General features: G+C 39.0%; 1 protein-coding gene across 3 annotated transcripts; it reads left to right on the top strand.

The window, feature by feature from the left end:
* Positions 1-29,271: 29,271 nt before the first annotated feature.
* PHIP1 (phragmoplastin interacting protein 1) lies at positions 29,272-58,682 on the top strand. Of its 3 annotated transcripts, none has more exons than XR_016061405.1 (4): positions 29,272-31,956; positions 32,178-32,349; positions 35,447-35,579; positions 57,309-57,354. XR_016061405.1 is itself a non-coding variant. In XM_006848629.4 (4 exons), the coding sequence occupies exons 1-4, from the start codon at positions 31,403-31,405 to the stop codon at positions 58,416-58,418; spliced, it is 1,263 nt and encodes a 420-aa protein (XP_006848692.1). In that variant the 5' UTR covers positions 29,272-31,402; the 3' UTR covers positions 58,419-58,682. The 3 variants fall into 3 exon arrangements, 2 of the variants coding, with proteins under 2 accessions (XP_006848692.1, XP_088730763.1); XM_006848629.4 differs by lacking the exon at positions 35,447-35,579 and adding an exon at positions 57,929-58,682 and having other exon boundaries at positions 57,309-57,355; XM_088874637.1 differs by lacking the exons at positions 32,178-32,349; positions 35,447-35,579 and adding an exon at positions 57,929-58,682 and having other exon boundaries at positions 57,309-57,355.
* The last annotated feature ends 13,407 nt before the right edge of the window (positions 58,683-72,089 follow it).

Below are 72,089 nucleotides of genomic sequence, written 5' to 3'. Positions count from 1 at the left end.
CAATCATGTCACTTGAAATTTGAGTAGATCTTGAAACTTTAGATCGATAGTGTGTTCGTTCCTTGATTTTTTTTGTGTTTTCTTCGCTGAATCACACTGAGCATGCCACTACGATCACGTGGCACCAAACACAGCTCTATTCCTTGATTGAACAAAGATTTTGCAAGTTTGAAAGTTTGGCCAGAATCAAGGATTCCAGCAATGAAATTTGCAATCTGTTCTTCGGCTTTATGTGCAGAACCCGACCGTTAATCATGTATGGGGTTTTTGTCAAAGATGGTCCGAGACCTTATGCCCGCAATGGAATTAGTCTTACGTCGATCGGGCTTGTGAGCAGCGTGATTTGCTCAATCGTACGAGGGACAGTGTTGCTGATTTTCCTACACTTTCTTCAAAGATTAGCAACTTCTCTCTAGCTTTTCTTCGCCCTCAGGTATCGTCACAGGGCGTGCCACATATCGAATCACTCGTCTTGACTAGACGAACATGCTCCCCAAATTTGAGAATGATCCAACTTAGGACGAGTGAGATACGAGCATCGAAAGCTATTGGTCGTGACTGTCCCTTCAATGGTGTAGTGTTACAGGGTGGCCGCACGAGAATAGCGTGCAGCTTTACCTTTTTCACTCTTTCACCTATAACTTCTTCCTGGAGTGTCCGTTTGAGCTGAAAATTTACCCTTGGGGGTTTTCAACCGTGTCAGATCTAATGATAGTAGTCCCACAACAATTTGAAATGCTGAAAATGTAGGTCTAGTTATAGGGGTCTGTTTCAAGGTGTTGTGACCGATTCTGCCGAAACTGTTTCTTAGTCTGCACTGCCTTAAACATGTCAGAATCCAAGGAAACTTGGTAAGAGATTCTTGAGAGACCTCATGAAGATCTTGGCCGGTTTTGGGGCTATTCTAAGGCTGTTCAAGTTTCCACTACTTGCTAGGCCTTTATTGAGCAGGGGCCCCCATGTTAATGAAAAATACCTTCCAACAGCATGCCCCACCGAATGTTGTACTTCAAGAGAATCGAGAAGTGCAATAATTGGGGACTTTTGAGGGATCTTTGTCAAAGTCTGCACCATCAAGAGACTATTTGTGGTTTTGGAGCATGAGGCCTTTGTCAAGACTTACAAAACCAGGCCTTTTTTGAAGGCCAAATGCTACGAACCTTCACTCGGTGTTGTTTGCTGCTACACTATGTTTGCTTTTGATGCTCAAGGTATCTTTGTAGGTCCTGTCTAGCGGGGTCCGATCGAGGGCTTCTGAGCCAACCCGAAAGTTTGGTCCAATGTAGGCTACGGGGTTTAACGAAGACTACCCTGAAGCCTATGGCAGGTTAGACCCTGGCTTCGTCAATTTCTTACCTTCGCGATGGATTTTAGCACTTATGGAGGGATCTTTTGGTCATCGTCCTCACCCTCAAGGACTCTTGTTGTTGTTGAATTAGAGAGAACTTATGCGGCTCTCACTCTCTGATGAGCCATGAAACTGGGAAGATCTTATGCGGCTCTTACTCCCTGATGAGCCATGAAACCGGGAAGATCTTATGAGGCTCTCACTCCCTGAAGAACCATGAAACTGGGGAGACTTTATGAGGCTCTCACTCCCTGATGAGCCACGAAACCGAGGAGATCTTATGAGGCTCTCACTCCTTGACGAGCCATCTGGTTGGCGACTGGATGTTCGCTTTTGAGGATTTTAGGCAGACCTCAGTAGCATCATGACAATTTAGAAATTGAATGCCAGCTGAGGCGGCAGTCGTGCGTCAGTTTCTCTTGTCGGTCCAAGCGCCCTTTCATGGGTTTTCACTTGAATAAGAGAAGTCACGCTGTGAAGATGGTTTTCAATAACTTCTATTATTTCTGGGCTCTTTTACCCATGACATGTGGTCATGTCTACCCTTTTCATCCATTTTTACTCATGGTGCCCTTTTGGGGTTTTCATTGTGCCTGGATTTCCTTTCCATGGAACTCTCTTACTCATGGTATCGTGACCATTCTCGTCCGTCAATTTTACTCATGGCCTTCCCTTGTCCAGGTGTACACCAAGCCCGTTTTTTTTTTTGAGAAGGCGTATTTAGAGTTGTGCCTTCGAGACTTGTGCGAAGCCTTTTAACGTCGTGCGGCTAGGGCGTGAACTATAGTTTATGGTCATACAACCATAGTGGTGATCAATAGTAGTTTGTGGAGGCCATAGAGTGAGCTTAGTGATGACTTTGACTCACTTGGGAAGGTGGCATGAAGTTGCCTTGTGAAGAGTTGATGATGAATGGATTGTGGGTGAACCATGATGACCCACTATATGACGGCGAGTGTGGCTTGCAGAAGGGTTCACCGTTTGGTGAGCATGGGTAAGACTCACTGGAGGGAAAAAGATGGTAATGATGGTGAAGGTGGTGCACGCACACGAATGGGCAGGCTAACGAAGGCATGCTTGAAGATGCACGTAAAGGGCGTGTGCCGGTATGTAGGCTCACTGGGGAGAAGAAAAGGGTACGGGCACAAAAATGGGTCAGTTAGGGAAAGTGTGCACCAAGATACACACGGAAGGGGTGTGCGGTTGACGGGGCATGTTTTAAGGTCGCGCCTTTTAGACCTAAGCAAAGCAGTTTAACGTCATGCGCTCAAAACGTGCACTATGGTTTAAGGTCATATAGCTTGGACCATGGTTATGCAGTTTAAAGTCATGCAACTAGGACCGTGCAGTTTAAGGTCATGCAACTAGACCTTCGCTACAGTTTAAGGTCATATAGTTTGGACCATGAGTGTGGGTTGCCATGTAGATGAAGCTCCATGGGGGATAGGTCTGTGGATAACCATCTGCTTCCCTAGGGATAAGGAGAGTTAGGTCTATGCACCAACAGAGAGATAAAGAAGGTGGTGGCACTCGAGGAGTGGCAGGCAAAAGAGACTTCACTGGGATGAGGAGGGCCAGTGTGACTCTCTGGGGTGAAGGATAAGGCTTCATGTAACTCCACTGGGGTGACATGCCAGAGCACAGGTGTAACTCTACTGGGGATAGTGGTAGAACGTGCTCGATGGCAACGGGGTCAATCATAAGGGTAGGAGGGTGTCATGCGGTAACCCCATGGAGACATGTAGGAACAAGAAGCAATTTATAGTCATGCGAATGGACTATATGTCATGCAATTTAACGTCTTTCTACAGGGACATTTGACATTTTTACTCGTGATGACCTGTAGGGGAGGATCAACATGCCAGTCACTTGAGAGTGAGTGCCCCGAAGGGTTTTCACTGCTCATTTGTTTTGACAGTCTTGCCCATAGTTCCCTTGCAGGTTTTCACTATGCCTGTCTTTTTCTCTTTTTGACATATTTTGGTCATGGTGGCCTTTGGGGGTGCACACCATGTCCGTCATTCATTTGTTTTTTTTGACATTTTTACCCATGACGCCCTTGCGGGTTTTCATCATGTCCATCTTCTTTTTCTTTTCTTTTTTTTGGGAAGCATGTTTAAGGTCATACCACTGTGACCATCAATTTGGCGTGTTTTAGGGTCATCCGCCAAGACCTAAGGGCATGTTTAAGATCTTGCCTTCGAGACCGTATGTTGTGCAGTTTGACATCGTGTCACTAGGATGTGTGCTATAGGTTAGGGTCTATAGCTTGGACCTTGGTTGTGCAGTTTAAGGTCATGCCATAGACCATGCAGTTTAAGGTCGTGCAACTAGACCACTGCTACAGTTTAAGGTCGTATAGTTTGGACCATGGTCGTACAGTTTTGAGTCATGTGGCAAGGACTATGGCTGTTTAAGGTCATGCAGCACGGACCGTGGCTATGCAATTTAAAGTCATACAGCTAGGACTGTGGCTATGCAGTTTAAAGTCATATAGCTAGGACCGTGGCTATGCAGTTTAAAGTCATGTGACAAGAAATTTGCAGTTTAAGGTCGTGCAACTAGACATTTTCTACAGTTTAACGTCATATAGATCGGACCATGGTCGTATAGTTTTGAGTCATGTGACAAGGACTATGGCTATGCAGTTTACAGTCATGCAGCACAGACTGTGTACATGGTGAGGAAATGCGACTTCATGGGGAATAGAGTCGTCACCAGAGATTGGGCTCCCTGAGGAGTGAGGTTGTGATGCAAGGAATGAACTTCTTGAAGATGAGGGATGATGGCCTGGAGAAGAGTGCCAAGGCATGCGCGTGGCACCAAGTGTGGAGTGGCACATACCTCAGTCAGCCTAAGTGATGCGTTAGGTCCCTTGGTGAAGCATGCGGCAATATGCCCCGACGTTTCTTGCGGCGATGATCTATGGACGAGACGCGCTCGGTGATGACCCTTGGATGAGACGCACGATGATAATCTCTAGATGAGATGCACGATGATAGTCTCTAGTTGAGGCGCTCGGTAAAAGTCTTGATGGGGCATGCAGCACTAGCCTTCTAGTGAGGCACGTGACACAAGTCTTGATGAGGTGCACGACAATGATGCTTCCAGTCTCGGGCTTGGCCCGCCCTAGCCTGGTCTTATCGCCATCAGGAGCTGGGGACTGGAGCATCATTAAGAGTTTGTCGGGGGTAGTGTTCAGTACTGCGGAGTATAAGAAGGGGAGAAACCTCAGCTTATTATTTTACCGAAGGGTAAAACAGTTTAAAGTTTTTTAGAGAGACAGAGAGCCAAAGCTTTCTGGTGAGGGCTTTTCGGCCAGCACTTTTTGGCAAAAATCTTGCAGAGATAGGCCCTTAGGGATTTTCTTGGTGAGCTTCAGGAGGTGCGAAGCTTCGTAGCGTGATTAGGAAGACTTTTCAGCAAGTGTCGAGGCTCGCAAAGGTGCCCTACTGGGGTTCGAGCGCTGCTCTACTCGTTCAGTTGCTGAGGGGGAGGTCGCAGAGAGTTCAGAGGGCTTTGTCAGCTCTCAGGTTGATGGAGGAGACGGAGAAGGGGCTGTATTGAGTTCACCGGAAACTTAGCAGAATTCTGGTGAACTTTGGTGAACTGCTGAAGTGGGAAACCAGGAAGAAGGGAAATCTGCAGGGTAATAGGGACTTAGGGGAGCTTTCTATGGGGACTTTCGATGATTTTTCACTAACTCCAGCAATGAGCAGAAGGCGGGAAGGATTTTCCCGGTGGGTGGGGCGAATTCTCAATGAAGGGGAAGTGCCGGTGGGGACCCAGAGGGTTGTAGGACCGTAACAGTCGAGGAGGTGAGGAGTCATGGGATGGCGAACAGTCACCTTCCGCACGCACGACGACAGGCCATGCCGCAAGTGTCAGGCAGTATGTCCGAATTTCAAGGGTCACATGTGTGCTGCGTTCTGATTGTTGGAGCGAGGCATTAATACTCCTTGATTTGTGGGATGTTGATAGTCATTGGCTAATCCGAGACGGCGATTCCCTCCTGGTGGCGACAGTGATAGTTCTGCCCTTGGCTGCGAGACGACAATAGCATCTCAGTGGGTAGACGACGATAGTCCTGTCCTGGTGAGCACAGTTTCTTTGTGGTCATGTGAATAGTTAGTGCTTTTTGGATAAAAGCCCTCTGACATATGTCTTCTCGACGATCAGCCAAGATCTCTAAAGCTTTCGAGGTGCAAGCTTCTTCAAACAGGGGCCTTGTTGTTATTGACGACGAGGAGCCTCCCATTATTGAGAACGAACTGCATCCTTCTTCTCAACCTCCTGTCTCTGAAGGCGAGAGTGAGTACGACCTGATAGTCATGGGCATTAAGGCGATGTTACTTGCAACCTTGAGAGAGAGCCTCGCACCTTTTGCTCGAAGGGAACTTATCATAAGTTCAGCGTTTATAGTTACCTCTTTTTCAGGCCAAGTTGTTCACCCTCTCTTCTGGCGCATTCGCGGGGGTTTTGTTGCATCACAGGCCAAGATTCCTTTCCCTTTACAAGTCACCAAACTCAACCTCTGTAATGTTTCCACAGCTAATGAGTGTGATCTTCTTAGAGCTGCTTATCAACTTTTCAGCCGGGCCTCTTTCCCCGAGCTGGTGATGTTCCCCTTTTTTATGAAGAAGTTGATAGACAAGCTCCTAGATTTCAATGTTCCGTGTGAAGACTTATTCAAAACAAAAGTAATTGAGATGGCTCAACAGGCTTGGGCAGTTCTGAATCTAGAGGAATCGGCCGTTGTTGAGAAATATCCCTCTAGTAGGCCTTTACTTAAGTTTTTCCCTGGGCCTTTGACTATCACTGATTTCGCAGCGGCACACTTTGATAACCTTAGAACCAACTTGCTCATGCGTCAGTTCGTTCACCCAGATTTTGAGATTTTTCCTTCGGAGGTTCCTTCGATTGTTAAAGAAATCGCATGTCTTGAGAATGAGAATGACATGGCGATTCTTGAATGTAACATCAATGATTTGGAAAGCTTGCTTGCTGTGGCCCGTGAGGTAGGAAAAGACCCATTTTCTCCTCTATTGGTACGTGGGGAATACCCTCCTTTGGTTAGAAAGTTTGCCCTTCTCCAGGCGGCAGTTATGAAGGATGGAATCAAATAGGCGCAACAGGACCATCACCTTCATTTATAATTCCTTGTATAAAAATTGTCATTAATAGTAGTAAAAGGCCCCCTTTTGCCTGTTTGTAACAATACTTGATTGATGAATGACGCAACTCCTTTCTCCTGCAATGCATGTCCCTTATTTTTCTCCTTTCTATTTCATTGCTTCCTTCCTTTCATGGTTTGAGACGAGAAAGAGTAGCCCACTCCTTACTTCGTTTTGTGGTCCTTACTTCGTTTTGTGGTGCCTGCTGTGACTTCAATGACCTCGAATGAGGGAGCAGTTGCTTCCTCACCCCTGAGTGTTTGATTGGAGAGGGGGTCATAATTCATAGTTCTCATTAGTCGATGAGTGTGCTCGCTGTAAGTGCTCTAGAGGGATGACTCTTGACGACCTGTACTTCTTCAACAACCCTCGAGAAGTGTAGGATGTTCTTTTGGCTGCCGGTGATCTCATTATTCAAGGAGGTCGAAATTTGGAGCACCTTCCATGGCTGTTGGTGTGTCAATTCTGCCTCTAGGAGATCGATGGGGACATGCAGAACCTTTTGCTGGTCTGATGTATAGGTGACCCTGGGTGTTGGAAGGTCCACCTCTGGGGCTTCCTCAAGCTCATGGGCTACTTCTAACTCGTCGTTTTGTTTTGGTGAATTAGAAGTGGAGGGAGAAGCTTCACCTTTAGGAGAGGGTACCATGACTTTGGAGAGGTGGCAAGGTATACTTGGGTGAATGGGGGTCAAAGGGAGGATCTTACCCTATCTTTCCTCTTCTTTGAACATATCCATGATCATTCGCCCCAGATCCTCAACGTCATCATGAGACGAAGGTCCCGTCTCTCTCACAAACTTCCGGTCATCATCTTTTGGCTTTTCTGGTGATGGAAGGTCTGTGAAATAATACTTGGCATCGACGTAGTAAGTTTCAGCTACAGGGAACGGTCTTTTGTCAGCATAGACCGTGTGCTTCCTTCCATCCCGACTGTACTTGAAACATTGGTGAACCGTGGAAGGAACCACCCCTTAATCGTGAAGCCAAGGACGATCAAGCAGGACATTGTAAGAGGTATTGGTGTCGATTACATGGAACTGAGGGTAATCATTGAGATCACAGATCTTGAGGCGAAGACACACTCTGTCGGCTGACTTTTCTCCTGACTGGTTGAACCCTTGCACAGTGATGTGGGTAGGAGTGAGGTCGTCAGACCCTAGTCCCAGTCGGGTGAGGATCAGTTTAACTGCTGACCCTCCATCCAGCATGATCCGATTGAGATCGTAGGCGTGAAGTTCACCATTCACAAAGAGGGAGCGATTGTGGAATTTGCCTCCCAACTGAAGATCGTCTTCAGAGAAATAGGTTGCCAAGCACCCACTCAGAATTGCCGGGTCTGCTTCAATGGGCTCCACTTCAGTCTCGTATACCTCTGGGTTAGAAAGAGCTTTCACCAGAGCCATACGGTAGTCTCTAGATAGCAGGAGGGCATCATAGATACTTAGAAGGGCTGGAAGCTTTCTCAGTTTCCCAATTACATCGTACTACACTTTTGGCCTTCTATGATCCTGATTCAGTCACTGGTGTAGGTGCTAGGGTAGGCTTAGGAACAGACTTTGGTTGAGTTTTGGTTTGGGATACTAGCTGACTTTGTTCGGTCGGTGCAGTCTGGGTTGATCGGGAAGTGATAGGGACTTGTATTAGGGATGTAGAAGTCTGAGGTTTAGGTTTAGGGGAAAGTGAAGGATCAGGAAGTTTGAGGACCTTGAGCTTTTGAGGTGTGGGCTATAGCTTCTTTCCTGATCTTAGACCCATTTTCCCCATGCTAGCTGGTACTTCCAAGATTTGTACCATGTGGGAGGCTTCTTTAGAAGAGGAGGTCGATGATGACTCGGCTTTGGCCCTTGTTGTCGAGGCGTCGGCAGCTGTCGAGAGTCCTGCCACTTGGGCCAGCATTTCTTTGAGGCTCTCTTGCTATGGCGTGGTGAGGTTGATGCCTCCGAACTCTTTATTTAGAGTGTCAGAATCTGGGCATCTTCGAGCGGTACCTGCAAAAGGAATAGAGGAGGGGGAAAGAGAAGAAGAGTTAGAATGTTCTGGGCCGCTTTTTACCTCGTCGCTGGAATTAGATGCTTGCAGGGGGTATTTAATTAAAGTCATGCCCCGGCTTTGACCGTTATGGGGTGCTTTTAACGTTGTCACCCATTTTGGCCGACTCCTGAGATATTGATAACTCAGGGCCGTCCACCTGATTTGATGATAAGATGAGGCAAGCCGCAACTGAGATGAAGTCTGACAAGGTCAACAGCGGAGGAAGGGGCCTAAGGAATTCTTCCTCGACTAGTGGCTGAGGAAGATGATTCCTTCGGCGGGTTGACCTAGGTGCTCGCCGTCTCCTTAATGATCCCTGAGGGGGTGTTTGGACCGTCTTATCAGACTGGTGAGTGGCCCTAGCTTGGTAGATCGCCTCATGTTTATGGGATTTGAGCCTACTTCGCCCATGGTAGACTTCCCAAGGCTGAGAGGTCAAGGGCTCTGGAGGTCTAGTGCATGCTCATGAGGGGCTTGTAGCGAGGCTTCCTCTTGAACTGAAGCGAGGGCTTGGACGTGTCTTGAGAGAACTGCACAGATGATGTGGCCGCACTGATGATGTGGCCAGGCTGGACTTTCTCTACGACTATGGCCTCTAACCCAGTGCACTCCTTGAGTTCGTGACCCCACACTTGGTGATAGGGACACCAGAGTTTTTAGTGCCCCGGGCAAGATGCTTAAGCTACCTAGCTAACTTGGGTGTGACATGACCCTGCTAAAGCATTGCCTCGAAGAGGGTCTGCAGAGGGTCTTGCTCAGTATTTTGCTGGGCTTGCCTTAGGGGTCTTCTTGTACCAGCAGAAGAGGGACCTAAGAGTGTCTTGTCGGGTCGCCCTAGACCTCTTGATGGAAGCCAGTGCACTCACTACATCTTTTCTATCAAGAGTTTATGAAAGCCAATGCACTCGCTGATGTCATGACCTCGTATCTAGTGGTACGCGCAACATAGGTTCTCGGTCCCGAGAAGCAAGAACTTGGGCTGCCCTGTCGGCTTTGGGGTGGCGATCTCTTCCTCGAGCATTATAGAGAAAAAAGCACAAAGGATGGCGGGTGCCCCGTCATCCTCTTGGATCATGACTATGTGAGATGCCTCAACTGCCCCGAATGCCTTTTTCAGCTCTTCAAGCTTTATCTGACCCTTGTTGATAAGGGCCTCGATAGTGTTGTTAAGCTTGTAGCAGTCGTGAGTGGGGTGGGTTACTCTCCTATGATAGGTGCAGTAATTCTCATTCGACTCCTGCCCTGGCGACTCTACAGTGGTGACCTCTAGCAGCTAGATCATGTTCTATTCTAACAATAGTTGGAGCAATGCAGAGGTCCACTCCATGTCAAAGGGGTAAACTTTATTCTGGTGCTGGGTCCAATAGTCATTCTACTTACTATTTTTTGGAGGCGAGACTGCATTGTAGGACTACTGCTTGTCCCTGATCTGAGGCATCTGTGCTTTAGAGAGGTCGAGAGTTTGGGGAGCTCCGCCTTTAGTGTCAAGTCACGGTGACGGCCACGCTGATCACTGCCTTTTGATTGTCCCCACTTTTAGAGCGAGAGTTTGCGTCGGAGGATTGCTAACGAGGGCTGTCGTGGTGCCTGAGCAGCACCTCGATACGCACTGCCTTCGAGATGAGCTATGACATGGAGAGTGGCTTGGATGCCTCAACATGTAGGGCAATCTCGAGAAGCATGTTTCGTATGTAGGTCTAGACTGCTTCCTTCTCGATCATGGGAGTGGCGTGAAAGGTCCCCAGCTCTCTCCATCGAGTGATGAACTTGTCAACCGGCTCACCAGGGTCTTGCATCAAGGTGTGGAGCTTGATGGTTTCCACTTTCCTTTGGACTTCGTAGAAGCATTGGTAGAACAACTGCTTCATTTCTTCCACTGGAAGGCTGGTCCTTCAAGAGTTTTAACGAACTGACAGAGGAGGAGACGTCCATCAGTTGTCATCTTCCGGTGGGCCGCTTGGAAGTGGGTCGTATGCTGGTGAGGAGACATGGTACCATTGAACAGAGGGAGTTTCCCTTTTGGGTAGTTCGAGGGAAACGACACCTAGTCAATGTACGAAGGATATGGCATTTGGTAGAGTGGCGTCTCCTGCGAGCTCGGTACCTTGTTCTTGAGGCTATTGGCCATCATAACATCTATGTCGGCTTGGGAGACCCCGTGAGAAGAGGCGTTGTCTTGGGAGACCGAAGGGGGAGTCTGTCTAAGAGTTGTGTCCTCACCCGTTGGGGAATCATGCGAAGACGGGGACCTAGAGGCCTCTAGGCGCTCCATCTTTCCGAGGATGGCTTGCATCATTTCGTCGAACTTGTTCATCCGCTCGTCCTGAGCATCATTCAGGTCATTGATCACCATGACACTGACCATTTCTTTTAGGAGGTCAGAGCCAGGTGATGTAGTGGACTGCCGAGGCTGGTGAGTCATGCGTGGCAAGTCAGTCTAGAGGGGCTCAGCTCGCCCCTACTAGACTCGAGCTTTATATGCCGATCTTGTGAGGACTGGTTCTTGACGGTATTGGGACCGTGACTTTTGAGTGGTGACCACCGAATAGTACTCCTGGACCTGCTCGGGCTCTGGAGTTTAAAGAGGGAAAAAGGGATTACAAGGCAGGAGGTCGTCATGGGTGGTGACCACGACAACCTTAGAGGTTTCCCTGGTTAGGATCTGCAGGCCTCTTTTCTGCTTGATCCTGAGGCGGTTGTGGACCTCACTCCAGAACCGATCCTGAGGGGTGGACTGCCCTGTTTTCTTCAAACAAACGAGAGCCATGTCTATGAGCTGGAGGAGGGAGTGGGGCCCAAGGATGGAGGGCAGCATAGGTTCCTGTCTTGGAGGCTGGAGGCCTCTGTCTGACATCAAGCCATTGCCCCGAATTCCTTTGTGAGGCCCAAGTGTTTGGTTGACCTGGGGCTGGCTCAAGATGGTACTTTTGGGGAAGACCTTTGAGCACCAGGGCTCGAGGTGCTTGCCTGGAGCCAAGGAAGCGGCAAAGGAAGAAGCTGGTTCGTGACTCCGCCTGAGTCTGGATCTGAGAGGGACACACAAAGATGGTGTGTGTGCACCTTTAGGGTTAACCGTCCGGGTCACTTGAGGGTCAGCCCGGGCTCGGTCAATGGGTTCGACCTGAGGAGGTCGAGACCCATGAGTTTTTGTTTGTGAGGGACGAGGCGGGAGCGCATCTCTCACAAGGTGAAGCTATGTGTGCCAGGAGGGAAGACGAAACGGACAACCCTCCTGTGCTCGAGGTGGCATAGAGCGCTGCCCCGAGCTGTGAAAAGTAAATGCATGACACATGTAGGGTTTGGCTCGAGAAGGCCTGGCCCTAGATGTAAGCTTAAGCCAACATGAGGGTTGCCTTGAGGTGTGGCTCAAGCGGATAGATCATGAGCCTTTGAGTGTGTGTGAGGGGTGAGGACCTCAGGACCTCCGCCTCTGTGTACCAACCCTCTGGGTGTGAAGGCTTGGAGTAATGAAGGAGAACAGGGGGTTGCCTTGCGACGAACCTTGCGAGCGACGAAAGTTTGCTTACCTTTCACAAGGATGGACGAGGCAGCCTTCTGGCATACTGCAGCAGTATGACTGACAAGAGATTTACCAGTAGCAGGGTGTGCGGCAGCAAGAGTGCTACTCATGCAAGGGGCCTTGGTGGAGAGTCCACTAGGGCGAGAAAGCGGGGAGGCAGGGACAGTTAAGAACCCTCTCGCACAGATCCAGGTGAAGACAAAGGATCCAGATTGTGAGTCCTGACTTAGAAAGAGAGTAGGGACGGAGGCTTGAGCGACTCGCTTCCTTGGGACATCCATGAGTGCGGGGATAAGGAAGTCCCCGATCCGAATGAATGGGTTGAACAACCCAGGTGCCATAGAAATAGGTGCAAAAAGTAAAAAGGAAATTGGTCAAACAAGAGCGAACGACTAAGGGATAGTAAGTCCCCAGTGGAGTCGCCAAACTGTTAAGTGCCTCGATCTTGCCCTCCAGATCTAGGTGATCTGGCAGCACGTGTCTCGGGTTTCTGATGAACTCGGGATTTGAGATTGCTCTCTTGAAACTGCTCAAGGGCAAGGGCAGGTATACCAACCAATGAGAGAGGAATTTTAGGTGGGTTCAGAACTTACTCAGGCTGGCTCATGTGGGCACCCTCTTAGATCATGAAGAAATCCCCCCAGTTGCTTGAGCTGGTTCAGAATCGCCTCCCTTGACCTATAATCCTCTTGTTTTTTCTACACAACACTTCTATGGTTAATTCGTAAGACAAGTGGGTCGAAGGGACCCAACCTTGCCTTAGGGCAATGCACGTTCACATGAGAAGGCGATGAAGCGTAAGGTTCGGTGAAAGATAGAAAAGAGAAGAGAGCTTAACGTAGGGGTGAGACTAGCATGACAATCAGAAATCACCGACTCGGGGTAGTAGCAAGAAAGGCATGGTTATCAAGACCAGCACAGAGGCAATACTACTCGAAATCAAGGTCGACCGTCAGTGATAGGCTAGGTCTACCCTCAATCAAGTGAGAAGAGAAAGAGGTGAAGAGGAAAGAATGAGATGGCAAAGAGAAGGGGAAATCCATACATCAATAGGTATCGTGGTGGGCAAGGCAAGCAGACGACGCATCCCTTGCAAACCGCCCTAGCTCCTGACAAGGCACACGACGAGTGTTTTTCCTAAGTCGCACGGTGATAGGGGCGGGACGCAAGGAGAACGGCGACAAACATCGGGCACACAGAGGAGGCTCGTGACGGCAATAAGCATTGCCAAAGCCCCTAGCAGGCGGCAATAGGTGTTGTCGAAGCCCCTAGCAGACAGCCATAGGTATTGCCGTCTACACTAGACGCGCGATAGGGAAAGACCCCTACAGCGGCAACAAACCTTGTCATCTGGGTTCTTCGTCGAGATGTCACAGGAACATTTGTGGGCAACAATAGGCAATGTCGTCTACAGACTTCATTGGAAGAAAGAGATAGACGAATAGAAAAGGAGGGGGACTCGCGCATGGCACTGCCATCGTCTTGCGTGCCCTGTGAGACCAAGAGAGAGGCATGCACGGCACTGCCACTTCGGTGCATGGCCCCTACGAGGGACTCTGACGAAGAAGAAGGAGAAGAGAGGGGAGAAGAGAGAGAGAAGAAGAAAAGAAAAAATCAGAAAGAGAAAGTTTACCTCAAACCTAAGGGTACCGGCCAAAAGTTTCTCCCACCTCTCTCCCTCTCTCAAGCGTAACACAACAATGGCAAGAAAGAGAAACTTGTATTAAGTGAAAACTATTTCTTGCGTGTGTGTGCCTCTGGCTATTCTCTTCTTCTTCTTTTTTGTGCATACAATGATGGTACGTATATATAGAAGTGTACCCCAAACATGGGTGGATGATCAAAAGTAACCCTAATAGATGGAAAGTAATATTAAATTGAATGAAAGAAATCAGAAAATAAGGTGCAAAATGACAGATTTCCACCTTCTTAACAAGTTGTGGAATTTCATAACAGTCCCTGTGTTGCCCTAGGACTTGCTGATCGGGGGTCGTTCTGGTGCCCAGTTGATCGTAAGATAATTGTTTTCTTGTAAGGCTAGGCATGGCGATCAATTTGATATCAACTTCGAGCCATGGATCGTATTTTTAGTGCACAATCATGTGACTTGAAATTTGAGTAGATCTTGAAACTTTGGATCGATAGTGTGTTCGTTCCTTGATGTTTTCTGTGTTTTCTTCACTGAATCACACTGAGCATGCCACTACGGTCACGGGCACCAAATGCAGCTCGATTCCGCGGTCGAACGAAGATTTTGTAAGTTTGGAATTTTGGCCGGAATCAAGGATTCCAATGATGGAATTTACAATTTGTTCGTCGGCTTCGTGTGCAGAATCCGACCGTTAATCTTGTACAGGGTTCTGGTCAAAGATGGCCCGAGACCTTACGCCCGCAATGGAATTAGTCTTGTGTGGATTGGGCTCGTGACTGGTATGATTTGTCCCCTTGAGCGAGGGACGACGCTGCTACTTTTCCTGCACTTTCTTCACGGATCGGCAACTTCTCTCTAGCTTTTATTCGGGCTCGGGTATCGTCATGGGGCGTGCCACATATCGAATCGATGGTCATGGCTAGACGAATATGCTCACCAAATTTGAGCACGATCCGACTTAGGGCGAGTGAGATATAAGGGTCGAAAGCCACTAGTCGAGACTGTCCCTTCAATGGTGTAGTGTTACAGGGTGGCCGCAAGGGAATAGCGTGCGGCTTCATGTGTTTCACTCTTTCGCCTATAACTTCTTCCTGGAGTGTCTGTTTGAGCTGAAACTTGACCTCTAGGGGTTTTCAACCGTCTCAGATCCAATGGTAGTGGTCCCACAACAATTTGAAATGATGAAAATGTAGTTCTAGTTATAGGGGTCCGTTTCAGGGTGCGAGAGGTCGATTATGTCAGAATTGTTTCTCGGTCTACACTGCTTTAGACATGTCGAAAGGCGACGAAACTTGGCAGGAGACTCTTGAGAGAACTCATGAAGATCTTGGCCAGTTCTGGTGCTGTTCTGAGGTTGTCCAAATTTCAACTACTTGCTAGGCCTTTATTGAGCAGGGGCCCCATGTTAATGAAAAATACCTTCCAACACTTCTCTCTAGAAAAACTTTGATTCTGGGTCACGTCATGATGCGTGCCATATGTCAAAATGATCGAGTCATCAAGACCTAGCTTGTGTTCAAATTTGAGCTTGTTTTGATTGTAAACGAGCGACCTATGGGCACATGAAGATCATCCCGAGATCTGAAAACATACCCTCCATAATTGGAAACTTGTTTGGTAAGGCTGCACCACAATAGTGTCAAACCTACTCGTTTGTGGTAATTTGGATCCAAAATGTTCCTAGGAGGTCCAATTGAGTCCAAATTTGGTCCTTGAGGGTTTTTCGATATTCAAGATGCAATGGCAGTAGTTTGGTATTGTTTTGAAGCCCTTATCATAAAGCTATAGTTTTTAGGTCTCTTTCTGGCATGATAGAAACTAGTCTTTGAGAACCGAATTTTGTCTTGATCCGGTCAAAACTGATTTAAATGCATCGAAACTTTACGAGTGTCCTTCAGGTATCCCAAACTACCATTTTCATGTCTTTCAAGGCCTTTCTAGTACATTTTCTAAGGTTGCCAAGTCTTAGGCTTATTTTGTAGTGTTCCCTTAGTCTGGCAGTGTCTTGGGTACCGATAGGACCAGGTTGTTACTGGCTCTCTTCTTATTTGTACCAGAGATATAAGTATGTCAAAAATGATGTATAACAAGGTGAAATTGGTGTGTCAGTTGTCGTCCTATAGACTCACCTGGGTTGAATTGAGTCAGAGCTAACCCATTGCTCAGAGTTTGCACTACGTAGCCACGTAAGAAGGCCTGCAAGATTGGATCATCATTTGATTAGGATGAATGACTCGAGCTACTATGATGACTAGACCTCTGACCTTGAGCAGTGAGGTTCGTCAGTCTCTAACCTTGACTGGATGATCTAACCCTAGGTTTAAGATATTCTCTTACCCCAACACTAACCTGAAGAAGTGAATGAAGGACATAACTATTGCCAAATGGAGTTTTCCTTCAAGGTAATTCTGAACTAGAGTGATGACTTGAGTTAGACCCCTGGCCCTTAGTTGGTTGGATTGTCATGCTAGCATCCCTCAGGTTATATTGGTTTGAGTCAACAAGTTGGATGTGGCTTATAGCTTGAGCTTCTGACCAAACCTGTCTGGATTGACTATGCTGGATAGTGTACCCTTAGTTCAGCAGATGTTGAAAGAATGCATGCACCTTAGGATTGTCTTGATACAAGGTTAAGTCAAACCTTGATCTTTACTAGTGTTAGGTTGCTTGAATAGACTTTTCCTAGCTGTGTGTGAACCCACTTACCCCCTAACTGGTTGATTGCTAAGACTGAAATATTGGACTGCTAATTGAAAATGGGGTTAACTTGGCTGGTATTGTCTGACTCAAGGATCTGGGCTGAGGCCTTATTCTTGGTGTGCCGACTAAATTTGAGGTCAACCCTCATGTTTTGGAGGATTGCCCATGGTTGAACCCCTCGACTGTTCAGGGTGTTATGGACCCTACTAACCTGTTGGCTTCTGGATTCTAAATAACGACCTTGAGGGTTACTAATTGGGCGGCTCTGACCACTAGGTATGGTTCCATATGGGTTGAGAGTCAGCTCATTGACACAAGTACTAAAGATTTATGAGGGAGCAATGTGATGATGCCTCTCATACTGACTAGGTTCCTTGGATCTAGACTGGGCTGGAGCCGTAGGGTTGGACCTTGCCCTGCTTTGATTCTGGTCCATGACTCCTTGTTCTAGACTAGAAGGATTGGACCTAGCTTGGAGATGGACATAGGCTAGACTTTGACTTGAGCCTCAATGGACCTTGTTGGACTAAGACTCGAACCTGCTTAGACCTAGACTGAATACATGTTAAACTGAGGTCTAGACTAAGGGTGAGCCTTGTTTGGACTTATGAATAGACTTAAAAATCAAAACCTAGTTTGGACTTGATTCAAGAGTCGGGCTTAACTGGGCAAGAGTCAGGCTTAACTGGGCATGAGCCTTGTCCTAAGCCTAAAAAGACACTCGATGGACTTAGATTTGAACCCTAAACTAAGGTGAACCTAGTCTAGGTCTAGGGACAACTCTGAATCCAGACTTAAGCTAGAACCAGACTGGATGGATCTTGCTAGACTCAATGGGTTTGAACCCTGAGCTAAGACAAAACTAGTCTAGTTTTAGAGGCAACTCTATACTTAGACCTAGCCTAGAATCTAAACTAAAATCTAGACTAGATGGGTGCGAGTCTTAGATCGGACCGAGAGGGGCCTTATGTTTGGACTTAAGCGTGAACCTGATTCGGACCTAGGCTAAGCTGGGCACAAGCTTGAGCATGGACTTAAAATGATCAGCTATATGATCTGGTGTTGACCCGAATTGGATCAAAGTTGGGTTAGGCACGAGCCTTGGCTAGAACTAAAAGGGGGCCTAGGGTCGGACCTAGGTGTGAACCTAGTTCAGACTTGGGCCAGACTGGGTACAAGCCTAGTCTTGAACCCAGAAGGTTTAGCTCAGACCAGAAGTGGATCCGGACTAAGAACTAAAACCAATTAACTAAGATAAGCACACAATGCACTCGAAAACTTTGCCCTAAACTATGAGTGGGTTGGGTCTGAGTGGGCTCTTAACTATTGAAATGAGGTCAGGCTGCGTAGGTCCCCACGTAGTTGCTGGTCACATGTTAAAGGAATCAATTAGGTCCTATTGTATGTGGAGTTACTTTGAGGCTAAGGATTACAAAGGGACGCTCACAGTTAAAGTTATGTGAATCCCAACTACCTCGGCTCTCAAGGCTAGGCTCCCCTCACAATATCAATGATGGATTTTGGGGGTTTTTGAAAACTTCTGTTGATTTCTCGCTTCCCTAGTCTGTTGTGTGCAAGAGTGTGTAAAAGAAGCAGGCAAATGAAAATCTAGTGGCACAAGCAAGCACACAGAAAGCAAGAAATGTGAGCACTTGGCACAAAGTGCCAAGTGAGGTGTGCTTCACGTCAAAGTTTAACCAACCGAGAGCACAGTTGAGGTGCAGGGGTAAGCAACCCCTAAGAAGGCAGCCCGTGCCTACTTGAGCGCACCCTAAGTCACACGGTGACTCGATTAGGGAGCAATTAGAGAGAGAGTAGGGTGACCCTCAAAAATTTTTCTTAGTTTTCTTTTTTTGATGAATAGAGAGAAGTGGCAAATGTTGAATCATAAGCAAAGAAACGGAAAAAGATTTTTTTTTACAAAGTATTTTTTTCTTTTTTCTTTTTTCTTTTTTTTTTTTTTTTTTTTCTTCTTTCTTTTTTCTTTTTTCTTCTTTCTTCTTTCTTCTTTCTTCTTTCTTTTGCTGTTTTCTTTTTTCTTTTTAAAGAGGAAGAGTTCTTAAAGGTTTTTTTTTTTTTTAAGTGGAGATTTGCTTCTTCTTTTTTTTATTTTTTTTGGGGAAAATTAACTCTCTCGCCCTTTGATGCCTCAAAACCCCTTAATGCCTCATGTTAATACCCTCACCACCCACCCATCTAACACATAAAATACTAAAGAATGTTGTAAACTCGATGGAAAAGATGAATCTCTAAATTCCCAAGATTAGGGGCAGTGGCATGAGACTGAGGATCACAGAGCGAAGGGATTTTCAGAACAATGAGAACTCAATCTTCTCTGTGTGTGCCTCTCCATGACCATGAAAGGCCTAGTTATAGAGGATGGAGGAGACCGCTCTCCAACGTTCGGCTTTCTCTTTAAAACTCTGATAAACGTGGTCATGTAATCCTGGGATGTGGGTGGTTATTTTATATCCATTAGATAATGGCATTTTCTCTCTCTACAATATTTAGTAATAAACATTAAATCATTAAATTAAATAATAAGAGAGATAAATATATGACATCTTAGGCCCCATGGCTATCATACATAGCACCATCTCCCACTTGGCCATGAGAGCTAGATATATTGATATAATTCCACTTAATGGATTTAACATTTATGAGCATATCTATGTCATGAGGCTTTTCACGTTAGTGCGGTTATATATCTCATAACAAAAAATATCCAAAATCATATCATGGGGTTTTTCACGCTAATGTTGCTTTTCCTCTCATGATCAAGATATCAAAGAAAAAAATCTCATTTGAGATTTCATGACTTAAATATTTTTAAGTCTCATCAAAGCTATATGCTTTGACAATATTTCTGCACTCAATCTTTTTATCAAAGGGTCTGCAATCATATCTGAAGATGGCAAATAACTTACAGTTATTTCATTCTTTTCAATAATATCATAAATGTAATGATAATCAATTTTAATGTGCTTACCCTTGGAACAATAAGCTCCATTTCTAATTGATGAAATAACAGTTTGATTATCACAAAATATTTTAACAGGTCCGTCAGCTATATCCAGCTTCAAATCATTTGTAAAGCATTTAATCTAGACGACATAAGTTGTAGCAATACTACAAGCAACATACTCGGCTTCTATAGTATACCGAGTTACACAACCTTGTTTCTTGCTAGACTAAGAAACACATCCACCTCCAAAGAGGAATACAAATCCTAAGGTTGATCTTCTATCATCTGGGTCTCCTGCAAAATCTGCATCAGAGTACCCAGTAACATCTAAGTTGTCAGTTTGGAAGTACAACTTGTAATTTTTAGTTTTCTAAATATATCTGAGTATCCTTTTTGCAGCTAGCCAATGAGCCATCCCAGGATTACTCTGAAATCTACTTACAAGACCATATCCATGACTCAAATCAGGTCTTGTACACAACATGACATAATTTATGCATATATGAAATTCTTTCCATTTCATCTTTGTCACCATCATTTAATGGATACATTTTTTTTGACAATTTTAAGCTTTTACAAACTGGTATATCTATGGGCTTGCAACTTTACATCTTAAATCTCTTTAAAATACTTTCTAAATAATTTTCTTGAGATAAACATAGAAATCTTGAACTCTTATTTCTTGTTATCTTAATGCCCAATACATATGAGGCTTCTCCTATATCTTTCATCTTAAAATGGAAACTTAACCATGATTTGGTATGGTTAATCATACCAATATAATTTCTAGCTATCAAAATATCATCCACATATAGTGACAATATAACAAAATTGTTCTAACTATTCTAGACATATACACAATGGTCTAACCTATTGGCTATATAACCAATTTCAGTGATTGCATTATGAAAAGTAAAGTACCATTGCCTAGAATACTGTTTTAGACTATATAAAGATTTCTTAAGTTTATATACTTTATCTTCTTGGCCTTTAATTATATATCCTTCTGATCATCTCATATATATATCTTCCTTTAATTCTCCATTTAAGAAAGTTGTTTTGACATCTATTTGAAATAATTCTACAGCATAATATGCAACTAATACTAGGATGATTCTAATATATGAAAATTTTGCTACCGGAGCATAAGTCTCTACATAATCTATACCCTCCCTTTGGGTAAATCCTTTAGCTACCAATCTAGCTTTATATTTATCAATGGAACTATTTGCATTAAGTTTTTTCTTTAGGACCGATTTACAACTGATGGCTTTTCTATATTTAGGGAGATCAACCAACTCCTAAACTTGATTTTTTTTAATAAAATCACGTTCATTATTCATGGCTTGAGTCTACTCAGCTGAGTCATGTGAGCTAATAGCTTCACTATACTTCGAGATTCATCTATTGTATCCTCACTCATTGAAGAATAATTATCTTTATTCATAAATACATAAAATTCTTCTAAAATTGTAGGAGGGGCTCTAGTTCTTTCAGGCCTGTCTGGTGTACTTGATTTAATTAAATCATTTTCACCATATGTAGAGGGAGTCTGAGAAACAGGATCTTCTAGACCCTTACCTTTATCAATTTCATGTAAGTCAATAAGCTTATTTAAAATATTTTCATCGTCTATATTTTCTAAGAAATGAGCATCACGACTCTCTACTAGTGATCTAGTATCATGGTTATAAAATCTATACCCCTTAGAATTTTTTGAATATCCTATAAAATAGTATTTTATAGTTTTACTTTGTAATTTATCTCTATTTTGTGGTGGTATAAATACATGTGCCCAAGAACGCCAAACTTTTAAGATAGTAAGGTCAGGTTTCCTATCTGTCCATAATTCATATGGGGTCAAGTCTATAGATTTAGTTGGAACACGATTAATAATATATATTGTAGTGTTGAGAGCCTCACCCAAAAAATGAGGTGATAAATTTGAATGGCTCATCATAAACCTAACCATGTCCATTAGATTTCTATTTCTTCTTTCAGCTATACCATTTTGTTGTGGTGTATATGGCATGGTTGTTTGGTGAATTATACCATGCCCTTTACAAAATTCGGTAAATAAGGCCTAGCAATATTCATCTCCCCTATCTATTCAAAGATTTTTAATATGTCTACCTAACTAATTTTCAACTTCAGCTTTATATTCTTTAAAAGTTTCTAATGCATCTAATTTCTTACTAAATAGGTATACATATCCATAACGTGAATAATCATCTATAAATAATATAAAATAATCTATACCTCTACATGTTTTTACATTTGATGGGCCACATATATCAGAATGAACAATACTAAGTAGCTCACTGGAGCTTTTCGCTTTAAGGAAAGACTTCTTAGTTAATTTATCAGAAATATATGACTCGCATGTTTTGAACACAATTTCTCCTAAATTGAGGAGCAAGCTTCTTTTAACCATTTGATTCACTCTGTCTTTATTTATATGTCCTAATCTTAAGTGTCATAAATATAGATCATCCAAACATACATAAGCATCAAAAGAGACAACAAAATAAATAGAAAATAATGAACTTTCATTGATATTCAGTCGGTACAAATTATCAACTTTAGTACCGTACACCAATGCTCTAGAATGCTTCCCAATGGTGACCCGATCAGATCTGAATCTTATTTCATTCCCCTTGTCGTCTAACCTAGGAACAGAAATCAAATTGTGCCTCATATTGGGCGCATACAGAGTATCAGTCAATGGGAGATTTTTCCTCCTGGTAAACACAGTTTGAAAGTACCGACACCAAGTACATCACAATAGGTGTCATTTCCCTTATATATCCACTGGTTACCAGCTGTAATCTCCTTCAATTCTGTGAATCTATCCGTGGTCCTTGAGACATGTCAAGTGGAGGCTGAGTAGACCCATCAATTTCTCAGGTCATGGTCAGCAACTATTGATTCTAGGATTAACGCAGATCAAGTCTTCTCTTTTATTTTGATTATTTTGAGCAGGATTGTTATTTTGGGTTTTATTTTTGTTTTTCAGCTTGGGACAATTAACTTGATGTGCCCAATTTTCTTACAATAAAAACAGGTCTTCTCAACCTTATTCTTTTGATTTTTAAAATTTCTCTCCTTTCCCTTATACCTATTATTTTTCTGATTATGTGAGGATCAGAGAAGATGAACTTTGGGCAAAGTGGAGCTCATTTGACTTCTTCCTCATTCTTCTCTCTGCTTCAATACTAAGATGCATGGGAAGATTTAACATGGTTATCCCTTGTGCAGAATCATTCACTGCAATTACAACAGACTCTCAAGATGGAAGGAGACTGTTAAGGACAATGGACACTTGCATACGAACGAGGACGAGATTTCTGGCTGCAGCAAGGTCATTTGTGAGCACTGTCATTTTATTGACATGCTCGGTCACTGAGTCTGTTTCTTTCATTTTGCAAGAATTGTATTTTTCTAACAACAATTGCACATGGGTTTCAGAAATGGTCTCATACTTTTAAGATAGGGTTGTGGTGTGATATTCAAATACTTTAATTAAATCACCTTTCATAAAGCTTAACATAGTAGACCTAGCTACTTAGTCATCTTCTAACCATTTGTCAAGTCGCCTTCTGGCTTGACCATTGGCATTAAGCTCTAAAATTGGTGGTTCAGTGACATAATCTACCCTTTCTTGGAAAATAATATATCCAATTTTTCTTTTCCACATAAAAAAATTGGTCCTATTGAGTTTTACAAGTTTGGATAGTTCTGACATAACTAGCCTAGGTGTGATTTTGAATTTTTAGATAATATCTAAAAATCCAAAAATTTAATTGTGTTTAAAAAAGGGTGCCTGCTAGTTAAATCAATAGGTTTGCCGACTCTCAATGAGCTGCAACTTCAAAGAAAAAATTTCTCGAACAGTTTATGTTCGCATTGCTGTGATGCAACAAAAGATTAATAAAGTAAGGCAACAACTACTTTATATCAAATCTTGCATAAGAATAATTTTCATAAATATGTGAATATATCTTCGCACAAGAGAGAGAGTCTACGATGATATTTGATATTTTTCAACAAAAATATGGAATTGCACAATCATAAAAAAAAATGAATTCACAAAATCGAGATCATGAAATTTTCTAACTAAAAGAGACCAAAGCATAAGATAATTATGTAATGGAATGATAATTATTATGCAAAATAGACCAAAGCATAGGATAGTCATGCAAGGTAATGAATTATTATACAAATAGAATACGTAAAAGTATCTCTAAATTATATTCCAAGTATATATAAAAATATGTAACAGTAGAAACGTAATTATCGGCAGCAGTTATATGTCTCTTTCTCTCTCTCAAATTTCAGCAATATCTCTCTAAAAATAAATAAATAAAGGCTACCTAAAGACCTTGGTGGGATGCAAGGGCTTAGTAAAAATAAAAACGGAGCATGTTACTCTTTATGGGTTGAGCCTGGGAACATTTACCTAAAAAAAAAATGTGGGGCCCTTTGAATTCTAGCATGGGTTATAGATATTTCTATCTTTATACTTTCAAGTTTGATTAAGCCTCAAATAACGAGAGAAAAGAGGCTCACAGTCAAAAGGGTAGGTTAAAGCATCAATATCATAGCAGAGAGAGAAACATAGGAAAATAAAATATTAAAAAAAAAAAATAAAGCAGTCAGAAAACAAAGACAAAAATATTGTGTCTTTCCCCAAATTTTATTTATTTTCTCAAGGCTCGAAGTTTGCTTCAGTATAAGACAGAAAACGAGGGAAAGAGTGGAAGAAAAAAAAGAAGAAGAGGGAAACGAAAAAATTTTGATAGGAGGGGCTACGCGTTGGTGAGATAAAAGATACAAAAAATTTCCTTTTATCTTATTTTAATATTATCACTTCTATCTTTTATGTGTGGGATGAATATGGAGAGAAATACATAGTTGAAAAGTCAAACAGCTTGGCAGAGATGCAAGAGGAAACGGACAAAAAATTCAAGAAGCTAGATAGAGAAAAATTGTCAACAGAATGAAATTGGCTTATGAAATCAACAATATCAGATATGAGAAATTTCAACAGAGTAAATAGAGAATTGATATCCAACAAAAAAAAAAAGGAATTTTAAGAGAGATATTGTTCAATAAAATACAAACTCACAGGAAATCAAATAATCGATTTTGATCCTAGGACCTGTGGGTTATGAGCCCACGACGCTTCTGCTAACCTACTCTGATACAAATGTTATAAACTCGATGGAAAAGATGGATCTCTAAATTCCTAGGATTAGGGACAGTGTGAGATTGAGGATTGCAGAGTGGAGGGTTTTCCAGAACAATGATAACTCAAGCTTCTTTGTGTGTGCCTCTCTATGGCTACGAAAAGCCTAGTTATAGAGGATGGACAAAGCCGTTCTCCAACGTGCTTTCTCCGTAAAACTCTGAGAAACGTAGCCTGTAATCCTGGGGTGTGGGTGGTTATTTTCTATCCATTAGATAACGACATTTCTCTCTCTAAAAAAGCCCTCATGTTTAGGATAAACATTAAATCATTAAATTAAATAATAAGAGAGATAAACATATGACATCTTAAGCCCCATGACCATCATACATTCCAACAAAGAAAAGATATCCCCCATATCCCAACACCTTCTTTCCTTATCTTTTAGAAGCATTAGAAAAAAAACAAAAAAAAAAAGGTGCTCTTTTGTGAAAATGCATGAGGATCCAAACATTGTTAACAAGAATATCAAAGCCCAAGAATTTTATTTTATTTTAATTTTAGCAGGAAACCAAAGATACAAAATCGATGGAGGTGGAGAAGAACATAAAATCAATAAGCACCAAATTATGGAAAAAAAAAAGAAACTAGAGCAAGATACAATTAAATAAAATGATGTTTTTTAAATTAAAAAAACGGCCCTCAAAAGGAGATCTCAAGCTTCCTTCTTTTTTCTGTTCGTGCACAGATGTAGCTCGAAATGCCTCACAGTGGGTGCCAAACTGTTTACAATGCAAATCAAGACGATCTCAAGCTGAGATTCGTCCAGATCAGAACCAGAAACTAATTTTTTTAAAGTTTGATAGGGAGTGGGGACAATCAAATTATGATTTAAGGCCAAATCTACTTAGAAATGAGTAGATCTACTCTCAGATCAATGGTAGAGCCAACAATGATCTGAAATACGAAACACAACATAAAATGCAACAAAACTGATTTAATTCTAATAAAATTAAATAAATAAAAGAAAAAAAATGTAGAAAGAGTAAGAAACTACCAGATCAAGCCAGTTGGCCCGAGACTCTCGAGGCTTTGAGCGTATCAGGACCAGCTGAATTTATGATGTGCGTCGTCTTATCTCTCTTCAGGTTTTAACTAGGCCTTGGCTTTTTTAGACGGCTTTCTTAACCTAAAGGCTGCATGTTTAATGGCATGAAGCTAAGGTTTTCTTAGATCTAAGTTTTCTCAAGGTCTTCTCAGGTTTTATCAGGGTCTCCAGTTTCTTGGCCTACTATTTTTTTAGAGTCTAAGGAGTCTAAAAGTCTCTCCCTAGAAATGATCCTGAAATAATCTTTTAAAGGCTGAAAATTGGTTGGAGTGGGTAAACTGCCAATTTCAAATGGATTTTCCAGCCTGAATTGTTGTTTTGGGGTCAACATACCAAATGGGTCCAGATTCAATAAATCTGCCAAAAAATGGTCGGGGAGTGGTTAGCATGCGAAAACTACCATTTTGGGGCAATCAGGTTGGGTGGCGGAACCAATAGTGCCGCCCAGACCAAATCTGCTCATAATTGGCAGATTTAAGTTCTAGGGTGATTTACGAGTTCTTGTGATGCTGCTTGCCAAATTTTGGGTCGAAACCAGGCATTTTGCTATTTTTAATGATTTTTTTGCACTAAAAGAGGGTGTTCAAGATTCTGGATCACAAGACAGGCAGTATGCACTATGGTGGTCTATGGTTTGAGGGTTTATTGGGATATTGTGGTCCTAAGGCTGTCTATGGTTTAGAAAACCAATAAATTTGCCAGTTTTCAAAATGGGGTGTCTACACCAAGCCTGAAACCTATTCGGGGATTTTAGAAATCTGGGCAAAAGGGGGAAGAGATTTGGAAAAGATTTGAAATAGGACAAAATAGAACAAATGAATAAAATAAAATGAGTATAAGGCCCTTGGAGATGGAGCCGATTCAAGACCAGTCTGAGCGTAACTTTTCTTGAAATATTAGATATTCTTTGATTGAAGTCAATGTATGTAATGTGGATTTGAGGGCTTTAGGATAAGAGTATGAATTGTAGCATGGATTCAGGTCGGGTCAGTATCAAGGTTCGAACGAGAAGAGTCTGGACATATTAATCAGAAATCTCATGAGTTTTGAAAGTGGCATAGCCTTGGCACCAAAATTCTCCCTTTTAGATTTGGGGGAGGGGGGTTCCAATTTATAAACAAGTGTCATGCCTTATCACCATTCAAATGCTGAGATTGAATCTGGGCCGTTGATGGCCATTGTGGTTGTCGGGGATGTGTTGCAGAAGCAATTGATGTTTAACACTGCAGGAGTCAAGCAGTTCTTCGCTGAGGGTGTAGTTTCCATCGGTGCCAATGATGGTCATAACATCGTTAAATCATGATGATGTCAATTGTCCATCTGGGAACCTGGTCTTGGGTGGTGATTCCTATCAATCAAAAAATACCGAGTAAATACCGAGTGGGCCAAAGAAGTTGCCACTGTTGTTTCTGTTAATGATGGTGTAATCACTAGATGTTAGTTTTCGGCATTCCAATGTCAGACAGATGGTAGCTGCTCTGGCCAATCAAGGATGATGTTGCTAATTGCATTGACCCAATTTGCATTTCTGTTGTCCGTAACAATTTGCCTCATTATGCTGTTGGGTGGTTAAGCCACCATTCTCAACCAATAAGGTGTAGATGTTCTAGTGACCTCCGTTGGTGCAATTGCGACCTTCGTATCTTTGTAATGGTGATGGTTTCTTCATTCCGATGTCAAACGGTTAGATTGCCTTTCTAGCCAATTAGATTGCGACACGTTTTGTCATATGCATCACCTGAGTTGCGTTCATCACCACCTTAAAACATTGGTGGTACTTGTGTTGACAACTATGGTGTTTTAGTTTTTCTCCTTTTTAAGTGCTTGTTTCTTGATGGTGTTTTAGTTTTTCTCTTTTTAAGTGCTTGTTTCTTGCTATGGTGTTTTAGTTTTTCCCCTTTTAAGTGCTTGTTTCTTGCTATGGCTTTCATATAGTTTCATCAATGTTGATTGGGGCGTCTACACCAATAATATGGATTAGTTCTCCTAATCTTGTACACGAAATATGGTATCTCTTCCCTAAAGATGGGGGATGTGACATATAAATAAATTTTCTATCCAACAATCTCTATAGAATTAAGACCCATTCTTACTTTCGCGACACGTGTCTACCTCTTAACTCTAGCTTAATAATGTAGTACATATATGTTTAGATGACAATTAATTTGATTTAAAATATCATATTTTTATTTAAAATTATACTCTAGATAATGCTATTCTGGTAGTTATTTGGTATGTACCTTGTATCATGTATGATATTATTTAAATATTTAATTTTGTTGCGATTTTTAGCTATTATTAGCTATTTCTGGAGAAGAACATATGGGGTTTAGCTATTGAATAAAGTAAAAATAGCCTTTTAAAAATATAAAATTATATGTAAAACTGTATATAAGTTTATCTCAGATAAATTTATGAACGATACAACCAAACAACAAATAACTCGTTATTAGGACTAACTTTATTGAACCAATATCTTATTAGTGATAACAGGTGCATCCAAACAAGCCTTTATAGTTCCAATTTCCAATATGTGAGGAGTCAACATTTCAATCAGGCCTATAATTATGTACCTATTTACTCCCTCCCTCATGAAATCTTCACCTATAAGTAATTTTAAGGCCTAATTTTGGAGATGCAATGTCCAGCCCCAAGAAAGTTCGTAGAAGGAAAAAAAAAAGGTGTAAATTTATTCACATTCTCTTGGTGTTTGAAAAAATAGCATCAACCCACTCCAATTTTGGACGTTTAGATAAAAGAAAAGTCTATAAAGTGACTATTTACCTTTGGTACAAAGATGTTATAATTACTCTTGTGGATTAGATTTCAAATTTGGTGGTTGTAAGAGTGTCATCGACTAGACTCAAAGTTCAAAAACCATTTTATCGAATTTTGTGATACATTGCAAGTCCTCTAATTTGACATCCAATTCTTAGGAGTAATTGTGACCTCCTTGTAATAAGATAAATTGTCTATACAATCCCTTAGATAAAGGACTAAAAATTATATACTCATCCAGTGGTTACAAGTTGGATGCCATAAATTTTGTGAAAAGGGCGTGTACTACGCTCACTTGGGCTCATATTTACATTTACTAACTCTGGCAAATCACTTACAAATTTGCTTTAAAATTTTGCAATCCATTTAATTTTTACGAGATGATTATTTAAAAATAACATGAATTTTGAGTTCTTGGACATCTAGATCATTATCTCAAAAAATTGGATGGTTTAGTGCAGTCTTGAGATGCCTTTTTTTAGGCCCATAAAAAGCGAACTTTTTTTTTTTTTTTTTTGTGAATGTTAATGAGCTTCCGAGTGAAATGTACATAGGTAGGACATAAAAGAAAAGAAAAAATAAAAATAAAATAAAATAAAATAAAAAATATAAAAAACAGCAAAAGAGAATATAGGGGAAGAAGAGAAGAGTGAGGAGGAGTCACGCCAACGAGACTCTTAACCGATTTAGTCTGAAGATCTGCATTGAGGTTCCTCTCCCAATTAACATGATTGAAGCGTATTTCCCAGCCTCGTAGTTTGTGAAGTATATATTTATAATCAAGCTCCAATGCCAGTTGTCTGGCGCTTTGCACCAATTGATCACATTAGATGAGTTTCCTTCTATTATCACTCTTGCATACTCCTTAGTCAATTTAAGAAACCCATAATACAATGCCAAAAACTCAGCCTCGTTCATCATGCAGGAGTGAAGATATCCATGATAGAATCAAAGCAAATTCCCTGAAGAGTCACGTACCAGTCCTCCATAGCCAACCAATTGGCCATTTCCACTTACACTTCCATCAAAGTTTAATTTGTAGCATTCTTGATCTGGTCTGATTATCCTCTTCTTTGAAGTGGATAACAGTTCCCTACAATGGGTGAGTAAAAATGCTTTCGGCGTAGCTAGAAATGTTGGTTGTGCTTATACCCAGTGAGTTATGGACGAGTGGATGACATTACATATATGTTCTTTATTTCTAGTTCTGTCCTTCAAATTGCCTTGATATGTGAGCTAGATCAACTCAAGTCTCTTGCGGAGCCAGTTAAATTTTTAAAATCAATAGAAAGGGTGGGGTTGCTCAAATTATAAGTTTAGGGGCATAATAGATCTTTGCAAATCCGGTCCTCCTCTAAACCTATTGGCAGCGTCAATTCCAAAATCTTTTTATTTGGACGTTTAAAAAGCTAAAATTCTAACTAAATCTAAAAATAAATAAATAAGTAAAACAATAAGGATAAAATAAAGAAAGATATCTGGAAAACGCGGATTTGAAGCCCGCATCAGGACCAGAGGTTGAGTTGCATTTTTGATGCCTTCTCTTGCTTTCTTGAGATTTTCCCTAATTTTATAGGGTTTTAGGATTTTTTCTATTTTTTAGGTATTTTGGACAAATTTTTTAATTTTTTGGGCCTTTTTACGTTTTCTTTAATTTTTTAGGATTTTCCTTTTGAAATTTTTTGGGAATTTTGTAATACTTCTAGGGTTTTTCCTAAGGATTTTTGGACTTTTTTTGTTTTTTTCCATAGAATTGGAGGGGTCTTTATAGGTTAGACTAGAATTAGGCTTGAAATTAATTGTTCTAATATGCCAATCTTTAGATTTTTTTGGAATTCCATATTAAAACTGACTTAGAAATCCTAGTCAAAAGAGGATTTGGGGTCCCAAAATGCGTATGGTCCCATCATGCCGCATGTGATGCGGCCCAACGAGAGTTGGGCCGCGCGACACGTATCGAGTCGTGCAAAGGACTGAAATGTTATTTTCATCAACAATGTTCCTCAAGCTATAACTTTATAATCGTAAGCCAAATTCAGATGATTTTTGGACCGTTGGAAAGCTTGTGATGTCATTTTATAATTTGGAGTCAAATTTGGTTAACTTTGAGGGGTCTATAAGGCTAGAACTTCAGGGTCTTGGTCTTGGTTTTAGGTTTTGGGTGTCGGATTAATATTCGGGTCTGTTTTATGGGGTTAATAAGGCTCATAGGTATCTATAGTGACTATTTGAATATATTAGGATAGGTTTTGGATGATCTTGGGATAATTCTAAAGGTCTAAGTTCACTATAGCTCACCAGGCATAGTGTGCCTCACTCTCTATACTTCTAGAGAGTTTTTTTTTTCTCCTTCGAGGATGGTTACGGGGTTCTTGAGATCATATCCTAAAATTTGGGATTTAAAGATAATCGTATTGTAAGTTTTTAGGAACTAAAAGAAATGGAAAAGTATAAAATGACACCATTTACCTGTAGTATAGGGTAGTCACATTAATCTTGACCATTGAATGTGAAATTGGGTGGCTGCAATTATTATATTGACTAAACTCAAACTTCGAAAGAAAAATTGGGTGGCTGCAATTATTATATTGACTAAACTCAAACTTTGAAAGAAAAATTGGGTGGCTACAATTATTACATTGACTAAACTCAAACTTCGAAATAAATTTTCTTAAACTTTATGACCCATCGAAGCTATCAAATTAGAGATTAAATATTTGTAAGTAATTGTGACCTTCTATGGTAAATTGCCTACAATCCCAAAAGATATTCATGGCATAAGTTTTGTCCGAGGGAGAAATAGACAGTACAGGGAGTAAGTGTACAAAGTGCTCCCATAGGGGCCTCTCAGTGACCTTCTCTCAGTCTCTCCCGCCGATAGAAAGCCCAGTTCTGGGAATCCCAACCCTGAGTCTTTGTCTCTCTCTCACTCATCAAATGGTGCTGTCCAACAAGAAGCTGAAGCAGAAGCTCAGAGCTGCTCTTGCAGTATCAGCAGGCAAAGTTGCTGTTGCGGAGTCAGCAGGCAAAGCTGCTCTCCATCATCCTCAACTTAAACCAAATGCCGAAAATGAGACTAAGTTCGAGTCTGGATCATTCATGGAGCTTCTTGGGTCTGTTTCTAAAAGACCCACTTCGTCAAAGAGAGGAAAGAGGAGAGAGAAAGCGGCTTCTCATCGCTCCGCACCTGTAGAAAGCATGGAGGAGGCCCAACAAGTTGGGAAAGAGGAGCATTCTTTTTCTCTTGTGGTGAACTCTGAGAAGATGAGTAAAAAGAAGAGAAAGAGAAATGGAGATGGAAGTGTTGATAATGGGGCTGCTATTCTAGAAGACAAATCAAAATCAGAGGAGGAAGAGAAGAACCCCACGAATAACATGAAGAAGAAAAAGAATAAGAAGGAGAAGAGGAAGAAGATGAAGAAGAAGAACGAGTTGGCTAACCCTAGTGCGGCAGAAGAAGCAAAGGATCAGACTCTCACAGACACCAAGAGGTAAGATTTCAGAGAACCCATGCTTATTCATTGTCGAAACTAATATTGGAGAAGTGGGTTTTCATGGTTCTGTGTGACTAGTTTCAAATGTGTGAAGAAAAGATTTTAACTTAAGGAGATGCTGATTTTATTTGAAGATTTGTGCATAGATAAGGGGTTATTGAAGGTGAATTATGGAAATTTTATTATTGGCCTTCAGTCTGATCTTTCCCTTTTTATAGTCAGGAAAATTTTGGTTATGAGAGGAAGGTGTATGTGGGGGGAATTCCCTACTATTCGAGTGAGGATGATATAAGGAGCTTTTTTGAGGGGTGTGGCACCATAACCGAGGTAGACTGTATGTCGTTTCCTGAGAGCGGGAAGTTTCGTGGAATCGTTATAATTACTTTCAAGGTTTGTTCCTGGTTTTCTTCCTTGAGTGGATTGTCTTACATGCTTGCTTTTGCGAAAGATGTTGACTTGAAGTTATGTTGCTTTTCCATATTCTTTTAGATTACTGGTTTTATAGAGTTTGACTTTTGAGTAGGATGGAAAATTCCCCTTGTTATCATAATTTATAGGGATTATACATATGATAACAAGCTGGGATTGGTTACAATCATAGCAAATCATGAAGCATGTTAGTCACAAAAACGAGTCAGATTTTAGAGACCTGAATGTTGGTCAGGTGGATTTCTGCATTCATTTGGTTCCATGACTAGTTGCTAGAAAGGTATTGTTACAGGGAATGTTGTTTGACTAAGCATATAAAATTTCACTGTCTCATTTATGTGTTGATGCATTTTGAAGACATTTGTCCTATTTCGTCGAAGGACATTGAATTCAATGTTTAGATTTTACAGAGTTCATTGTTTAACTTTTACAGAGTAAGGGAAGGCATGATTTTTGGAATGCATATGATCATTTATTTCATTTTTTTTCTTGTTCTTTTTGCTTTTAATGGACATGGTTGTAAGGTATATCTGTGCAAGGCTATCTAAGACATCATCACCATAATGAAAATCTAACCAAATAGTTATTGTTATTATTTTCTAACCAAAGAACTACTAGATTTTATAAATAAGCCAAGCCGTGATTTTTGGATTTCTTATGATCATTTTATTCTTTTTGTTCTTTTTTTTTCTTTAATGGACATAGTTGCAGGTGTATCTTTTTTTTTGTTTTTTAAGTACCATTCACCATCATAACTATCTAAGCATATGGTTACCTCTAACAAGTAAAAACATAGTATTAGTGGAGCCAAACTTTGGATGGATTGAAATTTGAATGTTTGCATTAGTTGATAGATAAAATCTCTTTGGCTGTTTTAGCATGACACACGTATGCATTTGGGGAATGTTGTAGATCACATACATAATTTTCAAACTTTTGAGGTTTGTTAACTTTGGATACGGGGTATATTTTAGGGAATATTCTTTACAAGTTTAATTCAGCCGCATAAGCTTAGTTCTTATGATGCCTAGCCTGTAATAGTCAAATGGCAATTATCCTCCTGTTTTATTATGAAGATTACTCTTCACTTTTCTTGAGTTCTTTAGTACATGTTGAGGCATAAGCTCCGGCAGCTTTTTAAGTTTTGAGTGGTTACACACATCAGAGACTTAGATACCCACCAATATGTGTGTTTGTTATGTGTAGAGAACAGAGTGAGGGGAATATTCTGACTTTCTTTTTTTTTCTTTTGGTATTTTTGTGGTGAAGGGGTCCCCTACCCATGGTAGGAATTGAAGTCAAGACATCAATGTTGTGGCACCCTGCCACCCTGGTCACCTAGCCTTGAGTCCATACCTAAAAAAAAACCACACATATTGGTCTGTGGTCAAAGTTCTAACATGTGCCACAGAGACGCTCTTAAAGTGCACCCTGCATATCAAAGTTGAAACTCTGTGGTCCTCTGATGCTATTTTCATATTGCTTGATCAAGGAGCAGCATAAAGATTGGGGGCTTCGTTTTGACATTTCTCAGCTGCTTTTTTCTACATCCAAATACATTTTTGCATCTCAACTCAATGATGCTTTAAGAGCACTGAATTACATTAAAAATCTGCTCATGAGAACATGCATGAATGAGTGTTTGGAAAGTCTAGTTATGACTCAGACTTGCCCATTGGGCATGCAGAATTTCTCTTATAACCTTTAACAGAACCTCACAAAATAAAAACTGCAATGAATAGGAATGACATAGTCACTTGTTTGACATGTGATTTCTCAATTTTTTTGAAAAGTGAATTTCATAGATTTGACTTGGGTCTAGGAGTTGTTGGCTATTACGGGTCCATGACTGGTGGGCCATGTGCTGGTAATAATTTACTTCTTGCACACTTGTATTTGTGACAAAGAAGATTCTAAACGAGCTGCATAATTCTATTGTTGAATTTCTACGTCATACATTTCACTCAAAAGAAGTTTGCTTACATTGGCAATCTAACATTTGAAAAGGTACCATCTATGTCAGATAATACTCACTGCTAAATCGATTGAAGAAACTTCAATTCGCTTTTGAGAGGATCAGTTTGACCGCAGCTGTATGCGTGTTTCTAATAGCTATAGTAATTGTTTGCTCTAATTCACAAGAATTCATATACAATGTAAAAACCAGGTCAAAGAGTGCAGTTGCTTGTTTCACAAAATTTGTATTCAACTAGTCCACGACTGTGGAATGCATTCATCATGTGTGTCTCAGTTTGGAATTTTTCATGTCGACACCTTATAAAGATTGACTGCATATTATTTTGGAAATAAGGCATATTTTAATCTCTTCTCTTTGAATCTGTTGCATATTTTAATTTCTTACTTCATAGTCCTTAGCTTTTACTTGACAAAAAAAGAAAGAAAATCTTGACCCTATATATGCAGCTCCACTTTATTTATTAGGACTTTGTTGTGTTAATAATATTATTTTATCTCCAAACCTCTTATTATAGATTAGGATGAACTCTTTTGTACAATAAAAATTTGTAATCAAAATCGTTACTTTAATTGAGGATAAAAAATTTACTCCAGAAAAATAAGGTATTTGTCTTTATCCATGTATGTGGGGAAACCATATTCTTGAATACTCTATTGTGCAAGGAGAGATTCCTAGTTTGTAAGGAAAGCAATAAAAACCTATGGTTTTCACTAAGTCAAACAAAATGTATGGAGTTTGTTTCCTGGTGATGACTGATACACATAAATTCTACAAATTTAGTATATGCAGTACAAATTCAAATACAACTTAAATCATAACTAATGTAAAACATGGGAACCGCTACATTACATAGTAACTGTTTAACTGAGAACCGCTACATTACATAGTAACTGATAAACTTAAACTAAGAAAAATTCATGCATGAGAGTGCTAATGCCTATTAGGGACATGTATTGTCTTTTGCTTCAGGATATCCTGCTACATGTTATAAGTCATTTGTTCTGCCCACATCGTTTGCATCTGCTGTAGTTTAGAGTGTGGATCTATTTTGACGCTAGGTGCACCTAACTTGTTTTTCAGAGTCTTGATTGGCAATATTCATGGTGGGTGAGGGACACTAAAGGATAGCTATGACATTTCTATTGGCTGGATGCACTCTGAATGCATAGAGTTCTTAATATTTCTATGTGATGAACATCCTTTGCATGTAATTGTAAGTGTCCCCTCCTCGAGTGCACATTTTGTCATGAGAACATTGTGAACCCTCGACCTCACTTGATTCATGGTTTAGAATGCATGGCTAACTTCCAAATGCTGTGCATCTGTTTAACGTCTAATGTGCACCTCATGTTCTATGTCACTTGGTGTACTAGAATATAGCATAAGGAGTGCTTTGTTACTTCTTGAAAGAAAAATCGTTGTCAGTAGACATAACTGCAAGCTGCCAAATCCCAATATCTTACGAAACATCTCCACTAATCAAGAATATAACTAAGTTGTGGAGCAATAGGCATGTTTCAAACTTCATCCATCCATTTATTTAAACTTTCTAGAATATTTGAAGTGATTTGGCTATATGGCTGTATCAAACTCCCTTGAAGAGGGATCACGGACCATTGTTGTGTTTCATTGTCCCTAATCCACTTATATGCGCCATAATCCACTTGTATGTGCCTAAGATACAATTCTCGATATCATTCATTTGATGTGTGAAAATTTATTGATGTTGATGCTCTGCTAACCTTCTAGCATTCCATTCTTGGGTGGATCGATGTACCATTTTGTGATTTGGCACTATGGTGATTCATGCAAATACCCTTGAAACGAATATTGGAAAATTGTTGGAGCACCATTTGATGATGTCCTTTTGTCTATAATATACAAATTTAACCCAACTCCCAAATCTCTTCTACCACGCCCTTCAATCCCTTTTCCTCAATAACGTAGTAGTAATTGCTAGTAATAGAAATTTCTTCAATTTCTAAAAAAAAAAATGTAATTTCTTCAAGGTTGTTGCCAAAAGAAAAATGCCTCCAAAATTCACTAAAGGATGTGTGCCATCTTTAGAAAAAAGTAAAAAGAAGTAATTTTCTGCATGAACTTGAGAAACTTCTGGCCTCTGTGCTGGAACTTATAGACTGCCATTTGAAAACACTATCTAGTTGTTGGTGGGGTTGTGCACTTCTGGGGACTACTCTTTGTACCTCAGAGCTATACTTTTAAACAATAGTGCTCCATCAAGAAACCATGGTATTTTGTGGGGTATTGTTGTTCCTCTTTCAGGTCTTTAATAAATCAATGTAATTACACGTATTGTATCGACATTTGTGATGCATTTGGTGCATACTCTAGAAGTTGTTTTACTTGGCCCTTTATTATATCTTCGACCAATTGCTATTCACTTATCCATTCCAATGGTTTTCTTGTCTATTGTGGCCATGGATGCCATTTTGATTGGTAGTCTTATATGTATCTTGGATAAATATCAAAGGAAAAAAGTTCTTCAATATACCCATGGCTATACCTTCCACAACCTTGGTTTTCTGCTTGTTGATAGTCGTAATTTTGGAGGATCGAATCACTATGAAGGTATATTTGTCCCTATTGCAAATGCAGTTTTCGAGGTGGTCTAATAAGGATGAGGACCTTTAACTTTCCCTTTACCTGTCCTAAGCTGGGTAAAGGTGGGTTGCATTAGGTTCCAGTATAAAATATTGCCACATCTTATCATGAATCTCGAATCTATGTTTTCTTATTGAGGGTATGGCCCTTGATAGAGAAGAATGGAGGAACATGATTCATGTAGCCGATCCCAAATAATTGCGATAAGATTTGGATGATCATGATGATGCTTTTTGCGATGACATAATTACAGTCCCACTTTGATGGACAACCATTTATAGTTTAAATGGTTTAGACATCATCCCACCACCTTCCCCCCCTTCCCCCCACAAAACAACAACAACCAACAAAAGAAAACATAAAAAAAAGGAAAAGAAAACATAAAAAAAAGTAAAAGAAAAAAAAAGAAAAAAGAAAAAAAACAATAAAAGAAAAAGAAACACCCTTTTTATTGATGCTGTATGAAATAGCTTGTTCTGCTCCAATTAAGGGCTGTGGCCCTTTCTGTCCCCTACTTATACACAGATTACCGCCAACACCCACGCCCTATGAAACAAATTGGTCCAATAATATCCAAATAACGCCTTTCCATAATGGAATCTTCAAACAGTGCCTAATTTTCGCGTTTCATAATCAGAAAATAAGAATGGCTGAAAATGGTTTTTGCAGTAGTTGAAGAGTATAATCAGAGATGGAGTCATGCCTACTTTTATATCCAGTGGAAAAATGGCTTAAGTTATGGTGTTCCAATAATTTCCCTATGTTCATTTCACAAGTGTTGTGTAAAAAACACTTGTTGCTTACTGAAAATAGACACCCGAGGATGGTTGCTTAGAGCAGGAGTAGGGGTCCGGAGCGGGAGCAACAGATAGATACACGCAGGAAGCTCCCTAGGTTGGGATCACATTCTGTAGAAATTTTAAATTAATACATAAACTAAAAATTTTATGAAAAAATTTAAATAGTCCAGTAGTTCTACAAAATACAACTAAAACATGGGCACATAAAAATCAGCAATAAAAATGTAATTGTTCTATTATTGAATTTTATTTAGTCAATAATATTTCTATGTTCCTTTTCGATGTAATTTATGTAATAGTAATCTCACAAAATACAATAAAAAAGATATTATGATGAGGCACATCAGGATAACTGGTAACAATTCAAAAGTGCCAACTTTTTATTGCTAAACTTTAATCTTATCTATAATATCACACTCCACAACATCCAAAATGATGTCAAGTTGCTGTATTTGCAACTTTACAATATCCAAAAGGGTGTGTGTGTGTTTGTGATAGAGAGAGAGAGAGAGAGAGAGAGAGAGAGAGAGAGAGAGAGAGAGAGAGAGAGAGAGAGAGAGATTATGTACATATCTAAGATAAAAATGAATCATCTTCTTAGCCTCTTGTTGCCACTTCAAATTGCTAGGAGTGACTCCTAAAAGGAGGAGATCGAGATCCAAGGGAGATGCCTATTCAGGAGTTCTGGAGTGAGATCCCAAAGTGTGATCAACACCTAGATTTAGGGAACTTTCCTAGAAATTAAGAGGCCCCTTTGGAAGGTTGTTGCATACATATGCACAAGAAGCTCAAATTATTTCCATATGAATAAAAGCTTGAGCATATTTTTAGGAGCACATAAGTGGATTATGATGCTATCCATAACACTAGGTTTTACCCTACTAAAGGGCGCTGGATGCGACTCTATTACTTCAAATGTTTTACTTGACTTTTAATAAACTAAACAAACAAGAAATTTATTGATCCTTTAATTTATGCAAATCTTGTGTAAGGTGATGTAGTGGGGTTTGAACTAGATGAAAATCTATGCACTTTGCTAATATGCTTCTGAATAGGGCAATGAAGTAATTGTGATCAAATATCTTGAAAGTCACTTTTAATGTGGAAGGTCAAGGTTGCCCTTCACCTCATTTTGAATTGGCCACTGGTACTCGTGAAGGATGCACATATGACTTTGCTAGAATGGATGCTTCATCATATATAAATATTGTAAAACCTACATACGGTTGACGCATTTAGATGTTGATGAAAGCTAATGGAATCTTTGTGTTTATGACCTAGTGACCCTGCTTAGTGCATGTAAATATCATAAACCTTCATAGACTTCATGCATTTAGATGTTATGAAAGCTATTTGGATGTTTGTGGTTATGACCCTGTGGCTTTGCTCAAGATCAGTGTTTAAAAATAAGGACTTGGGCTTGGACTTGTCAGGGCCTTGTGTCCAAGTCAAAGGCCCTCAGGCCACCCGAGTTGGGTGAGTCTCAAAAATAAAAATAATATTTCTAGACTTGTGTTAGACTCCTTCGATTTCTTAAGGTTAGTCAATTGGACTCAGCACCCTGCTGGGGTTCCAAGTGACTTGGCAAGTTTGAGCTCGAGTCGGTGACTTTTTAATCATTGCACAGGATTTAAAAAAAAAGAAAAAAAAAAAGAACCTATGAATGACTAGGAGAATTTGTATAAGCAACTATTTTCATGCTTCATATATGAAAACAGATTATTTATATGGACATAGTGCATCTAGTTGTTTATGTAAGCAAATAAAGTTGCCATTTTTATGCTTGTCACCCCACCTTGCCTTGAATTACTTTTCAGATTAACAATCAAAATCTTGTTAAATCAAGGGAGATCATTTTTTTACTCTATAATGGATGCAAATATAATAGAAAACTTGTAAAATGTGGTTGAATTGATATTCTTTGAACAAAAAGAACAAGAGATTTTTATGGTTTGCATTGTTACTAATTTTTATGAATAGTTTTTTTTTTTCTTTTTTTTTTTCCAAAATTTAGGCAATAGTTCTTTTATGATTTATTAACAATTTTCGTTTTATAGTAGTTATGCTTTATAAACTTGTGTACGTTTAACATAATTTATTTTCTGGTATAAAGTTTTACGTTGGTTGTCCTACATAACACAACCCTCCTCCTTTACCGGGCTTGGGACTAGCATGACTGGCTTGGGGCCAGCCAAGGCAGCGTGATGTGGTAAAAAAACCAAAAGTTTATGTTTTTTTCCTTTAAAACCAAAAAATTATAAGCTAAATTTTTTGCCACCATGTCATTATTTCAAAATTTAAATAGTATATACCCACCTCTAAACATCAATTTCTCTCTCATCACATCACAAACAATATCAATGCATGAAAACCGATATCATAAGAGCAAAGAGCTTAGACCCACCTCAAAACCAACGTTTACTCCGTCATCATCTTTAGAGAGAGAAAGAGAAAAGCCTTGTGAAATAATGGGCAGAGGCACCAAGGTTTCAAAAAACACTAGGCGGCCTGCTTGGCGCCCATCGCCCATCGCCTAGGTGGGCACCCAGAACCTCGGGCGCCCTGTGGTGCAAATTCTTAGATTTTTTTTATACATTTGCTATCCAAATGCACATATATGTATATATTTGTGTCAAATTTTGTAATTTATTCCATTTGAAAATATCGCACGTTTGCAACATACGTTTTTATATACAAACATATCACATGTCTCAGCTTCTCAGGTAATCAGGTTGAGAATGAACTTATTCAAAATTTCAAACCATACAAAACATTTAAAAGCCTAATAGGCTATTGTAAGGTCTCCAATTCTCATATTCTCCATATTCCATATCCATAAAATAAACCATAACAACATCCAAGTCTCCAACTCTCCAAGTCTTCAACAAACTAACTTCCAAAACTTAAATAAAGATTACACATGCCGGCATTAGAAACATGTCTACAGAAATTGCACATAATTTTTTTTATATCATTATTATCAAGGTTAACACAATATTTCCATCCTGGATCTCCACCCTTATTAGACCCCGCAAAAGACATCTCAAATTGGAAAAATAAAACTCAAATAAAGATTACAGACTGACCTTTACTACCCAATCTCTGATCCTCAATCGAGCTACGAATCAACTCAAAAGTCTTCTAATACCACCAATAGCACCCAAAAAATAATTTCAATGAGAACAGAAAACTTTTTCAATCCACAAAAAGTACTTTCGATTCTCAGAAATTACTTTAGATTCTCAGAAATAAGTTTAAGATTGAGGGTTTCTTTTCTTTTTTTCACTTTGGGTTAAAAAATAGACCCCAAAACTTTTTTATACAAACTTGGGGTCCCTGGGAGCCCGCCAGAACCGGAATGTGATCAACAGATAGTCAAACAAGAAGTAACATCCCAATATTCACTTATTTTTTCAAGACAATGAAAATTCATAATGCATTACCTCTGTTTCTTCTTGAAAACCCAAATAACATTATTTATAACTATTTTTAGTATTTTTTAAAATTTTTTTGATATTGGATCCGGCTGATCCAACGATCCGGATTGTCGATTTACCAACCTGGATTGGTTTTCTAGATGACCGATCCGGTTTTTAAAAATGGTCAGATAATAAAAAAAAATCCATTATGTAGAACTAGGAGCAACCAAGCATAGTTCAAAAAAGCGGACCGCCCAATGCCTAGGCGGTTCAGAAGGCCTGAGCTTAGGCAGTCAAACTGGGCAGTCTTCCTTGAGCGGCCGCCTAGGCGGTACGGAATCCACCTAGGCGGCCGCCTAGTGCCCAGCCCTGGGCGGCTGCCCAGGGCCTGTGCTCCACCCAAAGGTGAAAAGCTTTTGTTTTTGTTTTTTTTTTTTGTTTGCAATTTTTCCAAATATAGAAAAGTTAAGAATGATAGATTTTAGGTTCGTTTGAACCCTAAACCTTCCAAAACCCCTTTTCGAGTAACAGAAACCTCCAAAAAACTATATTTCATTGGATCGAATCATCAAAGTGTTTTTCAAAGTATAGAGTTCAAGCAACCAAAGTAAGTGCATTTTTAGATTGCTTGTTTTATTTTGAGATGTCTTCTTCAGGAGTTAGTTTGGAGTGGAGATCCAGGTTGGAAATATGGATACATCTCGAATCCAAATGACAAAAATTGCGTTAGATGTAATTTTTGTGAAAAAGATACAAAAGGAGGCATAAACCGGTTTAAAAAATATCTTGCAGGTATTAAAGGGGATGTTGTCCCTTGTAAAAATGTTCTTGAAGCTATCAATGAGGAGATTAAGCAATTTTTAAGTTATGGAAAACCAAAACAAGAACAAAATCCTTGTCATTAATCTATTTCTGCTACTCTTAGAAAAAGTGATCTGGGTTGGAAGTATGGGTACAACTCAAAACCAAATGATAAGACTTGTATAAGATGTAATTTTTGTAAAAAAGATACCAATGGGGGTATTAGCCGATTCAAAAAACACCTTGCTGGTGTTAGAGGTAATGTTGCTTCTTGTACAAAGGTTTTTGAAGCAGTTCGAGATGAGATTAGACATCTTCTGAATTTTGAAGAACCAAAAAAGGATAAAAATAGGCATTGTTCTATGGAAGTATCTTTTCTAGTTTCTAGTCGGAGTGGTGATCTGGGTTGGAAGTATGGTTATAACTTGAATCCAAGTGATAAAAACCGTATTAAATGTAATTATTGTGGAAAAGATACTAATAGGGGCATTTATCGGTTTAAAAAACACCTTGTCGGTATTACGGGGGATGTTGCCCCGTGTAAAAATGTTCCTGAGGCTACCAAAGAGGAAATTATACAATATATGAGTTCAGAGAAGCACAAAAAAAAAGGTAGAGCAGCCAAAACTCCTAGGGCCTCATCTGCACATACTAGTAAGAGGAAGGTAGAAGAAGAGGAGGAAGAGTCAGATTCAAAAGAAACAGAGGAGACGAGCGTTATATTGAAGAGGGAGATGACTCTGATGATGATGGCTTCGACTCTGATGCATATGATGAGGCTTGTACTATTGATATTTCCTCTGATGATGATGATGATGATGATGATGATGATGATGATGACTGATGATGATGATGAGGATGATGATAACTGATGATGATGATGATGATGTTGACTGAAGACTCTTGTCTCTTGGTGCTGACTGCTGAGTGTTGAGTCTGTTGACTGTTGTGTTGAGTCATGAGTGTTGACTTTTGTTAGATTGTATATTTTCTAAATTTCTGTATATTTTTGACTCTGTTGTGTTGAGTGTTAAGTTTTATATCCTACACTTGTATGGTTTTACAGTTTACTGTTTTAAAAATATGGATTATCAAAATTCTCTTCTCAACTTCTATCTTTTTTTTTTCAACTTGGAATATGATATATTGGGATTTTTACTTTTTTTTCAACTGGGCGGCCGCCTAGGCACTAGGCGGCCTGGACCCCCAGGTCGCCTAGATCCCGCTTAGCTCTTTTTGATACACTGCAAACAAGTAAAGAAGACTTAGTAAGAAATTTAGAAAGGGCTTTTGTATGCTGATTACGCCTATAAAAAAATAGCAATTTATATAATAGTATTCAGCTTATCAAAAAAAGAAAACTGGAAAAAGTTAAGATAGAAAATTAAACAGCCATCAAATTAGTACTGAATGAATTAAAAATGGAATAAAAATAAAAATATTAACTTTTATTAGATATTTATAAAATTACTTTTCATTTAACCTCATGCAACCCAGGTGCCATAAAGTGCTAATAAAGTTGTGAAATTTTTCAATATTTGACTTTTGTCATTGGTTTACTGCTCCATTTTCTGTCGTAGTGGTAGTCCTAGTTAAGTTTTGACTGTAGTTGCATCAGTTCTTAAGAAAATATTGGTATGGGGGATGTTTTCTCAAAATCTTGGTGTTTATATTATGGAGAACTTACAAACATTGTATAACAACAATGGCTCTATAAGAATGTTCCTCGGAAATTATGGGTATTAAAAAGGGGTTTTTTCTCCTTTTTGTTTTGGCTCCATACAAGAACCTTAGTTGAAGCTCTCTATTGCTGTTCAAAATTTCAGAGGCACTTTTTTCTTATAAGCATGTGCTTCAGGCATTATTTACAATTTTTCCCTATATAAATGTGATACTTCCATGTTTTTCAGCTTCTTGAGGTACCCATTTCCTTTTGTTTTTTAATGGGAATGTATAATGTGGTGCAGTGGGTCCACATTGTTCATGTGGACTTGCACCAAAAACAACCACTTTGGGTGTGGATGTGGTGAGGGACCAAAGGTTCCAAACTGCTTTCTAAAAAATTCATATGAAGCTTCAAACCCTCAAGTCTGATGTCTAATTGGCTATTCCGTATTCAAAATTGGGGGATTTGGATTGTTTTTTGATCTCCAATTATTTTATTGGAGTAAAGTGATCCTGGCGGGAAGGGGTTCACTTTGATGTGTTATATGGGTCTTCCATGTCCTCTAAATTAAATGATTTTGATGCAGGTTCCTATAAACTGTGTACTGGTCAGAATGCCAAAGCTTTTAGTCTTTGACAATTATTAATGATGTTGCAAACCTTTGTTTATAGGAAAATGATAGGTTTTCAGCCCCAGGAACACTTCATATGGTGTAGCACCCACCTCAAAACCGTCAAAACCCAGTTTTGAGATGTTTGGGAACCCAAAATTTTCTGAGTTCCCTTGAAATCAATTTCTTCCAAATTTAATTTGATTTGGACCTCCAAACACCCTCGAATCCTCCTGTCCATAGCCCATTGAAATGGATGGTCCAAACCTGAGATGGATAGGCCATTCAAATGGATTTGTAGCATTTTTGGAGTCATCCAACGAGTTTTTCTTTTAAGAAGACTTTTTTGGAGTGGTAGAAACGGATTTGGAAATTTTGTAGATGGCCCTACACCTGAAAAGGAGTTTTTGAGGTGGGCATTACACTAAATTTTGTGCTCCAGGCAGAAAACTTATCATTTCCCTTGATCATAACTTAGATTTGGTTGTCATTCTCATTAAAAACGTACTCTTCTGTGCCATTTCTATTATTATCTGATCTACTACAGAGTTACTCCATATGTATAGTCCATTACTTCATATCAAAAGTCCAGAAATTTTAAACTCAAGACCATTGAATACCTATCTTTAATCACTCGATTCTATCAGATTTTGTGGCTCTTTAGCAATTTTTCTACTTATTAGCTGCCTTAATTTTATTGTTGGATCTGTCCTTTGCTCCAATTTAAACAATTATCTTTGTTCAATTTTGAACAATTACCCTACCTTACAAACAAATGCAATCTCTTGATTCCTATGTTTGCGGGCCTCACATTCTCTTCTGTCAGCATGCTGCCTTCATCTCGAAACCATAGGTGTGTTAATTTTTGGGTTAAATCATGGCCGAACTGGAAAGCACCACTGTTGCAAATTTGAGATTGTGAGTTCAAACCCAACATACTACCCGATAGACGAATGGTGTAACTTTCCTTTATTGGCCAGAAGGAAATAGAGGGATCCTTTCGCTCCTCTCGGGCTGTAGTTTCTCAAGGGATCTTATGTTTCTGGTGGAATTTCTTGGTATTTATTTTGAGAATAGTGGGGTTTCACTCTCTTCATGCCCTCTCGCTATGCAGGTTCTCTCACTCTCGAGAGGCTGCACTCCCTCTCCCTTGGCTCTTTTGTTTTCGGTTTCATTATGGTGCAGACTTACCTAATAAAATAAAATCTATGAAATATAAAGCTGCACCCTCACAGGAAGGGATCTAAGCATCTCTTGGGTCTTCAAATGTTGGATTCCTTTTTGGCTATTGTCCTCATGGAATCTAATTTGAATTCTCTCTTGTTTGCAAGAACTTGCTCTTACATGTGGAGTCTCAAGGCTCCTCGCTATTGCCTAGTTGTTCTCATGAAAGAGAAGGGTTCTCATTAATGGGATTTGAGGTATTTTATTGGGAGAATATTGTAGTGTTTTTTGTGGACTTGGAGGAAAGATGCCGACTCTCGCTATATATTGGGGGTCCGGCTAGGGCTGTTGGGATTATCTAGTATGTGTGATCAGAAGCAGTCTTGTGCGTGTGCGCAAATGTGCTGATGGCTTGTGTTTGGTAGCAAGTCCAAGAGAGCATATGGGCTGTTGTCACAGTAATGGCCCTTGGCATCATAATTTCTTCATTTTAGGTTGTAATTTTCTCTGGCCTGGTTTCATGAAGTTGCATATCAGGCTTTTATAATGGAGCTACAACATGTTTATACTTTGGTTGGCATTATTTGGTGAGGCCATAGCGGGTCAGTGGGCGTGCTTAATCATGAATTGTGGGGATGCATTCAACTCATCTTCTAAAATTCCGAAATCCATTTCCCTAGATATTGGATTTGGATAACTTGGGAACCTCCGTTGTAACCCATGTTCTTAGGACCAGATGAGTGCTCAAATCGGCAAAGGGCCTGATCGATCAAAAAGTGGTCCAACCACCGGTCAGATCAATCAATTGTTTTTTTAAATATAAAATTTTTGGAAATCATTTAAAATTAGAAAATTTAATTAGGAAAGATTGAAATTTTTTTGAAGTACTTTTTAAAAAATTGGGAAATTTCTAACTAGGCATTGAAAATATAGGCATTAGTTTTAAAATTTTGGTAGATTACCATGGTTTTAATGCCACAATTCATCCATCCTAATATCCTATGACATCATGGGCAAAGATGTAGAAGATAAGATTCATGCGATGATTTAATCTAACAAACCTGAAGCAAAACAAAGAAAGAATTAACAGAAAAAAAATACTGTAAAAAATTGTTCCTCAAATGTATAGGAAAAAGAATACTAGATTGGGTTTCTTTTTGTCCAATTTTAATCATGAATTTGTGCAAAGCGGTCTCGGAATGTAATCATAGACAGGGTTAAAATAACAAATGCATAAATATTGGTCAAAGTGGTCCCGGAATGTATTGGAAAGACCAAATTAGATTGGATTTCCTTTGTCCATTTCTTAATCATGATTTTGGGCAAGATTCATAGGAAGATTTAATCTAACAAGCCAACGAATACCTCTAAATTTGGTCCCTAAATATATAGGAGAGCTAGATTGGGTTTTTCTTTTTATCTAATTTCTAATCACGATTATGGGAAAAATCATTGAGATAAGAAAACTAAGTGCAATAAAATAGAAAAGCTAACAAAACAATGGAATAAATTCGAACACATTTTGGTCTTTCTATAAAGGAAAGCAAGATAAGGTTTAGTATTAATTATTTTGTGTCCACTTTGGACAAAATCTTTGGTATACTACAACAATTGCAACAAAATAGTAAATCTTACTAAACAAAGGCAAAAATCTACTTATCAAATTGGTCTGCGCCTGTCATATGCTAGTTTTGTCCATTTCATGTTGGTTCTGGCCTAGGGTCATCATGATACCATCCAATGATCCGATTTTTGGTTCTATCAGTCCATCCAACAAGTTGGTCCAATCTTGATTAAACTTGAACCTAATGCGAGATCGTATGAATGATGGGTTTTGTTTTTTTCCACTTTGTAGATATTAGAGACTTCGAAACTATAGTCAAAGGGCATGTAAGCCATAGTTACTCTAAGGATGTGGTCGCTTCCATCCCCGATGCTCGATTTTGTGTTCTCAAATTTCAATGACATGATTCTTGCTTATATTGATACTTGGTTTGTGAACTTGGATAAAAGTGAAACATATTGTTCATTGAAATTCACTCCCAAATTACTATAAAGTGGATTAGTGAACTTCGGGAACCTTGATCCTAATAACTGCGGAATGCAATCCCATTTAGTAAAGAATTTGCTCCTGTACAAATATATAATGCGCTCCCTAAAAGTCAGGGATCTCTATCCCTTTACTTGACCATGTACGGACCGGATCTTTGAGCCTACCTCGCTCCGCACTCCTGTTCCTGACCCTAGAGCTCTTATCGTTCCTGTTCCTAGAATGACCAAAAAATCTTGCCAGAAATGGCAGTCAACTGGTTACTTTGTGACATTATATGACCATTAGTTTGGGTTAAGAGTAATATATAACTTGTAAAAGTGTGGTCACATTGAAATTTACCATTATGAAGTGTAATATATTTACTTCCTTGTAATTATTCTTACATGCAGGTAACATTTGGCACTTTGAAAGGTGCACAAAGACCATGTGAATGAGGTTTAAAATATTCCCCTTTTTTTCAAAATATTTTCTGAAAGTCTTGAATTGTAGGAGCCTTTCCATGGGCTGCATAGTCAAATTGAGGAAGAATGACAAAGTCACTCTAATTTATTACTGACTAATATATGACTAGTATAAACTCTACTGTTTAGATTTAGAATTTGCTGAAGCTGGTGAAGTGTGAAGAACAATGTAATTAAGACTGTACCTAATTAGTCAGATGAGGAACTGGCACCCACACAGGTTGGACTAGTGGTCTTGGGTTGGTGTGGGCATGGAACCTGATCGAACTTAGGAATATTGTAGGAAAAATTACAAATAACCCCCAAGACTAGACTTTCTATGCAAGTTACCCCCAACCAAACTTTTTTTCAAACTTTTTACCCCAAAATAGACTTTCTTCGCAAATACCCCCCCAACTCAAAAAAAAAAAAATAAAGTCTAAACTGCCCTCCCTTTGTTTTACCCATGCCTCACTTTCTTCTTTCCCACCTAAAGGCGGTACGGCGTATTCTTAGGGCGGTCCGGCGTATTCATAGTCGATCCAGCAAATACTAGTGGCGGTCCAGCATTGACAAAGAACAGTCCGGCAATAGGCCTATGCAGGTTTGGGAACAAGCCCAAAGTGCGGTCTGGCAATGTCAAAGAGCGATCCGGCACTTTTTTTAGTTTAACGGGGTCCGGCAATGTCAAAGAGCGGTCTGGCAACCTATGTAAGCCCACGTGAATGTCCGACCAAAATTAAATTTCTGTGTACGAAAAAGGGTATTTTCTTCAGAAAATTGTACTTTTTTACTTGGGGGGGGGATTTGCTAGAAAAGTGTATTTTGGGAAAAAAAGTGAGAAAAAAAGTTTGGTTGGGGGTAACTTGCATAGAAAGTCTAGTCTTGGGGGTTATTTGTAATTTTCGCAATATTGTATTTGTTCTAGTGGACTGGCTGGTTCGACCCGTCCAAGACCGAACTCGGCTGTTCCTAATTTGTTATATTTAAAATAGCACAAATCAATTTTTATTCTTTACTTTTGCAGCCATTTTGGCAAGATTTTTTGGTCATTCTAGAGTTGTTTGTTTGAAATAAAAAGAATAAGCTTTATTGTATTTGATGGACAGAACTGTCATTTATCTTTTGTTTAGTCTTTATTTGTCTTATATCTCTAAATAAGGGCAGTATGTCCATAAGTTATAGTTGAGGTTATTATTTATTGTTATAAGAGGGTAGAGGTCATATGTGATCACTATGCTGCTCTCTTTCCTTGTATCTCTCTATCTCTCACACGTCTCTCTCTCTCTCTCTCCCTTTGTCTTCTTCATTATTTTTATTCTTTTTCCTCTCTTTCTCTCTCTAGATCCTACCAAATTGTTTTCTTCTTTAATTTCAACTTGTTATCAGAGCAAGAAGAGGAAAAAGAGGGGCGTCGATCTTCAAAAAGGTGTGCATGAACTGTGTTTAGGACTGGTGTCATCCTTTGGGTTAAATGACATCGTCATGCGTAAAACCATAACTTTTTTTTTTAAATAGAAATTGTGCCAATGGAGGTGAGATTTTTTTTTTAATGTTTCTGGATGCCGATCAAGTATTTATTCGAAAACCTAGTTGTTGGATGGATTAGGGTTTGTATCCCTAATCAATGAAATACTATTAGTGTTGTTTTTGATGTTTTTCAACAAAAGAAGGGGGTGTGATCAAATCTGAGGATATAACCAGATCTGCAAAACCCTTTATTTGAAGAGATCAAAGGATGTAACTTGATCTCAATTGTTGATTAAGATCTGAGGGTGTAATCAGATCTTGACTACAATAGAGAACGTCTATATCGGCATCAAATATGGAGGCATTTGAAGCCTAAATCGCCATAGTCATGTTTGATGGAACCAACTATTTAGAATGAGCTAGGTATGTTTGACTATTTTTGGGTGGAAAGAAAAAACTGGGATACATTGATGGCCATGTGGAAAAAGCTGATCTGAAGGATGCTAAGCAGACTGGATGCTAAAGATATGGCAATTATGAATTGGATATACAGAGCTTGATATGAGTCGTTCCTTTATGAATTGCAATACCTTTAAGGAATTATAGGAGGCAATCTCTGAGTCCTATTCCCTAAAGATAAATACTGCAAGGGTTTATGAATTTTTTTTTTGAAGACTTTAAAGCTTTATTGTATTTGATGGACGGAACTGTGATTTATCTTTTGTTTAGCCCTTATTTGTCTTGTGTCTCTAAATAAAGGCAGTTTATGAATTAGAGCAGCAAATTAGTGATTTAAATATGTTGACTTGTCACCGGAAGACTATTTATGCTCATCTCATGGTCTTTGGGATGAATTAAGCCAAAATCAGCCCGTATGGTGTTCTCGTTCAAACGAATAAAGAGAGAGACTAGAACAAAGGAAGATTTTTTATCTTTGGAGGAAAGTTAATGGAGAGTATGAAACAATTAAGGCAATGTTCTCGGTGGGGAGACTTTGCCATCACTTGGTACTATTTTTTCCCTTCTTCACCATGAAGAAACTGACATAAGATTATGATAGTGTCTATGGGTGAAACTCAAAGATTTGTGCTATTCAGAAGTTTTAATGGTAATCTAGGTGAACATTTTGGGAGTTGTGGTAGAGCCGAGGCGTTGGACGTGGCCGTGGAAACCCCACATTTGATGAGAAGGACAAATTAAAGTGCACCCACTATAAGGAAGACTCGACATATAAGGGAAACATGTTGATGCACCAGGTGAAACCTTCCAAGGGAAAATTCAACATCAATCAATGGAAGTACTGCCCCAGTTACTCAAGGGAAGCAAGGTACCATTGCCTTTGAACCTCTAGAAGAGTTCGTGACTATTCCTAAAAGAGAGCTCTTGGATCTTAAGCAGCAAGCTTCCATTCGAGACCCTTCTTCTCCCACTGAGTGTCACAATCAGGTATATCTGCATCAGCTCATCATATGTCTATAAAAAACTATGAAACCCCTTGGATTATTGATTTTGGAGCAACTAAACATATGACTAGTATGGCTGATGTTTTTCTCTTATATCCCTCTTTCTAGTCATGAATCAGTTAAAATAGCATATGGTTCTCTTATTCCAATCAAAGGAAAGGGTACTGTACATGTTACTCCTTTTGTTAACTTGTCTTCCACCTTGCATGTTCCCAATCTTTCTAATAACCTATTGTCAATTAGTAATCTCGCAAAGACCCTAAACTGCAGCATAACCTTTTTCCCTTCTCACTGTGTATTCTAAGACTTGATTAACCGGAAGACATTTGGGCATGGTCATGAAAATGGAGTACTTTTTGTGCCTTGACTGCAGCAATCATACCTTCAATTACTAAATTTGTGGCACACCCAACTTGGTCATGCATCGTCTTTTACTTTATGTTCTTTAGTTCCTAAATTGTTTGAGTCTTTGGGTCAAGTTCAATTGCAATGTGACATTTGTGAGTTGTCAAAACATTGTAGAACTTCATTGCCTATGAATATCAGCGTAAAGAGTGATGTTCCTTTTTCTTTTACACTCTCATGTGTGGTGTGGGGTCCTTCACCAATTGCATATATGTTTAGATTTCATTTCCCTATTACACTTGCGGATGATTGTTTTAGATTACAATGGTCTATCTAATGAAATACAAAGATGAAGTCGCTAGTCTATTCCAAGTCTATTACAAAATGGTTAAAACTCAATGTGATGCACAATTAAAGTCTTACGGTCTAACAATGGGTGTGAGTATGTGTCAAACAAACTCAAAGATTATCTTCTTGATCAAGGGATTGAGTTTCAAACAACATATCCATACACACCTCAACAAAATGGTATAGCTGAGAGAAAAAACGGGCACTTGTTTAAAGTTACCCGATCTCTTTAACTGGGAATGAAAGTTCCAAAAATTTTCTAGTCTGAAGCAGTTCTCACTGCTGCCTTTTTAATAAACTGCATGCCCTCTCGTGTTCTTGAGGGAAAATCTTCTGCTGAAATTGTTCATCCCAACTCACCCATGTCCCTTGTACCTCCCAAGGTGTTTGGTTGTGTATGTTTTGCTCACATCCTTGGTCCAAAGAGGGACAAGCTTGATGCTAAAGCTGCTAAATGTTTTTTAAGGTATCGTATGTTTTGTCCACATCCTTGGTCCAAGAGTTAAGAGGGACAAGCTTGATGCTAAAGCTGCCAAATGTCTTTTTGCGATATCCATCACATCAAAAGGGGTACAAGTGTTATGATCCTTTTACGAAGGTCTGCTATGTCTCCATGGATGTCACTTTCTTTAAATTTGTTCCATATATCTCCTCTATAGGTCTGAGTGCTATCTTCAGGGGAAAATAAGTCACAATTTAATGAAGAGAGCACATCAGTGGTTCCCCTTCCTAGTCCCACACCATGTTTATCTGAAGAGAGTGGTTTATCTTAAAGGAATGATGCACATTCAGAGGAGTTGAAGACGTATACCAAGAGGAAGAAAATGGTGCAACTCGAAGTTCTAAGCGACCATACTTCGAATACTAACCTGGAATCAAAAACTATTCTTGACCTAGGTAAGTCTTTCACCCTCTTAGAGAATCCTAATTTGGAATCAGAAACTGTTCTTGACCTAGGTAACTCTTTCACCCTCTCAGAGAATCCTAATTTGGACTTGCCTATTGCTATTTGCAAGGGTACACATTCTTACACTCAGCATCCAATAGGAAATTTCATATCCTACAATTTTGTATTTCCCTCTCATCGTGCCATCATATTTGTTCTATCTTCTGTTAGAATAACTTTTAGTGTTACAAAAGCAGTTTCATGACCTCAATGGAAAGCTGCTACGGGTGACGAGATGTGAGCGTTTGAGCAAAATAATACATGCCAAATAACTAACCTTCTTGAAGGGAAGAAGGTCGTAGGATGTCGATGGATATTTATAGTAAAATACAAAGCTTATGGTACCATTGAGAGGCACAAGCGAGATTGGTTGTAAAAGGTTTCACCCACGACTCTTGGTATAAACTACCAAGACACCTTCGTGCCTGTGGCCAAGTTGAAGACTATGAGGATCATTCTTTCACTAGCTGTGAATAAATTGTGGTCACTCCATCTGCTAGATGTTAAGAATGCATTCTTACATGGAGACATCCAAGAAGAAATCTATATGGCCATGCCTCTTGGTTTTCATATTAAGGGGGCTATAGGAAAGGTTTGGAATTTAAAGAAGGCCATATATGTTTTAGTCTCCTAGAGCATGGTTTAAAAATTCAGTGAGACCCTATTGAAATTTGGGTTCAAAAGGAGTCAAGTTGATCATTCACTCTTTTTGAAGAAGGATACTGCTGGAATTACTACCCTTCTTGTGTATGTTGATGATATTCTTGTGACAGCGGATAATGTGAAAGGCATAGAGGATTTTAAATCTTATTTAAGCAAGGAGTTTGATATCAAAGATTTAGGATCCCTTAGGTATTTTTTGGGAATTGAAGTGGCGAGATCAAAGAAAGTGATATCTCCCAAAGAACATATGTGTTGGACTTGTTACACCAAATTGGGGATGTTGGGATCTAGACTTGCAGATACTCTTATAGAAGTTAATCATAAACTTCATAGAGAAAGAGGGAGCTACTCAAAAATCCTAATAGGTATCAACGAATAGTGGGCAAGCTTATATATATCTCACAATCACTCAACCAAAGATTTCTTTTGCGGTTAGCGTAGTCAGACAATTTATGCATGCACCGCATAAACCCCACCGCCATGCTGTGTGCAAAATATTAAGATATCTCAAGTCTTCACCTGGGAAAGGGATATATTTCTCAAATCAAAGACATCCTGATGTTGCAGTTTACATGGATGCTAATTGGGCTAGTTGCCAAACTGGTAGAAGATCCACAACTGGCTATTGTACGTTTGTTTTGGGAAACCTGGTTACTTGGAAAAGCAAGAAACAACATGTGGTGGCAAGATCAAGTGCTGAAACAAAATACAGAGCAATGACGCATGATACATGCGAAGTGATGGGGATCAAAATTGTTCTTTTTTATTTGGGTTTTAAAGTTAAGCTTCCCATGACTGTGTATTATGACAATTAAGCAGCCATTGATATCAGAAAAAATCATGTTTTTCATGAAAGGACTAACACATTGAAGTAGATTGTCGCTTTATCAGAGAGAAGGTTGCTGCCAAGATCATTCAAACTCCTCATGTGAGTTCTAAAAATCAACTTGCACTTGTCTTTACCAAAGCCATTGGACGGGACAGATTACATGATATCTCAAGCAAGCTGAGCATGATTGATATCTATGCACTAGTTTGAGGGGGAGTATTGGAAATAAAAGGAATAAGCTTTATTGTATTTGATAGACAAAACTGTCATTTATTTTTTATTTAGTTCTTATTTGTCTTATGTCCCTAAATAAGGGCAATATTGTCAATATGTTGTAATTAGGGTTAGCACTTAATGTTATAAGAGGGGTAGAGATCATATATCACCACTATGCCACTCTCTCTCCCTCTCTATCTCTCTATCTCTCACACGTCTCTCTCTCCCTTCTTCTTCATCATCATCATCTTTATTTTCTTTCCTCTCATTCTCTCTCTAGGACATATCAAACTATTGTTTTCTTTATTTTAATTTCAACTTTGTTTAGAGGCTTCTCTGTCCCATTTACAATTGGGTTTGTTTTGAGGGTTTAAAGCCCCATCTTGAGAGAGAGAGAGAGAGAGGGCCTTTATTAATATCCATCTCTCTCTCTGAGTAAATCCTAACTGATCTGCAAAATATTTCTAGCAATTCTTAGTGATATTCCAGCCATCCAATCTACTTTTCCCGGACTGTACCATTGTGCCATTGAATTTAGAGATCACGGGAGTAATCTGCAAATTTCAATTACACAATGGCAGCGCTCACTAATTCATCAATATTTCACAAAGAATAAATTGTTTTAAGCCAATATTTTGTGCACATAAAAAATATGTGGTGTTCTTTTGGCGTTCAGAATTCCTCTGAAATTTGATGCACTATAGTCGAGAACTTGCTTGCTCAAGTTCCCTGAATTTTGCTACCTGCAAAAAAGCAACATGGAAATTAACTCTGAGTTTTAGAGTGTGCAACTGGTACTGTCTGCCTTTGGACAGCCTGGAATCCGTCTAGGATCTCTAACCCACAAAAAGGAAGGTTCAAGGGAGAGCTGATCTGTACTTAAGGTCAATACCTCCTTGCTCCTCTCAAGAGGCATACTGCCTCACCTTATGCAAGTGACACCTGGACAAGATAACCTGCATTTGTGATACTAACAATATTGACTCTATTTACCAATGGATAACCAGTTCTGGACTAGCCACTTTAACAGAGATGCTTATTTCTTTTGTGAACCAAGAGCTGGAGGAACTCAAGTACTGTGTTGGGAGTCAAAACTACTTTTGGTTTCACCAATAGGATTCTTTAGAGGTGGGAGTAGACATATGTGCAAAACTGCACTTATCTGTGCGTCCAAACTATAGGTTGACTCTTTTATCTTGGAGGTGGAGGATGAGAGTCTCTACCAGACAAGGTATGACCAGTTAGAAGTGGAAAACCTTAAGCAAAACTATAAACATGTTTGCACCTATTCACGCAAACTCTGATCACTGTGAAACCCGTTTATTTATGAAATAGCTCTTATCTGCTCTTCCGAACTAACTGCTCTGGGAGGAAGCTCCAACACAACATGGTGTAACCCTCCTATTTACAAAAATAGCACTTATATGCTCTTCAAAACAGGCTGACCTCTCTGGTGGGTATAGGGGCATATTGAGCACTCCTCTAGGCCATAATGTTTTGGTCATAACTTCGATTTGGACATATGAGGATACAGTTGGAAGCTATCGTGGAGTTGTACAACTTTATCATTATTTAATGTCGATTTATCCTATAAGAAAAGTAGAAGACCTCTAATATCCTCTAATGGTGTTCAGAGTAAGATGGGAACCTAAGCAATACAATAGCAGGTATCTATCTCAGTTATTTTTGCTTAGATTGTGTTTTTGATTGTTTCAAAGTCTTTGGAAATGGGTTTTTTCTGTTTTGGAAAAGGATGAAAATTCTATAATTTTCCAAACATTTTTTTGAACTACTTATTTACTCTATTAATGTTGTAAATGTCTGATTGGTTTGTAGTGATTGGAGGATATTATCTAGGTGGAGGATGGTTATTAGTTTTTCAGTTTTGGTGGAAGGTTGCATACGTGTTTTTCTTGTTGAATTCCATCATTAATTTGTGATTTGTGGTTAATTTTTCATTATAGTGGCTCAAGTAAATTGCAAAAAGGCTTTTATTATAAGGTTTTGTTCTTTTGGGAAAAATGACGACTTGTTTATACGGCTTTGGTCCTTGCGGAAAAGAAAATAAAGTTTGTGATATTTTTTCTTTTTAATTTCTTATTTATTCTGTTCATGTTGTAAATTTGTAATGAACTTGTGGTAATGTGATGTTTATTGTCACATTTTTCTATTTTTTCCTTTATTTTATTTTATTGGTAATATATGAAGGTTTAATTATTTTTAATATTTGCGGAAATTGGCCTGGTCTGACCAGACCTTTTTTCCACTGGTTTAACGGCCAATGAGGTCTTAATACCACTGATAATGAATGAAAACTGTGTTGTGTGCTCTTTAGACTGTAGGTACTCCATGTAAGGATGGAGGTCAGCTGCGCTTTCTTGCAGATTCTTTTTGTTTATTGTTTAAGTTTATGTATCTGTTATTGGAAAATTAGCTTTCCTACTTATAATAGCCGAGAACCTACATAGCCCTTGGCATGTTCCTGTAACATGACTTTGTGATGTCAAAAATGGATCGGGCTGGGGACAGATCTCAATTGGGCTCAGTTAAGTAGTCTGAATCCAAGTAAGAGTAAACAAAATGTACATTTGCTTTTGCTCCCTCATTCAAAAGCCTAGCTTGAGTATTTTTCAGGATCTGAAACTTTGGGGATTTGATGTACTAATACTTATGACCAAATAAAAAAAGAAAATTCATTACACACCCTGGAGCTGCATTTAAGAAGTCAACCCCTGGTATTGCACACCGATTGTCCAATTTTGGAAAGGTTAGGTCTGTTTTAAGGTATTCCAAAGTCCTTTTTTATTTTTGAAAATATTCATCTCGTTACTCTAAAAGTGGATGCCTAATTGTGCGATCAAGAATATCTTCCTAAGTAGGTCATTTGCTTGAGGGAGTAAATGCAAATTTTACTCCCAAGGGAGCACAAAATACACTCTTAGTTATATATGCGCAGTGGATCAGTGTGTTAGCATTTATAACTTGAAAAGACTATTCAGTAATATGATATGATCTATTAGTGAATATTTTGATAGATTATATAATCCATGTCGACATTTGCTATTGACACAACTTTTTATATTGCAGACAGAAGCTGCAGCTAAAAGGGCTCTAGATCTCGATGGTGCTGATATGTAAGTAAATAAAATTAAGCTTTTCTTTTCTTTTTGATTGATTAAATTAAATTATGCTTGTCCATTATCAAGAAATCATTATCGCCTCTTTACGGTGTGTAGTGGAAATGGATATGCAAGGCATTTTATGACAGGCATAGTTGAAATCAAAATTAGACTTTTTTCTTCAGCCCTGTGCAGTAGCCAACATTCAATATCTGAAATCATGATATTTAACTTGGCAATCACTATTTTATTCTGAGTCTCTATACTTCTGCTAGTCGTTTGAATCCTTGGATATACATTCCAATATTCGCCTGTAGCCATTCCTGGAGAAAATTGAGTCCAAACTTGGAAAGGCATTTGGAGGAAGCTTAAATTTATATTTTGCTAGAAACATATGAAATCTATCCTTATTGGGAAAGAATAATAAACTGGTATTTGTGAGTTTCAAATTATTTTCACACAATCAGACCAATTTACCACCATTTTTTTTGAATAATTACTCGAGATACATGTTAGCTGGATTCAGTGGGTTATAGTTTTGTCCGATGTCTGATGGTATTATTGAGTTGCAATTTCTTTTCCTTACAGGGGAGGACTATTTCTCAAGGTACAGCCTTATCGTGCTTCTCGAGCTGAGAAAGTGCAAGATTTTGTACCAGCAAGAGTGGATGGCTACAACAGAATATATGCTGGAAATTTGTCGTGGGACATAACAGAGCAGGATCTAAGAGCCCTCTTCTCTGACTGCAAAATATGGGAGCTTCGATTTGGTATGGACAAAGAGAGTGGCGAGTTTCGTGGCTATGCCCATGTTGATTTTGAGGACAATGTCTCTTTAGAAGTAGCCTTGACTTTAGATCAAACTGTCGTGTGCGGTCGACCCATTAAGATAAGATGTGCAGTGCCAAAGAAAGGAGGGTCTTCAAACCCAGAGAAAAGAAGTGAGAAGAAAGAAAGTGAGCCAAGCTTACGGAAAGCCAGTAAGAAGAGGCGCACATGTTATGAGTGTGGGACTGCAGGTCATCTCTCATCTTCTTGTCCTAAGAAGATGGTTGTTGAGTCTAATATCTCCGTGTGATTTATGGATATGAAGCTTTGGTGCAGCTCTATGAGGTAGATTTGCTATTTTTTTTTTCCTTTTTGTTTTCTTTTTTAACTTTTTCAGAAATTTTGCTGTATTGTTTGTCCATTCTTTTTCTTTCCTTTTATTAAGCAGTTGGTGCTGATGTATGAGTTGCAGAGATGAGAGAAAAACTATAAAAGAAATGAAATGAAAATTGTAGGAAGACATGGAGGTGAAGATTTTGGGAATTGGGAATTGGGAATTGGGAATTGATAGAAATAGATGTGTGTTAAAGAAGGGCCATTGAACTAATCGATCAAAAAAAAAAAAAAAAAAATTCATCGAACTCGACTCTAATACCCGACAGGGGGAGCTGCCCACACATGGTACTTTAGTACTCTATTGCAATGGGCGGCGTCTTGGCCATGATTTTTCGTCTTTTTTAATTTTGATTCATTGCCATGTTGAGTTGCAAACTTCGTGTGCAACTGTGGACCTTTCCAGCACGAGAGAGATAGAGAGGACTAGGTAATTTGCTTATACTGGACATGTGAAGCATGTGTATAATGTCGTGAGATAGAATAATATGATATCAATTGATATCATAAAACTTGAACAATGTTAATCTTGTCATAGTTGGATCTAGCTACCTACAAGTTGACAATAGATTGTATATGGTGATTTAACTATCTCTTAACGTTTAATAGACTATTTTTGATAAATAGAGCAATTATTTCAAGGGTGTAGTTTGTATAGAGCCGAGGCTCTAAACAACCAAAGCAAAGTGCACCTTGAAATGGTATCAAGAAATGTGGTTTCAATATTGGAAATCTTTGTGATAGCTTTAAAATATAATTTATATTTAATTATGAAATTTAAAGCTTCAAAAATAGTGTAGATCGAACAAATATATGAAAATTAAAAAATCTTGAAAATTGACAGTACGAAAATGCGTTACAAGATGTACTATTTCCAAAACTTGAAATCCATTTTTTCTCATGTCATGTAGAGATGATCAATTTGAGGATATTTGGGTATCAAAACAACCTCATCTAGTGAAATGTTTGAGGTAGGCTCTAATTTGATTGTTTAGAGTGTCGGTTGTCGATAAACTTTACCTTTTCCTTATTTCAGTAAGGGTGTGGGTTTTATAAGGTTGCAACCTTAAACAATCCAATTAAGGTGAACCTCCAAATTTTATCATATCATAATTTTGGATTCAACATTCTTAGGATAAAAGCTAATTATAAAAATTTAAACTCCAGAAATGGTTAAAATCAAGTAGATCTATAGATCTATGAAAATCTTAAAAATGGACGGTCTAGATAATGTGTTGTAAGATCACTATTTCTTGGACTCAATCTTTTTTTCTTATATTTTCATACATCTCGATGTCGAGATGATTAATTAGAGAGTTTTTCAACATTAAAACAACCTTTCCGATGGATTTTTGAGATGCATATTTAATTCTATATTTTAAGGTTGTAACATTTTATAAACTTTTTCCTTTCAATAATAGTTAAATTTTAAAGTAAATATAATAATGAATGAGTAACGGATTTGTCAATATTATAAGAATGATGAGAATGTAGTTGAATTTAGAGCATGAAACAATGGTAGTAATTTAAAAAGAAAAAAGTATATATAAGGATGCAACCTTATAATGTAGAACTATGGATGCACCTCAAAAATCCATCGGAAAAGATAATTTTAATGTTGAAAAACCTTTTGATTGATCATCTTGACATCGAGATGTATGACCATGAAAAATAAAAAGATTTGAAGTCTTAGAAATAGTGCATTTTACAACATATTATCTAGACCGTTCATTTTCAAGATTTTCATGTGTTTATATATCTACTTGATTTTAACCATTTTTTAAATTTATAATTAGATATAAAAATAGATTTTAAAATAATCCTATGAACATTTTACATCAAAATTATATACCAGATAAAATTGGATGGTGCACCTTACCTTCACAGCTACGGATGCATCCGTATGCCAACTGCACCAATTTAAATATGTGTGAACGAGCAAACTTGTCTAGTGCATAGGCAAGCTGGGCGGATGCTAGCATGAGTGGGCCCAACTTATATGGGGACCTAGAAATTATTATTAAACAAAAAAAGGAAAAAGAAGAAGAAGAAACAAAAAATTTTTCAGCGAAGCCAAAAATTGTAGACTTAATGACGTCAGATTGTGCATAATTTTCCTACTAAAAACCACTACAAACTGCAAATTGGTAACAGATTCACCATTAATGGTACGTGTGGTTAAAAGCTTTTGTATTAATCAATTGGTATGGGAAGGAGTTCTAGGTGCTTAAGCTACCTCTTTCATTTACATCAAACCCATATGCAGGCCTGAACACCACTATTTTGGGTCTCAGGATGTGGTACAGACCTTAGAGAAAAAAGAAAATATAATCATAACATCAAAAGGCATCTAGCTTGGTTTTCTTTGAGATGGGTTCTAAGACAAGAGTAGGTCTAAATGTCTTCACTCCAAATGTCCTTGCTTGTTCGATTGATATAGCCTTTGAAGGCCTCAATCATACTTGTATCGTTGATCATTTGCAGTGGATTTTTGCTCTAGTGGGAGTATAGGGCCCGAAAGTGACCCAATTTTGGATGACTCACTGGGTCTATGTAATTTACGGCTTGGGAGTGAAAAATTCTTAAAGAGTCATGGAAAACCTATGCCCACGAGATCGGGCTTATGGCCCAGCAGGTACCAATGAGGGTTTGGGATCATCCCCTGGCCGATGGGGATATCTTTGTGGTTTGGCTGAAGGGCAGTGCGGAACCTTCCAGGAGGCAAGCTTGTGAGGACAAGGGTTAATACTTCGACATCTGCCTCTATACCACATGTGTATATGACTGCTACATTTTTAGGAAGCCTCCTTCCCGGGGGAAGTCATAGGGATAGTCGTGTACATGAGCATGATAGAGTAATCTCTGCATCCATGTGTAGGTGCTTCAGTTATCCTCCGGGATACACCTGAAATTTGGTTTAGGTCTCAGAATTTTATGGGTTGTTAGGCTTTGATGAGTCAAACATGAGCTCCTGTATTAGACTATGGAATCACGAGTTCAATTGGGTTGATTTACAAAAATAGAAGCGAGTTTCAAGATAAGCCAAGTATATGATTCCAAGCCCGTAGATGCTTAATTTCTCTTTTATAATTTCTCGGACAACCAAATATTTTGAAATTGATGGAATAGGCCTATGTAGCTGTAGGCTAGTGGGCTTACGCTATATAGAGAAAGCCTTTTATAGAGTCGAGGCTCTAAACAATCAAATTAGAGCCTACCTCAAAAAATTCACTAGAAGAGGTTGTTTGGATGTCTAAATATCTTCAAATTAATCGTCTCTACATCAAGGTGCATGAACATGAGAAAAAAAAGAGATTTCAAGTTTTGAAAATAGTGATCTTATAATACATTTTTGGACTGTCAATTTTAAAGATTTTCAAGTTTTCATAGATCTGCTTGACCTACACTGTTTTTTAAGCTTTAAATTTTATAATTAGAGATGAAAATATATTGTAAGGCTATCACAAATATTTTCAATGTTGAAACCACAATTTTCGATACTATTTAAAGGTGGGCTCTACGTTGATTATTTAGAGTATACAAACCACACCCATATATATATATATATATATATGAAATAGTTTTTATAAGGATACTACCTTATAATGTAGAACTACGGATGCCCCTCAAAAATCCATTGGAAAAGGTAGTTTTAATGTTGAAAAACCCTTTGATTGATCATCTCGACATCGAGATGTATGACTATGAAAAATAAAATGATTTTAAGTCTCAGAAATAGTGCATTTTACAACATATTATCTACACCGTCCATTTTCAAGATTTATTTATGGATCTACTTGATTTTAACCATTTTTGAAATTTGAAATTTTATAATTAGATATAAAAATAGATTTTGAGATAATCCTAATAACATTTTATATCAAAATTATGTAGCATGAGAAAATTTGAAGGGCACCGTACCTCTACACCTACGGAGGCGTCCGCCGTATGCCAACTACACCCATCCATTTATATATATATATATATATATATATATATATATATAGGGTGCTTTTTATATAGAGCCTAGGCTCTAAACAATCAAATTAGAGCCTACCTTCAAATACTGTCGAGAAATGTGGTTTCAATATTGGAAATCTTTGTGATAGTCTTAAAACATATTTTCATTTTTATTTATAAAGTTTAAAGCTTCAAAAATAGTGTCGATCAACATATATATGAAAACTTGAAAATCTTTAAAATTGATGGTTAAAAAATACTTTACAAAATACACTATTTTCAAAACTTGAAATCCATTTTTTTTTTTTATGTCATGCATCTTGAGGTCAAGATGATCAATTTGAAGATATTTAGGCATCAAAACAACCTCTTCTAGTGAAATTTTAGAGGTAAGTTCTAATTTAATTGTTTAGAGCCTCGACTCTATATAAACTTTTCCCATATATATATATATATATATATATATATATATATATATATATATATATATATATGTATATGTATAACTAATGATCTTATGAGACCTTGTGTAGGACCCCGGATCACCATTAATTTTAGCACAGATCTCTAGAAAAGTTAACACATGGGTGTGGGACTTGACTTTTCTAGAGATCTATGCCAAATTTAATGGTGATCCTTTGGGGTCCTAGACCCATGAGTGTGGGAGGGTCTCACAAAGTCATTTCCTCATATATATATATATATATATGGAAAAAGATGGGATTAGCCCACTAGCTTATATGAACATATGAGCCCAATGTTCAGATTGAATTTGGGTCGATTTGATGATCACGAATGTCTGGTAGTTTTTAAATTTTAATTTTTTTCTACAAATTCAAATGACTTGAAATTTTAGGAGTGTGTTCATCAAAAATATTTGAATCTTCGAAAAATATCAAGAAAGTATATCACATGAAATAAATTGATCAAAATACCCCCGAAAAGTTTGGGGATCTTTTGGTCATTTTATTTTTTACAAATAATTTTTTTATATTTTTACTAGGTGCGCCTTGATGAAAAGAACATAAGCGTAAAATTTCAAGTAATTTGGATTTGTAGAAAAAAACTTAAAATTCAAATATAAAATGAGGTTGTGACCGTCAGATCCCCTAGATTCAATCTGGGCCGTTGGGCTCATATGTTCATATGAGCTAGTGGGCTAATCCCAGCTATTTCATATATATATATATATATATATATATATATATATATATATATATATATATATATATATAATGGGAAAATGTGGGATTAGCCCACTAGCTCATATGAATATATGAGCTCAACATCCCAGATTGAATCTGGGCCAATCTGACGATCACAGATGTCTGGTAATGTTTGAATTTTAGTTTTTTTTCTACAAATCCAAATCACTTGAAATTTTAGAGGTGTGTTCATCAAACATAGGTGAATCTTTAAAATATATAAAAGTAATATTTTATATGAAATAAATTGACCAAAATACACTCAAAAAGTTTTGGAGGGTATTTTGGTTATTTTATTTATTGCGAATAATTTTTTTTTATATTTTTATTAGGTGCACCTTGTTGAGAAGAACAATAACATAAAATTTCAAGTGATTTGGAATTGTAAAAAAAAAAATTTCAAGCACTACTATACATCTGTGATCGTCAGATCAGCCCAGAATCAATCTGGGCCGCTGGGCTCATATGTTCATATGAGCTAGTGGGCTAATCTCATCTTTCCCATATATATATATATATATATATATATATATATATATATATATATATATATAGAGAGAGAGAGAGAGAGAGAGAGAGTAAAAGAAGACTTCTAAAGTGCTAATATTTTCTTGATCGTGCCTCTAAAAGCATGCCTTTAATATTGTCTTCTATTTTCACCTTGTAAGTTGATTGAGATTTGACTAAGAAAGATTCACTTTTGATATTGGGTTTTCTAGGGTTTGATGGCCTAGATCTAGAGTTATGGTTTATGCTCCTATGTTTCTAGGGCTGAAGGCTTTGGCTTGGTAAAAGGGTTTAAGGTTATCCTAAACTAGGATTTGTTGAAATTAGGATTTTCTCTCTCTGGAATTGTGGTTGGCTAGGGTTTATAAGTTTTTTCTCTCCTAATTTTGTTTCTCTCTCTTAATGGTTGTTAATGGCTGCTTTTTTAATACTTTTATAGGCCTCCAAAACAGTTTGTTTGGATGGTTATCTTGAATTTTTTATCAAATATGGTCAAAATAGTTAGACGGCACGATTCATGTCGTTTGGGTTCTTTTTGGCTAGACGACATGATTCGTGTCGTCAAGAACTTCGGAAGATGACACAAATCATGTTGTCCAACTTGAATGGCATTTCAGCTAAATAAATATATTCATTCCATATATCTTAAACAATAGATCAGATTTAGGTGATTCTTAGACTGTTGGAAAGTGCTTGATCTCATCTTTAATTTAGAATAAAAATTGGACCAATTTGGATAAAATTTGAGGGGTCCGAGGGCTAGAACTTTTGGGTGACGGTTGGAGGTGTCAGTATGTCAAATCGATTTCCGAGTTGCTTTCTTATGTTTTTTAGGCTCAGGTTTATCTAACATAACTATTTGGGGTATTGAGTAAGCTTAAAGTTTGGGTTTTAGTGACTAAGGCCTACTAGGCTGTTATGGTCCTTAGGGTTTACTTGGTTGTTTTGGTCCTTAGGGTTTACTAGGATGTATTGGTCCCTAGGGTTCAAGACCTTAGGAAAAGTTGTCAATTTCAAAATTGGGTGTATTGGTCCCTACAATTATGTCTTTTTAAATAGAAAAGGTTAACTTGTTGGGGGACGCATTTCTATATTTGCATCCCCCAAGGCATAAACCATCCATTCTAAAGATGGATGTAAATGATGGTCCCTCCAAAAAAAGATTAAAACTAATGGTCCACATATTCCCTTCTAAAAGTTGGTCAGTCTTGTTTTAAAAATTTATTCATTTATTACATATTACCTTATCTTCACCAGTTGTTTTTACACTAGTTTATGCTCTCTAATATTTATCTCGCACCAAGTCAATATAATATTTAGAGACTTTTTTATTTTACGACACCCACAAAATTAAATCATTAAGCCCATACCTCTTTGTTTTAGTTATAGACTACTTAACTAGGCACCTACAAGATAAGGTATCGTAGTATATGTTGTTCGCGGATGACATAGTTTTGATTGATGAGACCCAAAGAGGTGTTACTGCAAAGTGTCGACACTCCGATCCCGGTTGAGGGAGTTTTAAGAAACTAAAGGACCCTGGACTAGCCACCACATACCCTAAGACCACCCCAAAACACCTAGAACCCAGACCACTCTATGCTCTGTCATGAGGGCTTGAGGTCAAGCTCAGAACTTCCTAGGACCCCCAACAGGTCAAGGACCACCCTAAGGAAACAACAATATGGAAGAAACTGTCCAAGATGGCTTAGCCAGTTGGTAGAGGGCAGCGCATGACCAGTGGCTCCAGCTCTAGATAGGGGTGGCAATGGGTCGGATCCTACTGAACTCGAATTTGGACCGGAAACATAACTTGTGGAACCCTGACCTGTACCCGATGGGTCAAAAAACGCAGTACCCAGACCCATACCCGAGAGAATAGTAAGGACCTGGGACCCAGACCCGTACCCGAGCTTTATAGCTTTCTCTTATGGGTTTAGGTGTTTGATCATGAATTCTCCTGCCCTTTTTATAGAGCTTACACCCCATAACTCTATTTACTTCTTCGATGTGGGATTAATCCCACACACTCATGCAGAGGGAGGGATGGAGTTAGAAAGATAAATAAGTTTTATATTCATATTCTCAAGGGAGAATGGGCATTTTTGCTATTATAGCGCATGAGCATAGGCAGTTTCAAGTCACATTTCCATTTTGGTGCGTGGGCTATAATGGACAAGTTTCTTTTTGTCCAAAAAATATGCTGACAGTGGCACTGTCAAGCCATAATGGCATTTTGTCTTTTCTCTATTGCCAACCCTACACCTTATGCGTGTCCCTTTATTGGGTGGTGGGTGAGAGGGACTAAAGAGAGAGAGAGAGAGAAAATGGTGATTGCTTTGTGGGTTGAAAAAATTCTTTTAGTCCCACATCCAAATATTTAGAAAGATACGGTGAGGGAGTTTGCATTAGCTTTTTAAAGAGGTAGGGAAGTTCACAGGTCCGGGTACGCATAAGATCGGGTATAGTCATACCCATACCCGTACCTGAAAATATTCGGGCATGCACTTTTGGACCTGGACCCTACCTGCGGGTCCAAAACTTGGACCCATATTTGCTAGTCGGGTATACCTGTCGGGTCTGGGTTGGGTATGAGTCCATTGCCACCCTTGGCTCTAGGGGTAGCAATGTTGGAGTTGGGGTTAGCCATGTCGGCAAATCTGTGGCTCAAGTCACAAGCTTGCAAATTGAGCCTCTAGAAGCCAACTCCATGACCAGCAACGTTAGCTCTAGGCGTAGGAATGTCGAAGTCTTGGGTGGCCACATCAGAAAAACCACTAACTCAAGTCACAATCTTACGGATCAAGCCTATAGAAGCCAACACCATGACCAGCAGCACCTGCTCTAGGGGTAGCAATGTCGGAGTTGGGGGTGGCCACGTCAGCAAATCGAGCATCCAGAAAGCTCCATGACCAGCAACGCCAACTCTAGGGGTTGTCGGTGCTGGGGGTGGCCCGTCAGCAAAACAATGGCTCAAGTCACTAGCTTGCAGATCAAGCCTCAAGAACCCAACACCATGACCAGTAGCGCTAGTTTTGGGGGTAGCAACATCAAAGCTAGGGTAGCCACATCAGCACAGAATCAGGCGATGGTGATAGCAACCCTACAATCCGGTTATCAAGTCTCGAAATGTGGCTACAGAAGTTCATGATTGCACCAACGATGGGGGTAGCAACGTTGGACGCTAAGACTAGCAACGTTGGGCACTAAGACTAGCAACATCGTGTTCTCATTGGTTCAATTGCCGCCCATCGTTAAGCATCGAAATGCTTAAATTGCAGTGCAAAGTAACCATCATTGATTGAACGATGGGGGTGCCAATGCTGACAAAGCAATCGGTGAAATCAAGACCAATTTTTTATGGGAGCTACTGGTAGTAATGCCCAACACTGCCGGTGGTGTCGTTGGCCATCTAACAAGCCACAGCCTAAAATTATGTCAACCCTAAACCGAGGTTTACATTTTACACAACCTGTAATCATTTTGCCCCAACATGATGGCGCCAAAGTTTGATGATGCTAGTAGCAACATCGATGGGTGAGGCCACCAGTGGCTTTGATAATGGACGACCCAAATTCAATCTTAGTCTTTTGACGGTGATTAAGGGGTCCATTTGTCTACAAATAGAGGGTCGAATCTCCACACATACCCCCATTTTGGGGGACCCCAATTTTTTAGCTGTAGTTAGACTTTTCCAAACTTTAGCGAGACCCTGTCCAACCCGATACTAACCATAAAACCCTGACCTTAGACACCCAAACCTAAATATCGATACTTTCGAACCCCTAAAACTACATTCAGCTTCGACCGCCTCACCTGACAGACTCTCGAAGGATTAGAGGAAGTCAATGCATCCATACTGGCTCTGAACTGGTACTGGCTCTGGGTGTCGGGCTTGAGGATCTGACATAAGGTACACCCATATTTATTTTCTTTCCATTTCATTTCTTTTTCCTATTTCAAAAAAACTTTTTCAATCTCTACCCTTTTTCTCAGAAAACCCATTTTTGAAAACCTTTTAGTGAGCTTTCCAGTTCTGCCATTTCAAGATTCTGTACTACTGGTGATCCATTCGAGGGCAGTCTTATGGTCAATCTCTCGCTCGGATCACAATTCAACGATGCCCTTTCTCCACCACACTCTCTCAACAAGTTTTGGCCCAAAAATGAGGTTTGCCCCACCAAAAGTTTTGCACGTAAATACAAAATTGGAACTTTGGAGGGATGTTTTAGAATCTAAATGTTTTAAAATTAGTAGGACTAAAATAAAATATATGGAATACAAATTTAGTAATAAGGGTGGGGTTTGTATAGAGCCTAGGCTCTAAACAATAAAATTAGAGCCTACCTTCAAATAGTGTCGAGAAATATAGTTTCAATACTGAAAATATTTGTTATACCCTTAAAATATATTTTCATCTTATTTATAAAGTTTAAGGCTTCAAAAATATAAATTGATAGATCTATGCAAACTTGAAACTCTTGAAAATTGACGGTCCAAAAAAGTATTATAAAATACACTATTTCCAAAACTTGAAATCCATTTTTTTCTCATGTCCAAGCATCTTGATGTCGAGATGTTCAATTTGAAGATATTTGGGCATCAAAACAATCTCTTCTATTGAAATTTTTGAGGTAGGTTCAAAATGGATTGTTTAGAGCCTCGGCTCTAAACTTTTCCCTAGTAATAATAGGAGTAGAGATGAGAAAATAGTTAAGATTGATAGGCAAAAAATACGAAAAAAAGCGCAATTTCGATATCTTAGGTCGATAATACAAGGATAAAGAGAATGAGGAAGATGTTGCCCATAGAATTAAAGCCGGGTGGGCAAAGTGGAGATGTGTAACAAGAGTTTTATCTGATTTCCACATACTAACAAAGCTAAAAAGAAGTTCTATAGGATAGTTTAAGACAAGTTTTGCTTTATGGGGCAGAACATTGGGCAATCGAAAAACAACATACCCATAAGATGAGTGTAATTGGAATGAGGATGTTGAGATGGATGAGTGGTAAGACAAAAAGGGATAGAATTCAAAATGAATAATTCGCAAGAACTTAGGTGTGGCTCCAATAGGAAATAAGATGAGAGAAAGTAAACTTATGTGGGCTGACCATATACAATGCAGACTTAGTATGTCATCTATTAGGAGGTGCGAGTTGGCTCAATGAACCCATTTCAACTGCATTTTCATTTTCGAAGTGTATATAAACTGTGCACTTAAATGCATTATTTGAAATTTTTAAGTTTGTGCTCCTTGAGAGCAGGCTCTACACCTAATGAGTCATGTCAAAGCAGACCCTCAATCAACCCCACTTCCGGTCAATTTTCTTTATTTTAGATTGTTGTTGGGCTTAAAAGCCTCATTGGACCAGGGCGGCTGAGGCAATCCTAACTAAATTACTTAAAGTTTACAAGTTTAATGGTAGCAACTGCCGCACTTGGAGTATGGTTGGGCACATCGTACATGATAAATAAACCCAATCTCCATTTTAGCAGACTTTCCTCCCACTCCACAAGGGTTGCTCATGCATTATGGGAGACTAAGAACCGCTCAGAATGAATATCTTGTTCATATTCTTGAAAGTATGAAGTGTGTCGGTCGGCTAAGGGCATTACGGAGAAGCTCCATTGGGCAGCTCACGGAACTGCTCAAAGGTTCTCTCCCATAGGCAGTTTATAGAACCTAGGATGCACAAGAGGAGCAAGTTGATGACCATGTGCAAAAGTTTCGATTGATGGCAGCCTAATCAAGGGGGGGAATCTAACCAAGGGAAAATCAAAGGGGAACAGGTAACCCTAAACTCCATTTTGGCCACCTAAGCCTAATGGGGAGAGGGCAAGGATACATGGGGAGTAATGGGGGGACCAAAGTGGCCAATTCAAGAGGAATTTCTATTAGATATAATGACATAATTGCAAGAAGTTTGGGCATATGGCAAGGTTTGTAAGTCACATCCTCAAATTCACGCCTGCAGACCAAAACCTAATGATGATGCTTTTGCGATAAAATAGAGAGCATGCATGCTGTATGAGGGGATGATATCAAAGGGGCAAGGGGTCTTGGTGCTTGAACTTGGGGGCTACCGTTCATATGCCCAAAACCAAGGTGGGTTTTTGAACCTTCACGTAGGTGAAACCCAGTGAGCAACATATTTTTATTGGGGGCGATCAAAAGAAATAAGTGCTCAGCATGAATGACTATTTTTGGACTTTGGCTAGTGCGAGCACATTGTGCTAAGGTAAGCTCTCAACACATCGGACATGTGTAAGAGCTTGATTTCCATGCTAGACTTTGTTCAGCTGCATTCCCCAATTTCTTTAAGGGGAATGTGGTCTATATGTTTTTTTGCTAATGTGGGTGTGTGATGACCAGCTACTTGGCAAATGGCCATGAAGTGTTGTTTCTTCCATAGTCCACAGTTTTATGCAACCTAAATCTACCTTTGACGATAAAGTTGAAGCGCAAATTAAGGTGGAGAGGTCAGTTTGTCAGGTGTAAACAGTTAAAGGCCTACAGTGGGACTCATCAAGCTATTTCCTTGGGTCCATCTCGAATCCGAAGCCAAGCTACCAGGTCATCCCGATCCGGAGGGCGAGATTGAGGCACCTAATCAAAGAGCTCTAGATGGCAAGTCCTAACTTATAGTACATATCATTAATGATATCTGAAGTGTATTTGCATATATCATTTCAAATTACATCCATTTTTCTTACTCATGGTCTCACCAGCTATCAATCCTATATGCACTAGGCGACCGTTCATTTCTATTCACTTGATGCCTAAGTGTTATCAATCTCCCAAGTGTATTTGGTCCATAAATTATAGATCCAAAAATACACTCAACAATGCCCCAAGACAAATATAGGGAATAGGCTGTAGTGCAACCATTGAGGGTCATGCATGACCTAGGTAGGTAGCCCTTGATCTAGGTAGGTCATGCCAAGAAAATTGCCCCCAACTGCCTTGGGTTCCATTAGGATCCCTATTTTGTTTTGTTCTAATTTGTCATAAACAGTTTTGAAAGAGAATTTTTTGGGTGCTTTTTTAATTCGTCATAAACCCTATTTTGTTCCATTAGGGTGTTTTATTCTAATGCGTCGTAAACTCTCTCGGGAACCGTGTAAAGGAGACACGGGTAAGAATACCAACCTATGAGAGAGAAATTTGGGTCGTGAGGCAGGACTCACCTCACGTGGGTCCGTAACACATTCAGGCTACTCGTGTAGGCACACTCTTAGATAACTTGGAATGCCCCCTGGCCTGTGGCCATTTGGAAATCACCTCCTTGACCTGTTTCTTCTTTTTTGCGACCACACACACACATTAGAATACAAACAAGTGGGTTAGAAGACCCCACCGTGTCTTTGAATAAATGCATACAAACGTGTACATTCGAGGGGAAGATGAGGGAATGACGTCATGGGGTCCATGTCAATTGGATAGCCTTACAACATCTTTTTAACAGGGGACTTACAACATCATTTCCTTTATGGAAGATCGAAGGAAAGGGGGTGAGATGAAGAAAGTAAGGGAAGAAAGAGAAGAGACAAGGGAAGAAAGAGAAGAGACAAAGAGAGAGGAGAATAGTGAGGGAATAGAGGAACAAAGAAACGAAGAGCGGTTTAGCTTTCACCCGGTTCTTTAGAGAAAGAGAGTGGAGAAAGAAGATTAGGGACGAAGGCTAGTTTGGCTTTCACCTAGCTCTTCAAGGGAAAAATATTTTAAAAGAAAAGAAAAGAGAGATGAAGGTCGGTTTGCATTCACCTAGCACTTCAAAGATAAAATGTACTTTTGGAAAAGAGAGAAAAGAGGAACGAAGGCAAGTTTGGCTTTCACCCAACGCTTCATAGAAAGAGAAGACAAACGAAGATTGGTTTGTTTTTCACCGAGATCCTTCAGAGATGAAATGTATTT

This window comes from Amborella trichopoda, chromosome 8 (assembly GCF_054954075.1).
Source record: "Amborella trichopoda isolate Santa Cruz 75 chromosome 8, AtrichopodaSantaCruz75HAP2 v2.0, whole genome shotgun sequence".
NCBI classification, from domain to species: Eukaryota; Viridiplantae; Streptophyta; class Magnoliopsida; order Amborellales; family Amborellaceae; genus Amborella; species Amborella trichopoda.
Note: the sequence above shows the minus strand (reverse complement) of the source record. Positions and strands in the feature narration are given on the sequence as shown.

Bases quoted from the DNA above. Each gene is read 5' to 3' on its own strand.
- PHIP1 (XM_006848629.4), top strand. From the start codon at position 31,403: ATGGTGCTGTCCAACAAGAAGCTGAAGCAGAAGCTCAGAGCTGCTCTT. The intron at 31,957-32,177 runs GTAAGATTTCAG...CCCTTTTTATAG, and splicing joins ACTCTCACAGACACCAAGAG to TCAGGAAAATTTTGGTTATG. The intron at 57,356-57,928 runs GTAAGTAAATAA...TTTTCCTTACAG, and splicing joins GATCTCGATGGTGCTGATAT to GGGAGGACTATTTCTCAAGG.